Here is a 72,089-nt window from a genome sequence, read left to right on the forward strand (position 1 = left end):
ATAAATTGTTTCGGGAGATCTTTGCTCGTCTTTACCGAACTTGAAAATAGTACTTTAGTTGTGACTTCCAGTAAAGTGCATGTAAACCACAAAGAGAGCATTACTCGGCCAAATATTAATATTTCGTGATTATGATCGTATGATTTGGCTAAATAAACAACATTTTGTCTGAGTTGGAGTTAGTTTAACTATTAGCCCGAGAGTAACGCGAACGCGCGTCTGAATGCTACAGCCGGGGTCCAGGATACCGCCACCATTACGTCAACGAGGTTGCGGGAACATGTCGCGAATGTTTACACACACTATGGCGGTAAAAAGCTAATTTCACTCTCACTTTTTAACGGCCTGTTCTTATAGCTACCAAAACACGTGGGGGGGAAAACTGTTGGCAATTTACAGTAACATAAAAATTAATTACCCCCTTAATAATAACGGAGTTGAGCTGCCCGGATTTCATAAATAAAAAGGTCACAATCGGGTCAAATGACCTTCGTTATTAGATATGTTTAATGTCGCATTTTTTGGGCGCGTAAGTAACCGACTGGTGATACGCACAGATGCCATGGACATAAACATCATTTATTAACAGTTTTGAGTCACTTATTAAGTGTTCCTAAAAATTGGCCGGCCTCTGCCACATGTTTAATCAGTCTTAGCACAGGTTTTAATTTTTGTCCAAGATATTGTGAACGAGCCGAACTCGGAGTAAATATTAGACTTTAATATATTGTTTCTAGTATGGCAGAATGAACGACTTTTGATCATCGGCATACAGATAATTTTCAAGATTTGCCAAGACTGTCGACTTCCGAAATCAAAATCTAGATATTAGGTTAATAAATTTTCATCGTGTATATATATATATATATATATATATATATATATATATATATATATATATATATATATATATATATATATATATATATATATATATATATATATATTTAAAAATAAAATGTGGTGTTAATTTTGTTGACTGAGCTAGAGCGTTGACATTATTGTCAAACTTGTGTTGTGGAAACGTTCGACAGATGTTTCACACACTATCATGAGCGTAAAAATTACTTTCAACATCAAATAACAGATTGTATGGCAACCAAAATACTTGTAAGTAAACTATTTTGATTATATGCTCTAAAAGACTAGTTAAGTTTGCCGTTCAACAAGTGCGGGGACAGTGTCCTGTTTTGCACGGCATAGAGGTCAGGCATAGTCTACAATTTGTCCTCGTCGCCAGATCTCCGTCAGGGACCTCATAAAATAGACGAGGGATTTCGCGTCTTGAAATTGAAAGACGTACAAAAAGTTTTGCTCAAACTTTCCTCGAGCAAAGTTTCAACCGAAATCAAGAATAAAAATTATATATAAGGGGTCAAAGTGCAAATTTTGGTACTGAAGAAACAAATCACCCGATATTTACCGATATTTGAAATTCAAAATGGCTGCAATCCATATCTCTATTTGGTGACATGGGCCCAGTGGGGAAATAAAAATTAGGGAAAATAAAATTCCCGATTTTTACGAAACTAAAACTTTATTTACTCCATAAGCATCAAAACGAGCACCCAATAGCGGAAGGCGAAAATAATATTCCCTGAAACCGATTTACTCAAATCTTTTGCAACGACAAATAAATATTTACTGAGTCAAACGGACAGATGAAATACTTGGTTGCGTTCAGATAAAACTAAACCAGGACACACGCTGTGGAGCGTGAATAACCGTGGACGCCCGCAGGTACAGCAGATATGGTGTACGTGTTACACCTTTCATCTCCTTGAAGACTCATTTTGTCGGGTGACATCAACACAAATAAATCACTGACATACTCTTTCGAACCAGTTGTTCACTCATGTGCGTCCGTGGCTGCGTGCGGCCTTGCACACACGTCTTTCGGAGCGGAGGGCGGCAAACTTTGCCACGAAGCATAGTAAATGACATAAAATATGAAGATAAAATACATCAAAACGGTTGCATTGAGCCCTTAATACCAATAGAAGTCGCCGGAAAGTTTAGTATGTGTGTATGTGTAGTGTAACCGTATACATACATACATACATACATACATACATACATACATACATACATACATACATACATACATACATACATACATACATACATACATACATACATACATACATACATACATACATACATACATACATACATACTTACATACATACATACATGCATGCATGCATGCATGCATGCATGCATGCATGCATGCATGCATACATACATACATACATACATACATACATACATACATACATACATACATACATACATACATACATACATACATACATACATACATACATACATACATACATACATACATACATACATACATACATACATACATACATACATACATACATGCATGCATGCATGCATGCATGCATGCATGCATGCATACATACATACATACATACATACATACATACATACATACATACATACATACATACATACATACAAGCATGCATGCATGCATGCATGCATACATACATACATACATACATACATACATACATACATACATACATACATACATACATACATACATACATACATACATACATACATACATACATACATACATTGAATAAGAAATGTTAAGATATATATATATATATATATATATATATATATATAATGATGTAGTGTGAACCTATACATAAATAATAACACACATAAATGTGTTTCTGTGTGTATCTGCATGTATATGCGTCTCTCTGTGTGTAAAATTTTTTGATTTATTGTTTTAAAGCAATCATCTGCGGTCTGTCTGATGATCGCAATATTTCTACTTACTTCAAGTGTTTGATATACCTCCTCTGTGCTTGAGCGTCGAGTACTTAAACCCTTGTAAATCACTTGAAGTCTCGTGGTACGGTACTTGTTTATTCCAAGCCGCTGAAGTTTTAAAATTATCGAATTATCCCGCCAAATCTCTGCTCAATCTTTGCGAAGGCAGTGTCAGTGTCTGTATGGCGAGTCTGTTCACCTTTTTTGGAGGGCGATACTTCATAAATCGAAAAAGCGTGCAATGCGACGGATCAGGTTGAATGTAACGCGACCGATAGTTTGAAAGTCGTTACCGTGCAACGCGTATAATGGAAGTATGTTGAGAGTCCAACCTGCATGCCCGCATTATCACAAGATTATTTATGCGGGACAATGGCTCTTAAATGTCTATGTAACGATAATACCCCCAACTTCTTTGATTAAAAATAAGGAACTAAAGTGAGAAAAAAAACACCCCCCCCCCAAAAAAAAAAAACCCAAAGAAACAAACAAAACGCGAATGAGGAATAACTTGACACAATAACCTAGAAACACATTGTTGGGATCTGTCCAACATCAGCTTAATGAAGTCATTAAAAAAGAGAGAAAATTTATTTACGATCGCCATGATAAAATTGATCATATTCTTTTAAAACCAATGGTCCAATATTGCGTGCACAAATACGCTTATCGCAAAATATGAAGAAAATGTGAATTCTTCAATCGAGATATTGTAACGATATGCCAAATAAGAATATGTTGTTCTAAAATTTTTTTTGAACAGAATTGAAATTTGAATTGGAATGATGACTGTTTGTGACTGCCACTACGATTTGAAAACTTTTCCTTCCGCCAATATTAGGTTTTTAGTCTTCCCTGTTTTAGGATATCACTCTGCTTCACCTCTCTCGACCTAAAATCTCTGCACCCCTCTCTCCCCACCACAAAAGTGCCAAGCCATCTCTTTTCAACATGCTTTCCCCGGCTCAACGGAAAACTCCCGAACACCGAATCACACTCTTCCCCCCGCCCGTCCATTGCCCCCTCTGACGCGGGGGGGGGGGGAACGCCCGCCCAACAGAAATCGCTCACAAGCATATTTGTTGCACGAACAGTATTGTTTTGCGCCCCGTTCTGTACATTATCCACAGGCAGCAATTACTAAACAAGAAAGGAACTAAAACTTTTAGACCACCCTCAGTGTTCAGACTCATTGTTATCGCAGTTAAGCTCACACGCGAATAATGTTGTATTCCAGTCACATTGCCTTATGGGTAAGCATGTCTCGTCACAGGTAGAATGCTGCCTTGGAGACAGATATTCGGACTCTCAAATTTTTACCGTTCTTTTCTGATCTACCACTTGTAGGGGCTCATTTTAAAGCTCTTGGAATAAGAAAAAATGTGCACCCTCTTAGTTTTTCGAAAATCGAAAAACTTATTTTTTCTCCATAGATTTAACACAGGGATGGCGGCCATTTTGAATTTCAAAAATCGTTAGATCTTAGGTAATTTGTTTTTGTAGTACCAAACTTTCCACGGTGGACCCTGATTTTCATTCTTGATTTTAAAAAGAATGGTTGAAATTTTCATTGAAAAAAGTTTAAGCAAAACTTTAATTCTATTACTTTTGAGGCGCAGACTACCGTGACTTACAAGAGTCCCTAACACGCTGTGAGTTGACATCACGTTGAACCACTGGGTCATGGGTTACGAGTTGTCAGCGGCTGAAAGCTTGATTTTAAACATAAAAGCGAAAAGTGGGGCAAAAAAAAAACGCGGAGAAAACAAACATATAAAGACCGTTTTCACATGGTCAGTGCACTTGCCCGCATGTTTGCCTCTTGTATTTCTTTTCAAAGCATCGACGCGAAATTCTCTTTCGCATTACAAAGAAATTTCTTCAATTCATCCTGTTTGTCTTTCAATCTGATGCCACTGATAGGGAGATCACTTTTACATTGAAATAAACACGCAGTGAAATCAATGACAACTTATTGTCTCATTCTGAACCAATGACTCTATAAACAAGATTGGACTGACAGATAAACGTTTTCATATGCATTCCAAAGTGTTTCATTTGACATCAAGTATCCGCTTTTCAACCAAAGTGTATTTCCGCTGAACCTTCAAACGGTCCTAGTTTGGAGCACGGTCCCTCCTGTGGAGGGACCGTGTTTGGAGTCCTATCGAGGCACTTGCGCTGACATAACACTGCGGAGAATCAATAAGAATTACTTGTGAATCGTCGCAACAAAAGGATATCAAGCAATGATTGAGCCTATGTTTCCTGGTCTAAATATTTAACAAAATGTCCCCTTTCGAAGGCGTATAATCGACTACGCCATGCTTTGAACTCGCTCAGAAAAAGACCAGATATACTGTCTATGGGAAATCACGAGCAGGCAGTGTGAACCTTCGGCACGCTTAATCCCTTGAGTGCTGTAATTTTTTCCCTCCAAAATTTTAGTTCAACACTTTATATATTTTTATGAATTTTTCTGTAATTTTTCCATGATTTTGGACCGATAAATTTTTATGGGCTGCACTTTTTGACCAAAATTTTTGAAAAATCTGAAAAAAAATTGTCCAGATGTGAAAGAAACCGTTGGCGTTGTTTAGTATAAATGCAACAAAATTCGACTTTGGCACTTAAAGGGTTTTAACCAGAACTTGATAAAAACGATGCCGTAATTTACGAGGGAACACGTATAGTTGCAGCGTCCAGATGCCAGATTGGTGACGTCATAAGTGTCCAGGGCTCTAATTTTAATGAACAAAGGAATTACTGCATGCCTGGAGGTGAGTTATGCAGACACAATGTTCAATTCGTTGGCGGGGAAACTAGTTAACATTGTGTAGTCGTTGTAAGAGACGTGTATGTTGCGGTTCAGGCCAAAGTTTAGGCCGTAGGGGCTGTTCGCTTTGTACTCTAAACCAAAAGTGACTGTGGTATAGGCGATCAATTAGAACCCGTCGTGAAAGCTTCACAAATGCAGGCGCACGGAATGTTTCAGTGTATACACAGTCAATCGGTGATCGAGGGACAATGTTTATTATTTGATACATAGACCCAAAGCAATTGTCGTAGAATGAGCCCCCCGGGCCACATCTCAAATCCTTGCAAATACCACAATTTATAGGGACTCATTTTGAAAAACCTGACGAGAGCGTGATATTTCACAAATCAGACAAATCAAACAGGATTTGCTCTGTCAGAGAAGTGGTGGGGGGGCTTGGAAGATTTTTTTGAAAAACGATTCCGAGAGAGATTGCAGTTGACAAAAATCCAGAGAAGGATAGCAGTAAAAATAAATTTTAAAAAATTGCCAGCAGATGTGAAGTAAAAAAAAATAATGCATGACAGGTACTTTAAGTCCTTACGTTCAATTTTCGGTGTGCCTCTCGGTCGCCCCAGTTTTATAACATTTTTTATTTGCGTCGTGCCCTTTCTGGCACACCAGTTTTAAAACACAATTTAATGTCGTCGCGCCCTTCTGGTGCCCTATTTTCATCTTTCATTTTCGGCGCACGCACCCTGGTCACGACATTTTTATAACATCCGAATTCACTACATTTCATTAATGCCCCAATTTGATTAATATTTTAACCCATACTTTTGCTGTTGTTTTAATATGCAATATTCAAACTTTTCAGTATCGAGAACACCCCTTCTAACCCGCCATGTAATTTGATTAATTATTTCATTTCAGTATTCCACTACTTGTTTCTACAATCTTTTACAAATCCATTGTAAATTCTTGGTTAGTATATACCCAAAGCTTTTAGCCTACTAACCAGGACAAACTTGGTTGTGGTTGTCTTACAGATTGAGACCACTTCAACTCCTTATTTGTCTTCATCAGTAAATTTTCTGCAGTAAAGGATGTTTCTATTTTATTTCCAACTTTATAGATTCCTGGAAGTTATAGTTCCATGTAAACTTTGTGCTACTTTACATTTCTTTCCTTATTCAGTTTAATTTCGTCATGTCATGTCATATGAAGAAAAGCATCTTCACAAAAAGAACAGCAAATATTGGCATTTCAGCAGACAGATTCCTCTGAGAGAGAGGAGTGAAAAACAATGCTAGATTCACACGGTTAAAAAAACTGGTGAAACAGGGATAAAAGAATGCTCCGGGGTCAATTTTCCACCCCCCCGGTCCAGAATACCAAATGGCCTATCCCTAACTTTACACTCCTTAGGCCTTCGTTTCGCATTCGCTCCATCTCACCGTCTACGTGACTGTCTGCCAAAGCGCGGTCCACATCACCCTCAACGCGACAGTCTGTAGAAGGTTATTCATTGAAGTTACTCTATTGTGATATTTATAAGCCAAGTGACCTAAAGGCAAGTCTGTGTGGCTGACCTATTTTTTACTCTTTTGTAATATTAGTGTCAGCAGCGGAGAACCGACCAAAGGCATAGGGAAAAGACATGTTGCAAGCCTACCCTAGCTGCATAGGACCGGCGCTACACATGCCAACACGACAGAAGAAGCGATCGCACGGATGTTTATGTTTCTTCAAGCAGAATATGACCAAAACCCAGACTTGCGCCAAGTCTGTAGGCATGCAAATATCAAACATAATAAATTGAAGGAATAAACTTTACCAGACTATCGCGTTAGTGGTAGGCCGTCGAGTCGATGGCGGGGTGAACGCGTTGGCCCACGTCAAGGCCAGCAATACACTGCTGCCGAGACAAGCCGAGCGACTGTGGGCAAGTCTAACTAAAACCTTAAACCTGTAATTGGGCGTATCATGCCTGAAGCATTAACGGAATTATTTTGTATAACTAAGGATAATATTGTCGAAAAAAATAGTTACTCGATACGGGTAATTCTTAAAAGGCATACTTTTGTTTCAAACAACAGGCACTACACTAGCCTAGACACTGAGAAACGCGCCCGTAAAACGTCCTGAAGTCGTTTCACTGTTGTTAGGAGCGCATTGACATAATATGAACATCGGGTATCGATGCATTTGTAAAGAAAACCAGCCTATCGGGAGAGATAGACTAAAAACCCTCAAAATAGAAAATCGGAAAACTGTTACACAACGAGATTGAAAACCAACAGCCAAGCAAATATATATATATCATCGAATCTTCACGTTATGGACATTTTTTATTCTGGAAAGGACGTAAGATTTGTAATTGCAATCTGCTTTGAAAAAAACGAATCGTTCTTTATAAACGCCCTCAAAGATCCCCACAAAAGCTTACTCTCGTGAGCCATTCAACCAAAGCGGCTAAAACATCAACGACATTCGTGAGAAAGATGATTAAAATCTATGATCAGAAACAAAGTAAATGTTAGTCATACATCCTAAAATGTCAAAGTTTTTTGGACACTTCGCACGTATACCGTGGATAAAAAATTGTAATACTTCTGTATGAAATTCATGATGAGGTTGGTATTATATCGTGGCTACCTGTGTCTGCCCGTCTCTAGCTCTCTGTCTCTTTTTCTGTTAGTCTTTATTTTCTTTCTTCCTTTCTTCTTCTGTCTCTTTAATGGTTTTATCCGTGGGTACAATTACAGATTGAATTGTACAAGCCTCGCTGCCGTTTTTGAGGCCTTTCAGGCACGCAAGACACCCGCAGAGGTAGACCGACAAACAAAAAAGGGCATTTGTTGTTGCTACGGTCGTGATATGTCACGGGACTTACCAATTGTCAACGTCCTCAGAATCCTGTTTTGTAGATGTGAATTTAATTTTTTTCAAAAAGAAAACTAAGCAAAAAAAAAAAATAACCGAAAATACTTTAGAATGTTTTGAATTTGTGTTAACCGTTTGTCTAATTAGCACGATTGGAACTAATTTGGGAGAATCGCATCATTATATTGTTCAAATTTCTCAAAAGAGTTGGGTGCCCTATAGCTGAAAGTTGCAATATTACAAAGTACTCCTAAAAACAAGTGTATTGCGAAAACAAGTAAGCAGAGGAGCTTACATTTGCAGATTAAACCAACATGACTTCACTGTCAAATTATCCCAAATTAGTTCCAATCGTGTTCTACACATTAACGAAACAGTGGAGTAAAACTCTTCTTGCAAATAAACTAATAATCGAGGCTCTATCAGCGTCTGCAGGGAAGGTAATATTCAGTGTAGTGTTGCTTTAAAAATTACAGTTTTTGAAGATCCGCTTCACTTCAACCATATTATTTTTGCACTGTTTTCGGGCGATGGACAGCATTCAAAAATAAAGGGAGGGGTCGTGTGTTCAGACAGAAATACGCGCTGGAAACGATTGACGGTATAAAGTGTTGATTTCACGAGTGCAGTAGGAACGGCAAAGGGGCTGTATTTACACTACTACAGGGAATTGACTTTTTGACGCGATGTTACCAACATGTTTTTTTGTTTTTTGTTTGTTTGTTCTGGGGATGTATTCCTAAAAGCGAGAATAGACCTTACACTCAGAATGACCTTTACGACGGCGACCCGCTTTTAAAGGAAACATTTTGCCGAGACGTCTTCACCAATACTCCTGAACGAATAAAATCGCTTGAAAATTACATTTTAATCACGGGAATATGGTGATGTCAAAAATACGGTTTGAACATACTTTAAATAAGGATGAAACGTGACAGAGGTCAGCAAAGGGGTGTAAAGACTTGTCTGTTTTGAATGGCGACAGATATCAGGGACGCTATAGTGGGGAGCTAATAGTACAAGTCCCTTTCTTCTTTTCGCGTGTATAAGTTCGCTCAACTGGAAAAATCACCCGACTGGAATCGGGTAAGTAATTTTACGGCTACTCGAGAGTGTCAAGTCATTGTATTTCTGACAATAATTGAGAAAGAAAACATAGGTTTTCACTTGTCTTGATTCGCACAATGAAAGATTGCAGGAGGGTGTTCGACACAAACTGGTCCGAGGTTCTGGCGGGCCCAAACATTGTTTTTTCACAAAGACTGAAGTTCTAATGTAAAGTCACGACATTCATAAAGAACTTAGAGAATACGATTAGCCTGTCACATACATACATGAAGGGGTCTTCTGTTTCAAATACCATTGAATCACATAATTTTCTGTCATGACAAACACAAGCAAGTTACCTTAGCAATAGAGACCTTCAGATGAGTGATTTAATCACACTTTGTCGACACTACTGAGTATGATTAGCCTTATTCTTCAGCGAAATTCGCATCGGCAGCAATGTGTTTCTCTTTCACCAGACTTTCAGTGGTGAATGGCGCTCAACTGGTGTCTTTGAAACTTAAACATTAAAGTGAACTTGAATAGAGCTTATTGAAAATTTATGAATGCACATTTATCAACCATACGCTCTGTGGATAGCTCTAAATGACAATAAAATAGTGCACGATTGTAGGGCTGTTCAGAGGGTCATCAAAATTACCACAGGCACAAGACCCTTTTGATGACGTCACAGTCGACTGATGCAGCTTCGTGACCGCTTGTACACGCTTCTTATAACTTTAAAAGGCAGTGGATTTTATTCACAGTGGTTTAGGGAAGCGTTCTTTTTGAGAACCCGTTGAGCTTGTCAACTTTGGCACTGCGGAACGAATACACATAAATAACGAACCAGAGAATCTCACCACTCTAATTGAACATAAATTACTGAAAGTACCGTATATTATTTCAAAAATGTGAAGATTACTGATATTGTGCATTTTTCAACGATAATGCCACTGGAAATTGTACAAAATGCATGGTGTTGCGGAGACTAGAACTTCCATTTCACCATACCTTCGCGAGAAAATAAAGCAAAACAAAACAAAATACTTGTTTTCAAGGAAAAATATGACCAGAGTATAGTCAACACTAGAGTGCAACTACTGCCCGTGTCATACCAGCAATGTCTCCATGACCTATCTGTGTCGTGGACACTGAAAAGATTCAATCCATGTGGTTGTACTGATACAGCCTTTTCATGTTTTTTTGTTCGATATGAAAAGAAGTCTGCTTTGTTCGACTTCTTGAAACATGCTAGTCAACTCTGCTTGCCGCCAGGCGAAATTAAACATTCAGTGAAACATTTTATGTATGGTCTGTACCAAACAAATCAAGTTCAGAGTACAACTCTCGCAATGCATGGCTGAATATAGACTGTTGCGTGGAGTTTAGACTCCATGTATAAAGCGCTTGAAATGAAATCTTAATATGTCTTGCCTTTGATACAGATACAAATAGCAGTTCTCCATTACATTGTGGCGATGTTTTTTTGTAATAGGAAAACAAGTCGGAATAGGAAAAATCTATTGTATCTTGAAGTCACCAGCGAAATCATCTTTTTGAATTCAGCAAAGAGGTGATGTTTGACACTGTAAAGGTATACTGTCACCTGTTCCAATTTTGCCATAGTTACCATGGAAAGACAAAATCTAACCAATCACAGATTTTGAGCGTGTGGCTGCTTTTTAAAAACAGCGCCCTCACATGGGCATTTTGAATACAAGGAACGCCCTTTTGACCATATATGGGCATCTTTAGATTACAGGTGACTGTATACCTTTAACAAGTACGTACCGTCGTCATTTTGTGCACTGAGTGACTATTTATGCAAGTAATCCATGTTTTCTTGATATCACAAAAAGGTGAAAAACGACTTTGCACAACATCCTTAATGTGACTTTGACACTGACCGTGTACATCAAACTACTCTCCAAATGAAAAGAAAATTTGACTCAGAAATGGATAATTGTCTTTTCATTGACCGTTGCTTACCTGTCTGTAATTACAAGTAAAATAATGTTCAGGCGACAGTATTTACCTTTTCATTGTTTTTATTCAATATAAATTCAAAACAATATGGAATTACAAAAATCTCTCATTAAAAATCATGCACAGTACTTGTACATAAAGAATGCTGACTCCTAACAATGGCAAATCAACCACAGGAATTCTCAGAACGGTATTTGCAGTGCGTAACTAGCCAATAAGACAGTCACGCCGTATTCTGGCGCGCCACTGAGTTGCATGCATAGAAGTTAAACTTTTCTGTGACGTAGTGTCGTCTGTAAAATTCAAACAGGGAAGACAACTTTGTTAAAAGGGTGGTCTAACACAATCAAAATCTTCTCACAGTTTGAAATAATGTTACATGTTTTCAAAAATGTTTTTAGCATCTCTGCAAGTAAAAAACATGGAGGACATTTTAAGGCAACCTTTTCAGTGCATAGACACAGGAAAGTAGTTTAGGCACTTAAGTTTAAAATCTGAAGTCACATATCTCATCTCAAACACAAATCTTGTAAAAAGTTGGAGTAAATGGTCACACAAGTTCACACATTTACTTTAGATGTCCAAAAATGGGTGTTTGACAGACAGATTCTGCGCAACCTCTTTTGCAGCTATATGAATACTTGAGAAAAGTGTCGTCTGCAGCTACATCCTCGTTCAAGAGACACACTTCCATTGTGTTGGTTTCATTCCGCACATTGAAGATCACAATTTCTTTACAAGCGACTGCGATACCACTAAAGTCTCTCTAATTTCTTAACACTTAAAGTTACGTTCTGTTCATAGGACATACGTTGTCATAGCAATCAACTATAACTTTAGCATTGACATTTTGAAGGTAAATTTAAGATACCTTCATACTGGTTATCGTAGAAGTAAAAATAAACGCAAAATAAAGCGTCCTCATACAAACAGCAGAAATAAATTGAAAAATCAAACATTTTGATTTTGTCTGGATTGCCTGTATAATAAATTAAAGTCTAGAAGGGAAAAATGACTTGTTTTTTAAAATAAACGAACATGACTGTACGCATATAATAACTTACAGTCTAGAAGGGAAAAATCTCGTTTTCAAAATAAACGAAAATAACGCCATTTATAAAACAATGACTAGAGAATACGTGTTACATAATGGATTATAGAGTACATACATTAGAATTCATTCTGTAGCACTTCAATTGTCTACACTAGAATGAAATAAATAAAAAAAGTGTAATTTGATTTGTTTTCTTATTCAAGCGACGAGACTGCGCAGAACAAAATTTAAAATTTCCAAAATGAGACTATATCCCACCAAAACTACAGCACTGATCTATTTGTTTGTTACTCGGCATCTTGGCGGGAAAATGGAACTTGAAGTCGTAAAGTGACAGATAATAGTCACTGTATTGCATTGAAGAATTGGCTTCTCCAGACGAGAATTGTTTCTTAGCCCATTCTTATTCACCCATTCGACATGAAATTCCATGCCCAATCCAAGTATTCTAGCCACACTGGTTTAAATGTTTGACATTCAGTATTTACAAGACAATATATCAAATTTACAAATTATTTAAATTTCTTTACAAAAATACAAATTTCATTGTAGTAAATTGTAGTACGTGATTTGACATCATCGTAGTTCTCTTTACAGACAAAAGGAGACCAGAAACTCAAACATTCAAAATAGAACGACAATAAATAAAACTATACAATAGCCTCAAAAGTAAAGTCTCACCGGACCATGAAATTGGCGCACTTTGAAGCCATAATACACAATGTAGACATTGACATATACGTTTTCTTCAAAGGTCACGCGGATCAGTCAAATAACACATGAGAACGAGTAAATTTGTATAAAATAGTATTGCGCTTTCAGTTCACCGTCCCCGCATGGCATAGCTTTTTGATGACAGTTTTCTAGGACGTTTCACAGGATTTAACCGTCCCGACACCAAGCGGGGCAATCCAAAATGGCAGTTCACTGAATCAGAAGGCACATTGTTGGAAACGTTTTGCATTTTCTTGTCCTTCATGAGTCAACGGTCGATCATTCAAACAACTGTGATTCGAAAACAAACAAACACAATCATAACGTTTTCTCTCATGCGCTCTCATACATGTTTTCAAGTCTCAAAAAAAATTACTGCAGTATTTATAGAATTGCAATAGATGACTGTGTCCTATTTTCTGTCATGGGTTAAATAGGGGCAGTGAAAACCTAAATTTGAAAAAGGTGACCTACTAGGTCAAGAAATAAAAATAAAAATAAATACACAAACAGTTGCCTTACATATTATAAGGCTTGCACATGACGTCTTGTTTTGTGTCAGAACCATATTTGACTCTTTCCGCTCGGTTTTGTGCTGAACGGTTATCACGAATACAATTGCTGATCCACCTTGTGTATCGGGGGGACAAACAATTGCCGATAAAAAAAAAGTCGAGGCAACGTCGTCACGTGTTCGCTGTTGATCTTCAACTCGCCCGAATGAATGAAAGAAAGACAAGCAGGTGAGGTTGGACGAGTATGGAGTCGATTGCAACGTAAGTCCCGTTGAACGTGTTGGCGTTTTACGAACGCGTTGCCGGTTCCTCGCTTTTCGCGCTTTTTTTATTTGCCTAGTTCTCTCGTTTACGGGTTGACGAACTGATAAACAAGTCTTTGCGATTTCTCAGTCTTTTTCATGATGCCTTTCTTGTAATACTGTCGGATCGAACGGCTGAGTTTGTCGTAGTTCATGTTGGGCCTGTTCTTCCGAAGTCCCCACAGTTTTGCTACCTCCACCGAATCCTCGATTCGGAAAATACCTGATGTCGGATAAACAAAGAAACAAATTAGTACCCTTGTCATCTGCAAAAAAAGTCAAAAGCTCGAGTTTTGAGCGCTATCATAGCAACATGTTTACATTTGAAAAAAAAACACGTCTTCACATGAGCTATTTTCTATACCGAAGTCGTTGAACAGCGCCTGAGGACGTTACGATAGTCAAAAAAATCAATTTCTAGAGTATAACTAATGTGAGGTCAAAGTTTGCTCGTAATTTGGTCTTTTTAGATGCTGAAGTCACAATTCAACGAGCTTACTAAGCCTGCGTGGCTTTCCAAAGTTTTGAGCCCAAGGAATTAACGACAAAGTTAAAAATAATTGAATTTTTATTTTATTTGACCACAGAACGGATTTAACGCTCCATTAGCAGGTACTTTTGATAGATTTTCTTTTTTAAGTTTTTGAATGTCTGTGAAATGCTCTTTTATTGGCCCCCCCATAATAATGTCTAAATGCCCTACACTTGTCAACGCAGCTGCTGAATAAATAATTTCCCATTGTTGACAACAATCGTCTGGACTAGAATTTATTTGAACGATAACTTTGTATGCTGTACTTGTATTTCAAATTAATATAGAGATGAGAAAATGCATTTTAATGCATTAAAATTAGTTAAAATATCATCAATAGTCGCAGTATAGTATATATCAAATTTCTGCAATAGCTAGAAGCTGACTGCAGTTCTTGGCTCTGGACATTTCGCCGCGTAAACTTTGAACAAACAGCGAATGGATGTCAAAGCGTCCTTCTCACCTTGTTGTTTGTCTAGGTATCTGATACAATGGCCGAACCTTTCAGGTTGAAGGAGAAGCTCTTTCAAGAACTGCCAGAGATGAATGCTAGCTGTGTGGTTGGGAGTCATGGATGTGTCGAAACCACCCGCGGGCGAGGCTGATTCATCTGAAATAAACAGAGCAAAAAGTATTAGTATATTAAGTGATTAACTGTAAATTATATTAATATCAACTACGCACGGCTGGCTTCGAAGTGTTGTAGGTTTACAGGAAAGCATACCCATCGGCTAACAGGCGTTACTCATTCTCAAGTCGAGCTTCAAATGCATTTAGAGTTCGTCTGACAAAATCTGTCGAGTTAAATGACGAACTGCACCGGGGTCTGCAGCAACGGCGGTTAGTCGGTCAGTTGTTACGGACAACGACCACTTGGAAAATAACGCTGACCATTTAGAAATTTAACTTCCCAGGGAAGCTCTCGATTAATGGGCTAAGCCGTTAATTAGATTGTTCTTATTAACGAGCAACTTTGGATGTTGACTGTTACCGCGCGGTGTGTCGTCAAGACGACGGTCTTCAAGTGCCGTAAAAATACCCCCGCTGTATCGGATGAAAGTGAATTTCGATATAACTTCAACCACGAACACATGTTTGCAAAGATGGTGAGAAGCCCACAGGTGCAAATGCATCATAAATAGCAAGGTCGTAGTGACATGTAAATTCCCCGAGATTGTTCTCGCTCGTATTGGCAGTGTATACCTACAATAAATACCGTCGTCGGTCTTACGCACCCATAAGCTAAGTTGTTCACTTCTTTCTTATAATTTAATAACATTGAATTTCTATAAACATGTGTTGTGTGTGGAGGGACTGTGCAACTCGAGGGGCTCGGCCATATGAAGAAACGTTTTAGTTTATCCTTCACGCGACAGGCTTGATGTGGTGCTTGAACTCTAGGCGAAACTGTCTTTCTTCTTTGTTTGGCATAAGGAGAAGCTTGAAAACGTATGATTTTGTAAGAATTCGAGCGAGGAGGACATTTCACACCGGCTTAGCAATCATACTATTCAAACGAGAGCAAAGTAAAAATTTTATCGCCCTTGCTGTCTGATATCCTCTCACTCAGATTGTCTTTTTTAGGACACAAATATTAAGACAGGTGTCACATTGAAAATTCGCAATACCGGTTTCGTGAGCTCAGGGCAACATTTCTCATCTCATCAAACTATCGAGGAGATACACCCAAGGACGACGGAATGGGTTGACTTTCAACGATGAAACAAAAGCGAAACCGAAAAGACACTTACCATCACTTCCGGAGTCGTTGCCTGACGTACACAGATTGCCGTCACTGAGTACCCGTTCCATGTACTGCGGTCGGCCTGGAAAAAAACCAAACAAACAAAGTTTTGAATTGTCCTTTTCATTCCACTTGCCGCCTGCGCATCTGGTAGAAACATAGGCCTGCAAATCGTTGGTTAGAAAACATTTGCATGCGATAGTAAGCGTTACACTTCCAAAACTGACGGTATTTATGCCCGATTACGTCGTTTGAGTGTTTGTCGGCCATGTTGTTTTCCAGTTTCCAAGTTGGGTCAACCCGAACTTTGCAATTGGATGAATAATATCCATACGTTGATGTGCTGTTGCCAACACAAAAGAAAATTACTTCACACCCCCCCCCTCCCAAGCCCTCCACCCGGCAAGGGTATTTTCAATGGATCGATCAACAGCCCATCAACTTGTAAAAAAGCACACACAGAACCGGAACAACGCCGGATTTCTGGTAACGAATGTTTATAAGCTAATGAATCAATGCCCGCATTATAGAGATAGTACCCACCTTCGTTGTGAGACAAGGCTGGTTGGTCCTTCGAAACTTGCATCTTGGATGCTGTAAAATAATGAACAACTCTATGTTAGCAAACACTCAGTCTAGTGTTTTGATAATTACTCCTGAACACCGAGTAGATGAATTACGACAATATATTACTCAACTACAAAATGAAGTAATATTTACAACCCTGGCATTGTGTCAAGTGGCCAGTTTTATAATGTGTTAATTCTTTACTTAGATCTCCAGTATACTGGTAGGGTAGACCAATATTGTTTGCCCAACCGTGTGACCACTATTACAAGATTTTATGGTGTACATTCAGTCCCCTACACTTCGTTGTGAAACATTAACCCTTTGAGCGCCAAAGTCAATTTTTGTCTCCTTTATAAAATGTATCTCTGTCAATTTTTTCAGATTTTTGCCCAAATTTTGATGAAAAACTGTAGCCAAGGAAATGTGATGTCCGTTTGGTCCAAAATTATCAAAATAATTACAGAAAAATTCATAAAAACTGGCAAAATGTTGCACTGAAATTTTGGTGGGAAAAGTTACAGCACTCAAAGGGTTAAAAACAACTTGAGGACCAATTGAGCATGCATTGTGATTTATGGCAAAGAAAATAATGGGAAAGCATGCTCTCGGCTTCAAACACAACCTAACGTTAAAGTTCAGGCCTTTCTGTCTACCGATGATGCCGGATAATGCCCGCAGGGTCGGAGACGGGTCCCACTGACTCACGAGTCACGTTCCGCCTCGAGACACTACAGCATTGACCCAGATCAGACGGCTTAATTGAAGTTGTGAACACAACCCGTCACTCTTTCATGCTTTTTTAACGAAGAATATAGACGCTCTGTCGTGATTCTGTCTCCCTACGACCGCGCTATAACATACACCTCTTGCTTTCACTTTAATTTTAGGTGTAAATAGATAAGAAGTAAAGTAGTATACGGAAACAAAACAAAACAATAATATCTGAACCAGAATCTGAATCAGAATCCGACACTTACCCGTCATCCAAATGTCCCTCTGCGCGTGGATGATGTCGCCGCAATGGGGCGCCCTGTTGTGGAAGTCGCTTGCTGACATCATGCAAAGGTTGATGCCGTTCATGCGAAAATATTCCATGTTCAAACTGGCGCTGTTTAACTTGTATTCGTGTAGCGTCCATAACAGCCACTTTTCCACGTTGTCTATCGTCCAATGTGTTGGGTCTGGTGAACGGGGGGAAAATGCCATTATTCTCTAAAATTTGTGTCCTTTTTTGACGAGCCTGTTCGTCAAAGCTCTTTAGCGCTAACTTTTTTCATTACTTTTCCATTAGTTTTGTATTGATTGTAAATTAGTTTTTGTCCTACGTCCCAAATTATATCGAAATCCCCACGGCCACTTTTCAGCTTTTCAGCACAGCAGGTACGTATGCTTATTGTTTAAAACTGAATGGTGTAGTTCAGAAATATGATATATTATAAATCTCCTTCTCTGTGCTTTAACTGACACACCCTGTACCTTACACAGTAAATCTGGTCAGACTGGGAAAGGGCAAGCTGAATATTCAATATTGAATTAAGAAAACTAACCTGCTGGAATGTTTAGCAACTTGCAAGCTAGATTGATATCTTTCATCACTTCAAAAATGACCAGTGATCGTACTCTCTCAACTTCTTCGTCATCTATGGTGTCCAGGTCACAGTACTCCATTTGCTCTTCCACTATTGGCTCTGGTGGCGTTACGTCGTCGTATTGCACCGGCATGAAACCATTTGATTGGTCCTGGCTTATAATGCGTGTCGAGTAGTGATTCGATTTCTGATAGTTGGTCGCCGTAGCAGGTGACGTCATACGCAGTCTGGAGGGAGACGATAGAACCGAAAGAAGACTTTAGTATAAAATTTGAAAATTTGAAAACCAGCTCGAAAAAATGAGGCGCAATAGCAATATTAATATAATAAACTGTCGTGTGAAACTGGGGAGTGTCTGAACTTTGTTTTTGCTACGGAATGACCGAGCTTTGGAAGGCGGCGTGACTACACACTATTGGGACTCGGAGTGTTGAAAGTTAGATTTTTGAGATACAGAGTACGAGAAGCAGACATCGCGGCTCATATCCATACACAACCCTCCGTATCTTCCTACAGACTACAGGCTTATCGACTGCTCGCTAGAGTGTAGAATGTTCGAGTCTAGCTACTAAACGGATATCAGGCGCGCTGGCATTCTGCCAATACAGTGGGTACTTCTTCCAGCTCCGCGGCCCATCCACATTTATCTATATAGTTGTAAGGTCGCCCGCTGGCGGATTTGGCAACAGCTTGTAACCCCATGAACAGCGTACGAGATAACGCAGGACGAATTGCACTCTGATGACATATGACCTTGATGAAAAAGGGATTTCCCCGCATGAAGCACCGGTCTGTTTTTACTACCCGTTTCCTGGAACAGAGGATATTCAATGTCGCGCCAGTCATTCTTTGGGCTATTGTTTGTCCGCTAATCCCCGTAATTGCAGTTGATCGTTAATCTTGCTCTCTGGCCAGTGAAATAGGTATGAGAGAATATTTGTAAATCAAGGCTTATATGAAGTTTGGTACTACTTTTAATTAAGTGGCCTGCTGACAATTATGGTTCATCTGTGAGAAAAAAAATCATGTCAGCCCATCCTCTCCAAACGCTCCCGCCGCGACTAGACGAGATGTGCAGGAAATCGAGTATTTTTCATAGCTTCATCGCACTAGTATGGAAAAAAAAGACGTTTTCAGTTTAAACTTGTAGGAATTTTCAAAGCCATCGCTCCTGTTTCTCTTTTATCTTGATTTCTCACCTTTGGAACGTGTCCAGCGGACGATTCATTGATATGGTAAACGAGTCCACATACCTTACGAACAGTGTGAACAATGTGCCAGTGTGATAAAGTATCAGTGGTAGGCAATGCCTAACAGTGCACGGTAAGAAAAGGGCAGACCCTTCGCCGCCCCTCGTCTTGAACTCTAAAAATATACTATGCTCAACGTATTATGTTTCTTGCTTTATAGAAACACTTGGCCAATGTGGCATGGTGTTCACCGTGGTCATCAGAGAGAGGTCTAAATCATTCATAGAGGCATAGCTTGAATGATAACATTTTTGATGGGGTATTAGTCTTCTGGTGTACTACCGTTTGATATTGTCACCGGAGTAAGCTTAAGAAATAGTGCTCTGGAAATTTATATCGAGAGAGACGAATTTCCCGCCAAGTGGAAAACATCCAGGTTGAGATCTACTTCTGTCACAACAGAAACGAGACTTTACCGCCCGCGGCCGATAAGACAGGTTTAGTTGGCTATCAGCGTAGTCATGTCATGGTTTCGCCTGGCACTCTCCTAATTTTATTCAAAGTTGTGCAATGTAGCGTAAACATTTACGGATACAACGACCGGTCAAGGCTAGGATGATGATTAATCGTACTTTTGATGTTTACCTTTCACCACACAGGTACATGGTATGTACCTGTTTTGGACACCGCGGTATGGCAGCCGCATATGAATTGCGATTATTCATTCTGTTATGTCTACAGTCACGTGTTCTTACGTCCCACCCAGGCTCGCGGCGCCACTCAGGTTATGATACTCCATTGTCCAAGGCCCCTACTCACCTCACGTACAGTCTATCTGAACTGTCAATTGGTCGGAGATGGCTCTCTATCCCTACCACTGCAGTCAGCGTGACTTGTTTATCCGAAATTTTGTTGTGAATTGGAACAAAATTGACAGCTAACCATCTAACAGAATGTTAACCCTTTGCCTGCCCATGCATCATTTCTACCTGTACGAGGTTGCATCAGATCTTGGAAAAATAGATTGGATAAAATTGCTCGGCAAGCAACAAACGTCTTCTCATTATTTATTAATTTTTGTGTCTCGATAATACAGCTTTCGCTTTTTCAAACTTTGAGAAGTTGAAACTACGATTGGCCGTACGCAACCATTTATCAACATTCCCACTCACTGCCGCATTGTGGCTCCGCCGCTCCAACTATGAAACTCTTAGCGCAAAGTGCTGCTTTTGTCTTCAAAAATGTTGTTTTGTTGTTTTGTTTGTTTTCCAAATGACAAACACGGCTTACGAAGTTTGACTGGATGCGAAGATGGGTTGCAGTAGCAAAATATAGTATCATGTTAACAGTCGGTCTTATTGACAGTTTGCCAGTGCCTTCACATAACTGTTGTTCTCACTGTCTCAACCGCATCTCTCTCAAGTTGTCTGAACTAATCCTCACCCCAAAAAACAGCATAAATCAATGCATGGCAACGCCTTCCTTACTTAAAACATCAGTTTTCTTGCCGTACGAAAGGTAACTCAGCGAGCAGGGTCACAGCGGTGTGTTCAACCTTGATGCGCAGACATCAACAATACACGGATCACTTAAAATGATACGCAAACCACTGAGGATCGTGCAAGAAATGGTGAACTTGGCAAGCAGCCAAGTTTACATCAAGGAAATACTTTCCAAAAAATACATTGTAATTGGATGCTGGGTGACAAGATCGAAGACAGTTTGAGAACTTTTTTCAAAAAAAACTTTCCTTTTGTACAAAAAGTTGGGAAACTTTTTGGAAGAAAATATTTGCGAAGAATGTCGTATTTTGAGCCGACAAAAAATGTATAAAAACTGACGAAGTTATTTTGCTGCATCCGTTGCGATTTTCTGTTTGTGCAAGGATTGAGAAAATTTGAGTGTGCATTTTAGAGATATAAAACACGAAGCAAAAAAATAATGGAAAAGCAAGGCTGTAGTGGGAATATCAGCAGAAAATTACAGGTGTCATAGAAAATAGTTTCACTTATTTCTCACCGCATCCATTGTTTTCTGTTTTTTGTGGTGGCGTGCTTCACAGGATAATTCAAGTTAGCTGATGAAACTTCTGATCGTGCTTCAAGACAGTTAGCCGAGAAACTACAAAAAATAAAAAAAGAATAATAAAATTAAGTGCTTGAACGTTGCATCTGCGTCGAAATTCAATTTCAGTATGGCCAGCTCCCCTTTTCGCTCACCGAAGGGATGAAACAGGTGTGTGTAGCACTGTACCGAACGGCGCAGTGCCGAGAAGCATACCGAAAGCACGCTCACTAGTCGCTAAGAATCGAGACGAGGAGCTAGGAGGTCCAAGAAACCTTAGTTAAAGGCGGCATGTGAAAAACAGAAGCAAACTTACACGCACGATTGACACGGTGACTGCGACTCGAAAAGCCAAGTCCACGGTTGGCACAGCTGTAGAAACAAATTATCCGTAGAGTGTCTGTATTGGTTATTCGGTATTTCAGCTCACTGGTGGCAGACTGCAACTCTGCTAGTGCTCATGCGTACTTATATGTGAATGTCCAGTTTGCGTCTGATTATTGTAAGCTCCGCTCCGTGGAGACACCAAGAAGAATAACATGCCAAACCCAGTCACCGACAGGCTTATATTTTCTTATTTACATAATAATGCTATGTGGTCAACCAATCAGAGGCAGTGTACCGTGACCCCTGCACCGACGCGACTCTGACATGGGCCGGAGCAACTCAAAACACCACAGACCACTTTTTCGATCGCGTCCAGCCAAGCTTTTCCAGGAATACAATCACAAGTAATATATAAGCACAACCAGCATATCCTCCTTATTGCGAAAATAGTAAGAGCGGTTCAGATTCTGTGTTGGTAATGTAAACAATCTGCTACGTATCGTTTCTGCCGCTCAGACGACTATAGTCTATAAAAATGTGATCGCCCCTCTTCGAGCGCAAAGCATGCGCTAACTAAGCTTAAAAAGAGTTTGCTGACAGAAAACAAACATTATTCCCCTAAAATATATATGTTATAATCTGATTATCGTAGTATGTGCTAAATTCTTCAGTTTTGATGACAAGATATCCGTAGGTTGGTAAAAAAGTTAGCCCGCCGCTGACACGTCCTCTACCCCCTGTACTAATGGTATAACCGGAAGGCTTGGCGATGATGTCATAGCCAAGGGTTTTTCCCTAACCAGACCATATCGCTGGGGTTGAATGTTCGCGAGAATTACTCATTAATAATTAAGAGGTAGCTAGAAATTATATTAACGTTGACGTTTCACTGTCAGTAAATGTGTCAGTAGATCAAGTACAAGGGAATATTAAACTTTAAAGCCACGAAATTTGGGTTGTTGTTATACTAGACACTATTATTCAGATGTTTCAGCATGGGTGTCCAGGCGTGTGCCTTGTACGCAGTTCACTGCAATGCAAGCGCGACATATGCCGTGCACTAAAGCTCCATGACTGCCGACGCTGGTAATGCGTGTCTTCGACTCTATCGAGGAGGAATCACAGCGCGCAGCGTCACCCCTCCCTCCCCTCCCGTTTACACTTTCACTACAGCTTACGATATTTTGTACGGAGAAACGCGGATATCTCAAACATCTTCATTTCGAACCAAAGGATTTTCGCGTCATACATTGCGGGCGGACCTGTAGTCACCACAATTCAAGAACCGCAGAATTCCTCGACCGAGGGCAGAGCGATAGTCTCGGAGAGCGCGACAGACGACTTTCTCGTCTGTTCGTCCTAATATCATACATTTCAAGCAAGCGACAATCAAAACTTAATTATCGTCTGTTGCTCCGCTAAGTATTGACAGAGGCCGGAGCAATAACATTTTCGGAGTTACGTCAAAGTTTTAGCTACCACAACGGTGATAGCATTTACACAACCTTACAACCGAGGGACACGCGTTCCATTGGAAAACGTCTTGCCGTGACATATCATTTCCTATTTTTTCCGATCTATTCCGGTCAAAACCGTAGCACATAACATCGGCTGATCAGCTAATCCCTATTGTTGTCAATTGCGCATCCATTTATTCATATTCATATTCATATCGGACGAGTTATTACAATAATATTCGCGCTATTTTGTCTCGCACAAACTGTAGTCCCCCTCTCCATCTTTTAAACTTAGAGAAACAAATATCTAGCTCATCGGCATTTCAACACGCCAGTCTGAATTTCTCCACCTTGAAAACACCGCAGATTCTATACCGATAATGACTCAGTATTCTACGATAAAGACAGTCTTGCGTAACGTGCTGGATGCACGCCCCTGGACCTCAATTGTGTAATTTGAGTTTCCTATCGAAGCCATATTGAAATTTCGATTTTGCACCATTAATAAATTTTTACGCGGTTAAGTTGAAGCAATGGGTTTTGTAACGCACAACAACATAAAATCTGGCGAAAATGGGATATCATTAACCCTTTGAGCGCTGTAATTTTTTCCCGCCAAAATTTTAGTGCAACATTGTTACCAATTTGTATGAATTTTTCTGTAAGTTTTTGATAATTTTGGACCAGATGGACATCACATTTCATTGCCTACAGTTTCTTATCAAAATTTTGACAAAAATCTGAAAAAAATTAACTAGAGTATATTTTCTAAAGATGAGAAAAATCGACTTTGGCAGTCAAAGGGTTAATCACATGTGTGACATAGAGAAAGGTGTAGACAAAATAAAGTGTTTACCATGGCTGCATATAAATCACGAAACGTTTAAAAGATCAAATACACTTGTTGATATTTTCTTCTCCTTATATTAACTCTACTTAATCTTTCTGGAATGAGATGCAGTATGCTCTATGTACATATCGGCTACCAATGAGATCTTGCTTCGAAAGGACAATTTTACATACGCCTCTGCAATTTTTAATTTGAAAACTTAATGCGGCTGAAATGCAAGAAACCGGAAGCATAAATTATAGCCATCAAATGGGAAGTGACATGGACCAACTTTAAATACAACGAATGACATAAACTGACGCTACAAAATTCAACCGTTTGCCCCAATACTAAATATTGAAAGGCGGGACACCTACTGAAGATCACGCCTTGATAATTCTTTGCCATGGTACAGTTTTTTCCTTCCCCACATTTCAGTCTACCCCTCTCGTCTTTAAATGAGAAATCCTGGGTTTTTAAACAATTTCATTCTGTCATATATTGGGCACAGCTTAAAATCCACTGAAATACACGACGTACAAAAAAAAAATGATGGACAAGTCATCATAATATTTGATATTCGATTGTTTTCACCGAATTTGACGAAAAAATTAGATCATGGTAGAATTCGTATGCTTCGGAAATATAAACATGCATTAATGCTTGTTTTCGTTGCTTCCAAACCAAGCCAAGATTCAAGCAATTTTCCTATCTTGATGATAATTTTTTTTCTGTCAAATATTTGTATGCAAACTTTATGAGCTTGGAGCTGTTCTCTGTGGGTGTATTTGGTTCTGACTTAAAAAAATGCCACGCCTCAAGTTTCAAGATATTGAACAAAAAAAATCCCTAAACAAACAAGCTAACTATATATATATATCAAATACATTTTTCCCGACGATAAACATACCAATGTCATTTATCAATAAACAATTCTTCAGCGTTGAATAACTCTTTCCCTTGGAAATTTGAGTGTGACTTCATCACATTAAAGCCAAAAAATGAACGAAAATTTGTCTCTCCATGGTAACATTTGCGTGTTAAGAACACACATGCCAAAATGGCGAATGAATTTGCACCTACCAGCGCAGCCGATGCAAAGGTAATATTTATTATGGGACCACGAACACGGGCATACCATAGCAGTATAAGCAACAACTACCCCTGGTTTTTGTCTAAAACTCGTCTAAAGCAATCGTTGCATAGCAGAATCCAACGTATAAATACGATTCAAATGGAATACATTGAGGTAAACTTGCATTTCTTTACACAACACGTCGGCGAGGGAATAAACATGGCCAAGTATTTGGACGGGACCACGACGTCAATAATTCTGAATGTGAATCAGACATTTAAAAGAATAAATTTTACAGAAACTGCTTCATACTCGCTCAGTGAATGCCACGGGAAAAGCTAATTTCTGTTTGAGTTATAGAGTACCAAAATCTCTTACCTTCTGTAGGTGTGTTACAAATGGCCGAATATTGTACAGGTATTCTTTGACCCCCCTGTTACAATTCAACATTATGCAAATTACGGATTTCATCACCATCCTCATTAGATATGCAAAGTTTTTGCCTGACATTTTATGTTTGCTCAAATCTGATATAAATTGTATTGTTTGGGGATTTCCGCTGCTTACATAGCTGAACAGTGAGGTTTAACGAGAGTGAAATTACAGTGTAAAATAATTTTTTCAAAGAAAAACTACACGGCGAACAAGTTCAACACACAAACAGACAGATGGACGAATATGGCAACTGCGACACACAGACAGACATGGCGAAATTGATGATAGGCGGTGGCCTAAGTCGGAAAAGTCACTGATTTTAGAGCGTCTGTGCTCCCAAAGCTTGGTTAAAGTGCAGAATTTACACAGAACGCCGACAAGGGTGTACGTTTTGACAAATTCCAGTCTAAACGCTTTAGAGAAGTCCAGCTCATGGTCGATGTCAACCGACTAAAGAGACACGTCAGAGCTGAGCTACACAAGGGGTTTACAATAACAACAGCCTTTGTAATTCTTTTGCACTCTGAGGAATATTTTACATATTTGAAGTCAAAGTTCACCAAGGTCACATGACATTTTGTCAAAAAAATTGTAGTGCTAAGTGTAAATCAAGAAATTATCTCGACGTGCTTTACTGTTTTCCAGATTATGAAGCAAGGACTCAAATTATACAGCAAACAGAGCCCCTCCAACCAATGCATGTACGCGTGTCGTTTTATAAACTTTGTTTTTTATAAACTTTGTTGAGTAAAATTTCTCCCTCTTTTATGATTATGTGTATTGAGAGACTTGTCTGCAAGATCATGGGTAGATTTTTTTTATTTAAGAGTGGATTTTTAATCATTACTAACATTGTTTCCACTTGATAAGCCGTAGAGAAGCCACGAAATGTATTGTTATATTATCTGACTCAAGCAGCTGTGAACCGTCATAGTTTTTGACCTGATAGGGATCATTGAGCAACTCCCAGGGACGCTTATTATCTTAACCTTTAAGGTAATATGCACCTCGAAAGTGAAAGACTTAAACTTTTGCTAAAACTTTCCTCAGTGGAACTTTGAACCACTCTCTTACCAAAGCAAGAATAAAAATCAGGGGTCACCGTGCAAACTTTGGTACTAGAGAGACAAATAACTTGTGATTTCTCGATATTTGAAATCCAAAATGACCGCCATCCCTGTGTTAAGTCTATGAGAAAAAATAAAATTTTCGATTTTCGAAAAACTAAGACGGTGAAAACTTTTCTTTCGCCAAGAGCTTCAAAATGAGCCCCCACAAGTGGTAGGTCAGAAGAAAATTGATAAAATCTGAAGGCCTGAATTTCTGTCCCCGATGTGCGTTCTACATTAATAAACGAATGTTTGTTACCTTTTCAGTTTGCTCAGCACGCGTTTTGTTTTGTAATTCGCCTTCTTTGCTTTTCAAGTTGGATGCCTTTCATCACTATCAATTATACGTCGCAAGTTTTCAAATTTGTGTCATTGATTATTAAAATGTCTTGGCGTCTTGTCACTTAACGACCGATGTTTGGAGTGGGATTCACCAGATACGTTTGTCATTGTTGATGGTGCGGTCAGACGTGGGTGTGTCGGCGATTTATGCTCTAGTAGCCACGGGAATTAAGGGCTCAAAGTTGTTTTTATATACTCATGTATCTTGTCACTGTTTGTGTTTATCAATGCGCGTGCACGCTTTTGATCGTGAATATAGTGTAACAGTTTTCAAGTTTGTCCAACCGGTTAATTTTTACTGGTTATGTATACATATGTCTAAGTATTCATTGATTAAAATACCACCTTTCAGTAAAAACTTACAACATAATTATGATCTTAACACTGTACGTTTCTTACATCTTGTACTTAGCGAACTTAACATACGACCGCTTCCTTAAACTGAAGTCGATCTGAAATCTGAAATATTTGTTCTTTCTAATCGACCGAAATAAAACCCAATCTTAAAACCCACAGTCCGTCCATGAAATACAAAATGAAGCCAATAAAAATTATTATTACAAAACTATCCACAGCCATACAAGTCTTTTAATAACCATGACAACAGATTTCTGTTGTTTTTCAGAAGACATGTGCATCAGCATCTACTGTTTTGTAAACTGATACAGGAATTTTACAAGCCAAGTTAACACATTGTAAAATTTACTTCAAGTAAAGCGTCACATTGTAGTAAGCTAACATGCATACCCGAAACATCCCGCCTTTTCAGGCAACACACGCGCGTGGCTGACTATAAGACTTTTTTTATGGCACGCCGGCAGTATCTTCCAGCTTTAGTTTCTGTCTGGAAATTCAGTCAGCGTAAAATCACGGATTTGCGAAGTTGTCTCCTGTGATAACGACACATCCTGGCAGCTGTTACGGTCCGCTAAACCGTACAGGTGTAGTCTTTAAGATGCAGATGTTCGAGGAGAAATCACGATACAAATGCGCCATGATGCTAATTCTTTGTAAATAAGAAATTAACAGGATGCAATCTTCGCTGTCACCGTGTGCACCGAAACGTTGTCTCACATGAGTCCGCATTCGAGTAACAAAGACACCATCTCCCTGTCTGACCCTAGACTATCAGTCATCACTGGCCGAACTTAAATTTTGTCACACTTTCTAAACCTTTTCGACCATGAACCAGCTGTCTAAATATATATTGTTTTCATCATTCAACTTGGTTAATTCTATGCGGGCTGGAATATGCATTTCGAAATCCCGCGCAAAACTGATTTTTTCCCCCTACTGAGGGGCGTGTTGTTGGCGGGAAGGTGGGAAGGACACGTACGCCACTGGTAGTAACGGCATCTTCGAAACTGTCACGGAGAACATCTGCGGACCAAGGGTCAAATCGTCATGGTCCGATAATGCAACTATGGAGATTCCTTCAATACGATGGTCGCTGTTCCGTGTGTGGATGTCAGTCGCTGTGCATTTTGTGTTTTTGTCTCACGACTCGATTACAGTGAATGGTGCGATCTCTTCGTGTCTATGTGTGCAAGAGAGCGAACATGTTGTCGGTTTTGAAGTCCGACACAGCCCGTCCATATCTCATCGTGATATGTGCAATATTAAGATAGTCGCTATATGTCATTCTAAGCGTCAAAGCGATCTCAATCACTGTCCTTTTGCGTCGTTGCCTATAGTCGGTGACGTTTGAGATTTCTGTTGACCAAACCTTAGATTGTGAAGACGGTCGGCTTGCGGGGAGCTTTCGTCTTCGTTGCTAAGTAATACATTGTAAAATAACGCGTTAAAGTCGTGAGCTATGGTCCTCCTTCAAACTAATGGCCAAACTTCTAACTCGATAATGTGGACCGCATCCTTCTTTAGTTCTTCAATCTGTAATTTTCTCCCGCCAAAATTTTAGTGCAAAATTTTACCACTTTTTATGAATTTTTCTGTAATTTTTTGATAAGTTTGGACCAAATGGACATAACAGTTCATTTGCTACAGATTTTTTCTCAAATTTTGGCAAAAATCCGCCTGAGAAAAATTGACTTGGGTTTATTTTATTAAGGAGACAAAATAGACGTAAGCGCTCAAAGGATTAATGGGACAATGGCTGTTACGGAATATATTCGCATTTTTTGCTGTCGAATACATACCATTCAGTCTTCCACCTCATGAAGTCTGTCGATATATAAATTAGTAAGCCTTCAAAACACAGCACACGCACTGTGCATAATTTGCTACAACAGTGTAAAACAGTAACTGGCAACCTGAGCTAAAAGTCGATCGCCAATAAGAATATCAGACATAAAACACACACAGGTTGTACTGACAAGGTGAACACTGGGCATACGGTCAACGAGGCTTTTATTACCATATGGCGCGTGTTTCCTAAAACAATGCGACGTGGTTGAGGTACTGTGCCCTCGGAAGTGAAAGGTGTAAACCTATGCTTAAACTTTCTCAATGAAACGTTCAACCCTTCTCTTTCAAAAATCAACAATAAAAGTGAGGGGTCGAAATTCGAAACGCAAATTTTGGTACCAGGCGAAACAAAACATACCTAACTATTGCCAATATTTGAAATTCAAAATGGCCGCCACCTCTTTTGTTAACTGTATGGGGGAAAATAAAAAAAATCATAAACTATGACGGTGAAATTTTTTCTCATTCCAAGAGCTATAAAATGAGGCCCCCCTCAAGGGGTAGACTAGAAAAGTAATAACAGCCAGTGAGAGCCGGAATACAGTCCCCCCATATGGAGGGACCATTGGCCTGATATATGTCTCCGCAGCGCATAATATTCTATTCTGTGAAAAGACACCAAATTATGAGCAGAGCTTATACCCTGCTGAATGACCGTCTACTACTTGCCAAATTATGACTAGAAGTACCATATGGACCGGCAATCTATTTGAGAGATCATTTGAGAATTATTTTCCTCATACAATCATTAAAGTAATTTCTGGATCAATTTTTTATAACGCGAACACTCCAGTATCCCCCCTGCAGTGCAATATAGCGCAACCTGTATCCATCAGGTGCCGCCAACAAAGCTTTTCGTGCAAAAAGCTGTTCGTGCGACGTTTTTCAGCGGGCTGGCAAATTTCAAAACTAATCAGCGGACGGGGAGAAAAAATCTATATTTACTGTGGGTGGGGAAGAAATTTCACTATTTTCAGTGGGCGGGGAGAAAATTTTTGACAGTGGGCACCGGAACATACGTAGAGGGAGGGGAAAGCGGCATGGTTGATAGAACTTGAGGAGAGATTTAGCACCTAACTTAGAGGGGAGCAATGTTCCAAGCTATACTGCCAGCTGCTCCCACGGTTTGCGTTGATCTGGGTTGCCAAGTAGGCATCTAGTTGGCAATGGGAAGTTTCAGTAGTGGGGAGAGGGCAGAGGGGAGCTTAAAGTGTTGTGGGGAGTGGGGAGCGGGCAGACTATAGATACTGGAGGGCAGCGGGCATCAAAATTCAGTGGGAGGGCATATTTTCCGTGTATGCCAGTGGGAGGGCAGTTACGATCAGCTCTACTTTCCCCTCCAAAGTTAAGGTCATGGTCAAAAATACGAAAAATCGGTATATCAGCCTTCAAAACATGTTTTGTGATGATTTTGCGAAATTCATGAAATTTACCAGTTGGCGGCACCTCATCCATTCACCAACAACATGACTAAACACGAGGAAAATATATTCCTAACCAACGCCCCTCGCAGGGCATAATTATATGAGAGCCATCGGTACCAGGGACCCCACCAGGTTAAAATGAGTAATCGACCAGTGGATGTTGTGAGTCATAATCCACAACACTTTGCTGTTATTTTTAACGGCAAACTGCTCAGTAATGCCCTGACTCGGTTGACGAGGGTTAACTCAATGGACTTGACAGCAATAACGTTTTTGGATTTCAAAGGAATTGATCGGCAACTTGTATGGCAGGTCATAATGCTAATATCAAAAGGGGGGGGGGGGTGGAAGTATATTTTTTTCAGTTGTAGTACCGCAAGACCGCGCATGTCTATAGTTTATTAATTCTCCATAGCAACTTCATATCCAACATGATGGTTGAACATGACCTGTCTCAAATAAATGGCAAACCACGATTTTCTATTTTTTTTCCTCATTGTATAGTTATATCGTTTTGTTCTATAAACATGAGATGATTACAAATAATCCAATTTGTGTCTCAAAGAAATATATCACGAAGGTTTGGTCTTAAAAAAACAAGAAGACACTCTTTGTAGAAGGCATAAGAATGTCCCGTGAGTGGCAGAGAACTTACTCGGGTGAAAATAAATTATGTCATGTTTTGTCCCTGGTAGTGCAGAAAGAGAAGAGAAGTGGTCAGTCCGTGCCCCTTCTGTAGAGGTCGTACTTTGTGTATAAGATATAGTGAAGGAGTTGAAGAATTAAAAATCACGAGTGTTTGTAACTATGGCAACGAGTATGCAAGATACCAAAGCCGTAAGTTGGACTCTCATCTCACTACAGTAAGCTGAGTAAATTTCGAATAAATATAAAATAGCCAGTGTAAAAGTAAAGTTTCATAGAATTTTGGTGTATTATCACCAATTTTGTTTGTTTTACTCGTTTGTTTCGGTTTCGTGTTAAGATATGTGGGGTCAGCCAACTGTAAGTCAATTACCGATAAAAGATTTCATAATGACGTGTTACACCACATTGACAATATTTTCCCGCCAAAACAAAAAAACAACAAATGGTTTCGAACTACACTGTCTTGTTCATAGTCACACTGTACAGTCAGACTGTTTTAAGTGTCAGTATACTACAGTTGATTTGCGTTCATCTTAAAATGGTTGTTTTTGAAAATGCTCTTGATTTTGAAAGAAAACGGTTGCAAACGTTTGAGTCTTTCACTTTCGAGGCGCATACTGCTTTTAATTAAGCGTATACGCATACGCTCTGCGCCGTCTGTATAAACCCACTTCCCGTCCCGTATGCACCACACATCACGGTGCCGTGCGCACGAGACGTAATCTGGGGGCATCAATTGAAATTTTAAAGTTTCCAATTTATTTTTGCTCGGCGGCAGCCGCTTTCATACTTTCGATGTGGGTCAAGGAAACCACCCTATTATGCTGATCTCGCGGGTTTTTTAACCAACAGGACGACTGGTATCATTAATCAAATCACACTTCGGCCATCAAATGAGAATTGAAGATCACGTGGAGGCGAAAAAAGAAACCTGCTATATTTAGAACACAGACTGGAATGGGCAAACAACAAATTTGTAGCCCATATTCCTTTGAAGTTAGTAGCTCAAGAACTAAAATATTCATTATAGCTTTTGAGATCCCAAGTGCTTCTTGTAATGGGCACGTATGAGCAGTTTTTTTTTCATTTTGATATCAAACCGTTTGTTTGTTTCGACACCAGCACTTTGCAATTGATGTCGGTATAAAGTGAGAAAGGAAAAGGAGCCCCAGGGGGCAGATTAACCAGCGCGTGCTCTTCGGCAAATACTAGCATTGTGCTACTGGGGAAAGTGAGAGGCGGAATCCCAAAGTACCCATATTCGCTGCCGCGGAGGGCGGCTGTATCGGGAAGTGGTGATAATGGCGAGAGAAACAACAGCAATGTTAAAGGGACGTAAGCTGTAACTTGTGGCAAGTTTTTCAGTATTCTGCTTCTGTATATCAACTACCGTGTCTGACCCTAATCCGTTTGTCATGCTGAAATTTCGAGTATTCTTTTTGTCAACACAGCTTGTATGTGTGTATTGATCATTGTTTATTGTTTACAAATGAATTCTAGTCCGGACTTGAATGCAATTTTCCACAATAACAGATTATACTCATATAGGTTGTGTTGATATGCTAAATACTTGGCATTAAATTACAGTTTAGGAATTCAATGCAGAAAGTGTAGGGAAGCCACAAAACAAAAGTTCAGAAAAAAATAGCCAAAAGATACAGCTTATGGAGCTTTAATTGTTCTGATATCTGTAAATGCTCAACTAGCCAAGGTCTGGTGAGTTTAGAGAAAGCAGTCGCCCTGAGAAAGTAATGTAGTGTAATTATGTATAGTCTGAAATGGGTTTCTTGCTACCTTTCTCACTTTATTCGCAGACCACTAGCGTAACACGGCGAACCGGGAAATGACCTCTGAAAATCCGTCCACTTTGCCAAAAGGGAATTAAATATTTCACTGAACGCCCACACTAATGAGACAATAGTTAGCTCCTTCATCGTATTCGGCGATATGAATGGATTTACTGTCAGTGCATCAAACCAGGCCCCAGTGGACTATATATCAACCACGACCAGAGAGAGAGAGAGAGAGAGAGAGAGAGAGAGAGAGAGAGAGAGAGAGAGAGAGAGAGAGAGAGAGAGAGAGAGAGAGAGAGAGAGAGAGACGGCGTCTTTTCTTTGCCTGGTTGCCGTACTGGCTAGAAAACATGAAATGGCAAGCGACCATTCTAACGGTAAAAAACTTCTTCGTTCAGCAAATAATAGTGTCTGTTATCGATTGCTGAACGCACGCAATACAATAGATAACTTTTGTCACAGCCTGTACACAGATGGTTGGGTTGTGAATTCCGACACACCCATCCCGCTTTGAAAGACAAAAGCTGGTGTTATGTTGGAATGAGGAAAGACCAACGTTGTCATCTGAAGTTACTCAATATTGCTCAACTGACCAAATCAACGCGGAAACAGGCCAGCTTTATGAATATCGTCAACTGGTATACTGGCCAGCATCATGACAGGAAGACATAGGTGTTGTATCGGTGTGGTACGAAGATGACATAACTTATATGAAAATCACCTGTGACAATGCCGAGACAAATATAAGCATTAAATTGTACCATTTGATTTTCATCATGACAGGTGAAAAAAACAACAAAAATTACCCAATTGCATATGTAAACATACCCCCTCCCAATGATAAAAAAGTTGAGCAAGTATATTGCATACACACATTTCTCTGTAAAGTGCTGTTTCGGTTTACACGTTTTCACTGGCAAACTTTTTTCTCTTTACCCATAACACGATCGGAACGTATTTTCCGGACAACTTGATGGTGAAAATAGGCGACAGAAATCTATCCTCTGCGCTTACCTTTTACTTTGCCAGGTCACCCTTGCGTTTGTTTAAAACTTAAAACTTAGTTCAATTTTTTCTTCGCCTAAACAGTTATGTGGAAAATTGAACACTTATCCACCATAATTTCAATGGTGTTACATTTGCCTTAATGTTGGTGTTTAAATTAAAATCTAATTATTATAATTTTATGATACAACGTGAGTCACACTTCACTTTTTCGTCACAAGAATGGTCTTAACAGAAAATCAATACTCTAAACCTTTATGCAGTGTTTAAATTGGGAAACACACAAAGTTGAGAACAATAGTATGGAGAAATTTGCGTCGCCAATTGAAATTTATGCCTTTAAAACACAAAGTCGTATTTTCCTTGCTGCATGTGGTCACAGCAGACTATAAATAGCTCTTGAAGGCTTTCAACCACATAAATACACTGGCACCGAAGGGTGTACGGAAGAAGTTGACTTAAAATGTTTGAAGGTGTAAGGGAGGTTTTACAATGAAATATGACACAAAAGACAAGGGCTTTGACATCATTTTCTTGACAACAACCAATACGATATCCGGTGGATAAATCTTCGCGATGTATTTCGAAGGTCCCCAAAGAAAATTTGAGTCATTTGAAAATATTTAGTCTATAATCAGATCATCTTCACGTGGTTCAATTTTAAGACAGATTACACTTCTGCCACAGTGTTTCAAACTATGAAAATTGAACATTTATCTAGCCCTACATTTGTTTGTATATACTTTTAAATCTCAGGAAGAATAGCGCTGTTCACGGTTACAGGTTTGTTACTGAATATATCTGTATGCGCGCGACATCGAACAACGCTGCTTGAAATGCAGACAAATTTTATCAATGTTGCATGCATGGCTTGTTTTTGCAAAGTGTAGTCTGCGTCGTTGATATATTTCATAGTATTCATAGCTACACTAGCAGTCGCCTACAAAGATGTATTTTCGTCGTTCTTGCATGCGTAATCTTCAAAAGCATAAATTGAAAATGCGGACAAATATTTATTTTTGAATATTAATGAGAGAACAATGACGTCAACTGTGAACAGCCCTATTAACAGTCTCTGTCTTTTCTTGCGAAAATTGAAGATGTGTTTGTATACCCACAGAGCTACTTCCCTGATTTTATTCTTGAATTCTTATTCTTTGTGAGACAGGACAGTCTGAAGTTTCTAAGAGGGCTTAAGGCAAGAAGCTGTAACTTTTCATAACTTTTTTCACTATCTTTGTTTTTAATGTCAACTTCAGTTTCTTACCCTACTCCCCGAAGCATGTTGAAATACACAGTATTCAGCTTGTCAACTCAGCGTGTACATGTGTAGCTGCGTTACTATTGTTGACAAGTTATAATTCTGGTTTGGACTAGAATTCATATGTAAACAGTAACAGTGCATTATACATGTACACACGCCGTGCTTACAGGCTAAATAAAGGGTATTTTAACGTGCTTTGGTGGGATTGAGCAAGAACTTGCAATTAACACATAAGACATGAAAATAGTGAACAATTATCTGAGTTTACTTTCACTGGTCCTTTCACTGAAGCAACAATAGCAGGATGTAATCAGTTGCTTATTACACTCAATTTCAACAGAGAGCAATTCATGTACAAAATCCATGTTCTGGCAGCTCGTGATAAGTTTGATACAATCATTTGAAACTCTGTCAAATTCAAAATAAATTTTACAAGTTCTAATTTGTCACAATGACACCACTGCCTTTACTTACACAATATAAAACTGGTTGCAGTGACCAAAACACTGAAGTGAATTTGATATTCATGCCTGCCAATTCAGAAACCTTCAAAGGAAAACACTGGAGGTCATCTTCATACTGAACTATTTATGGAACCGTTACAGCTCTTGTCAAATTGAAGAGTTGACAGACTATTATAGAATATTACAATTGAGTTATTGTAATACAATTGAATTATTGTGAGCTTGATTACACTACATGACAAGTATCAATATAATAGTTTGACACATTTATACAATGACATGTCTACAAGTCACAATTTACTCAGAAAACAGGATGTAATGACGTAATGAGGGTGGCTAGAGTGGACGACACACAGACAAGGCTATGTTCTGATACCCTGAATTGCAACAAGACCATGAGATAAACCTTTTGAAATAGCATATACACAGACCTACTTCAGGATTACCTCAAGAAGCTGTCAGACACAATACAAAGTTCATGTTATCAAAAAACCATCCGATTTCGCCCACGTGTTTTAACATAGGTTGTTCTTGACTGTTTCCTCGTATCCATGTTTTACGGAAATTCGACAGTCACCACGTTCATCTTTTTTATTTATTTATTCAGTACACAACAGCCACTGTCACAGAGTGTAGTAAGGCAAAATGAACGATTGCAATTAATGCACATGTGATGAAAACAGTTTAATTGAACGATAACATTTCCAAAATTACAAGGAAATTGGAAAGATGGATGTAGAGATGGCAAAGCTCGTAAAAATAGCAGAAGTACCTTTGAGAGGAAATCGCAAATTGCAATGCATTACGAGTCAGTATGTTAATAATTAGTAAACCAGTTTCTTTCTCAAATTTCAGTTGTAATATTTTATGAGGTTAAACCACATTTTGAATAATAATTCTCTGCCTTCATCAAATTCTCACATCAAAGTAAAAAATGCCGCCCATCTCAGTATTTGTTTGAATATGTGAACGGTCAAGTGGAGAGGACCTGGCGGTTGACATGCCTGTTCTCGAAATCCCTAACCCTGCGAGAGCTCGACCGGTGAACACGCTGGCTACGGGCCTTGATTTACAGAATGGGGATGTCATGTGACTAAAGTATGCGGAAACTCACACAGAATACCGTCCTGTCCATGAAGGTATTCTGCCGTTTGTAACTGCCTACTATGCAAAGCTTAAATCCTGTGTATAGGCAAGCTGCATAGTGGATGAATGTAACCAGTTTGCCAAGCTCCAAATCAACACCCTTGGATTATAGAGCACAAGTTAACAGTTGCACTGCAGAAGACGTAGAAATAAATCCTCTGAAATTCATACTACATACTTGTTTCTTCAACCGAGTCTGAATAAGATAAAACGCTTGCTGCAACATTTTCTAACTTGTTGTAATAGGGGACAGCTTGTATACAACCCAACGGGGTCGATAGACACGGTCCCTTGTTCTAATGAATATATTTTTGGTGAGAAGATGATCTGTGATGGGTCGGAGAACTGGGATAGGCGAAAATTATAGTGCCACTAGCTGTATCTTTTATCATTACTTTTATGATAATTTACTTACAAACTAAAATAAGTTTGGGAGAATATACTAATTTAGGTGTGTGTATACACTTATTATTAACTTACTATTAAAGTTGAATTTACTTGTCAAGTATTTCACAAAGGAGTGGTTTTCTAATGCAGTAAAATCCCATATCCCTTCAGAGGGTAGAATTCAGAGAAAACCAGGAGAGAATAGGAAGGTCTTTTGAGGTCAACAAATTTCGAAAGTTACAGTTCGTAAATTTAAATTTCGAATAAGATTCCTGCAGATGTGACTTATTTCCGCGTGTATTGTACCCGGATGTTGAAATTTATAGTGAATGAAGCTCAAAGCGTTTGGTTACTGGCGAGTCGCCATTTTAAACATATAAGAGGGCCAGTAAGCTGCAACTTTTGATTATTTTTTCATTATTTTTGTTTTTAATGTCAACTACACTTAGGTTTCCTTCAGTCACAAATACTGGTTGGGACTGGAGGAATTCTGGTGGTGGTGGGGGGGGGGGGGTGTTGAAAATTCTGGGAGTAATCATCTAAGGGGGATTTGGAAGTTTTGCTCTGCGTATAAGGGGAACCTGAAAATATTTTGGTTTCCTTTTATTTTTTACATTTTCCGATTCCAAGGTTTGGTAGGTAATTCAATGAAAAATGAATAACATTTTTATGTCATCCAATAATGACATGAAAACAATGGTTCTAATGTTAGTAATGATTAAACAAAATCTAGGACCATTTTGTCGCATTTCATTACTTATATCTCGAAAAAATCTAAAAATGTATGATGCTATTGAATTTTCGTAAAACTTGTAACAGGGCAGAAGCTGCAACTGTTGATAATTTGTTTTCAATATTTCTTTGCAGTGTATCAAATACAAGTTCTTGCTGTCTCCCTACACCATGCTGAATCACAAAATATTCAGTTTGTCGACAAAGCCTGTATATATAAATATTGGTGATAACTGAATTTAGAGTCCAGACTGACAGTCAGTTGTCAGTGATACAAATGCACAGTTTATTTACACAGGCTGTGTTGGCAAGCTGAATACTGGACAGTTCAACATGCTGCAGGGAGTAGAACAAGAGAACAGTTGTATAAACTGAACAAAATATTGTCATAATACTAAGTTAATACAGCTACTGCCCTGCTACTGCATACTGGCAGTGGCAGTGACATTGATAGCTCTGAATCTGATGTACATGGTAGATAAAGAAGAGTTTGGGACAAATGACGCTCATGACGGTGCAACATACCCATGGCAACACATGGAAGACAGGGGGACTTTAAGGTCATCACGGATTGTGAATATGAGAATAATCAAATGTTGAAGGAAAAAGACGAGGGTCACCATACTTGATTTTCTACAAATGTACGATGAAAAGTTAATGTTTTTTCTTGAAAGTCACTTCAAATCAATATATAAAACCATTCGTTTCAAGTTCATGTAGTGAATGAAATGTTTCACATTCTCATCGTATATATGACAATACAGAAGTAAAATTTTGAACGTTAACAGTAAAGACTCTAAATGAAAAAAATGTGGGACTCAAAGGAACTATTTATTTTTTACCAAATTTGCCAATATTTGTTAATTTGTAAGACTTTTTGAAGTAGTATGTAAGTCATATATGTCTTTTACTTTAAAAAAAATATATTGTTTTGGTAAGTCACAGTGCTCAGTTTAGTATGATTTAACAAAATGTAGCCAGGAATTGATAATTTGCATATTCGTTTTGTGTGCCCTTCAGCTGGTGTCATTGACCTGGCCAGAGTTAAATTGACTCAAGTCGGTAAATACTGATAAAAGTCCACCGATGCAGTTAAAAATGAATCAATTTAAGAACTTGCCTGAAAAATATGGCTAACTGCTCATAACAGGTTGTGTTGAACATCTGCGAGCACAATTGCACAACACATTTTTATTTGTGTGCGTACATCCCAATAACTATGCGGCCCTATGATAATTTGAGGGGGGAGGGCGGCTTGAAAAATTTTGATGAGGGGGGATTTGAACATTTTTGAGGGTATTGAGGGGAGATCAGAAAAAAAAGATTTAAATCGCCATCCCTTCAGCCCCCCCCCATTATTTGTGAACGCACCCTCACTTGATCTAATCCCCAAAGCATATTGAGATACACAGTGTTCAGTTTGCCAACTCAGTCCGACTCTGTACTCATGTAGATTATCCTGGTCCACACTTGAATTCAAATATAAACAATAACAATGCATTTTACACGTATTTACACTGTGTGGACAAACTAAATAGCAGGTGTTCCAATATGATTTGGAGGGTAAAGCTAAAAAACTTGGTTGACATAAAAATAAAACCAAAAGTAGTAAAAAAGTCATTGACAGCTTCTATAAGTTTGAAATGGTGGCCATTAATGGAACGGACTGCCTTCTAAGTTCTGAATGGATTTGAGTTACTTCAAATATAATCTCGGACTATTGCAAATTTTAATGTGCAAAATTGACTATCTGATAAAATGTTAGGAATACTGTATGCTGGAAGGGTTGGAGAGCGGACGAATATGATATGACTAAATTGAGTAAGAATACACATGAAATTTTGCGTGTGTATGGCAGTTTGCATATAGATATACTGGTAATTTATGGGGCTGTTGAGAAACGCTAGGCTATACAGCACTACTTACTGACAATAGAAAAACATTTTATTGCTGTCACGATATGCCCACGTGCAAAACAATCATATAAATGACAGTTTGTCTAAACCGTACCCTGGTCCAAGTTGAGTTGAGGCCAAATTACGGTTCGGATTGCGGTTTAAATTACGACATTATTTTAGAGACTCTCCTTTGCCACAGAGGGATTGTTGATTATTACAGACAAAAATATTCAGATGTTTACCTTAATATTCCTATTGTCCTGTGTTACCGCTAAAGGCCAGACCTGTCGTGCTCTCTAAAGCCGCTGTCACGTCTAGGAAATAGACAGATGAACTGTTGAGTTTTATCACTGAACTGTCGTCCATACCCGACATTTTATGACCGTAGAGTCTGTCTGTTGTCAATCACTCACTATTGGCAACAAAATACAAGAAGCGTGGAAAGTCCCTATCAGAGTTAGACAGCGTAATTGCACCGAAAAGGGGAACTTTTCTCGGAACCCATCACCCGGCAAGCCCTTCATTAATGAAAATCCAAAGCTTATACTGTTATCTGTTGAGTACACATAAGACCGGACGGCCCTTTATAGTATTTGAAAAAAAGGCAAAAAAAAAAAAAAAAATTAAAACAATAAAAAACTGAGATCATATTTCTCGTGAAAGACGTCATATTTCCCAGAAAACGTTACTGGAGGAATGTCTTATAATTAGCGAACCTACAGGCTTGGTATGGCCAATGGGATAACTACATGTATTGTACTCTGACCTAGTGACGTCACAATCAGGTTGAGCGGAAACGGTGAGAATGCTGACCCTACTGAAATGGACCACATACACCTTAGCAACGCCCTTATTAACGTAACACAAATCTTAAACCCTAAGTCACGACTTTTTTGCTGATAACACTTTAGATGACCCCTAAGGTCAAGTGAGTATACTAATGATTAAGTGCACGGCTGCTCTTCGGTGTGTATATATTTTTTGGCTGTATATGAATGTCGGGGTCCTGGAGTGAACTGTTTTAAAACGGGAGGCAAGGAGGGGGGCACATTTTGCGATATGTATTATACATTGACTTGATGTTGTGAGGTAGGATTTTTCAACCGTAACGTTCGATCAGTTGTGCCGCGATTTTACTTGGCGCGATGAGGGGCTTGGAAATACACAACGCGAATTTTAAAACTCATAGACAATTCCTTCACTGAAGTTCATGTTCAAAAATCAAGGAAAGGTCAGGTCATCTTCCACCGTTTTCGCCATTTTGAAGTCTGCCTGAAAACAATCTTTGAACTGAGAATTATGACTGATCAATAAAATATAATCGCAAGCTTTTTAGGAACAAGCCTTTAGGAAACGACATTTTTATGTCAGTCCATAAAATGATGACGTCAGCAAATCTGTCACTTCTCCAAAGCTTTATCGTACCCGGAAATTACTGCTGTACCACGACGGCAAGAAATGCATTTTCTTCACTTTTTTGGCAAGTTCAAATAATTTTGTAATTTTAAATTATTCCAATTTGAATGTGATATCAGTAAAGATTTCTACCATTCGGCAGCTTGTGAGAGTCCAACAAAACGGTTTCAACAGACATAAAGACGAAGACCCTTGATGCGTGGGTAAATTTAAAGCAAAGAGTGTAATATTTGTATTAAACGATGGGGTATTTAGGAAAAAAATCAAACAAATATTAAACTGAACATATCAGATTTGGGTTTTCAATTCTCATTGTTCATACTTTTTCGAATTAAGGTAGTATGTGCCTCGAAAGTGGAAGATTTAAACTTTTGCTCAAACTTTCCCCAAGGAATCTTTCAGCCATTCTCTTTCAAAATCAAGAATGAAAGATCGGGGGTCACCGTGCAAATTTTGGTACTAGAGAAACGAATTACACAAGATTCAACGATATATGAAATTCAAAATCACCGCCATCTCTGTGTTAACTCTATGGAGAAAAATAAAATTTTCGGTTTTCAAAAGACTAAGACGGTGAAAGTTTTGCTTTCTCCTTGAGCTTCAAAATGAACCCCAACAAGTGGTAGATCAGAAAAGAATTGGAAAAGTTTGAGAGTCCAAGTATCTGTCCCCGAGGCACATTCTACCTTAACTGTGACGATACCAAGAAGATTGTCGGACAGAGGAGTCACGATCTGGCCGTATGGAAATAGAAAGAGACATCAGTATATGTACGCGAACATCCTTCAATAAGAAAAATTATGTATATGCTTTAAAGTAAAATGTGCCTCGCCTACAGATATTCCCACTCTCGTTTTTTGTCCAATACTTTGTTTTTATCGTTTACTTTGGGGGGGGGGGTTGTAGCTCTTGGCGTAAATAAGATTTTCACCTGCTCATTTTCATGAAAATTGATTTTCCCAGTTTTTAACATGGGGTTGACGACCATTTTGAATTTCGAGAGTGGGTGTTAAATATTGGGTGCTTTGTTTCTCTAGTACCGAATTTTGCACTGTGACCACTGATTTTTATTCTTGATTTCAAGAGGGAAATGTTTGAGTCTTTCAATATCGAGGCGCACAGTGGCATAAACTCATGACTGATACAACTTGTAAACGGGTTATCGTGTTTAAAAATTTTTTTCAACGACTCTCAGGATAATTTGGAATCTCTACAATCAAAGAGTTGATGTCAGTAGTGGCTTCGATGGTTGAGTCGCTGGCTTGACGATCTTGTAGAACATATTTTGCCCCCTCCCATGTCGTTTGCAGATTTTTATCAAAGGAAACGCTCATACATACGAGCAACGGGGAAAACCCGTACAGATAAGGATTTATCATATACAGATACGGAGTCACCCCGGTTTATCAAATTATGTCACACGTACGCATCAAACTCGACAGCTATAGGGAAATTCACCATTGACATTTGACCGAAAAATTAAACCGACCTGAAGATGCAAACAAGATTAATTTTTATTGTTCCAAGTACGCTAACAGTCGACGGTTATTTCAAAGACATGTTCTCTTCACTTGACAATTGACTTTTTGAAATCGGTGCATCTCGCGTATTATTTAGATTTCCGGTACAGCTTTGCGGTATACCACAGTGTATATCAGATTTAACCACTGTGTCAGAGGTCATATGACAATTGTGAAATCAACGCAGAAATGAACGATAGACTAATAGGTGCTATTTCCCTGTGTCTAACTTTCTCATTCAACGACATCACACGATGTCATCGATGTGAAAGGTTGAACTTTCAACTCTGCAATTTACACGGTTAGCTGGGCGCATGCAAGGATTACAGACGTTTGTGTGCGGTGTCACTGCCACTACCAGATCGTAATTTCTTACAAGGAATAGGCAACGTTTCTTCCGCGAAATGACGACCCCTCAAAGAGTGGAACCCCCACCCCCCCCCCCCCACTGTCGCAAATATCAACATGGGCACACAATAGCTGGGAACCTTGACCGAAGGCCCCACGCAAAGCATGCACAGAGGACTATCAGAGGGGAGATAGGAACATATGATTGACCTTCCCACCCATCCTTACATAACCTCATATGAAGTCGGGAATTTACAAATTAACTTCCGTGTTCTCTTTTTGGTGAAAGAGGCGACTAAAAGGCATTATTCGCTACAAAATACTGCAGATTACTGGAGCCTCACTGAATTATTTTACAAAAATCGACAAAATCCTTGAGATTCCAGTTGCTTTAAAAAGATATGTGAGTGACCCTAACAATACTCTATTATTTTCACAATGAGAACTAGTGTCTGCTTCTTCAAAACAGTCAAATCAATGTAAAAATGCGTCGACAACCACTTTGCAAAATTTTTTTTTTAAACCCGAAAATACTATGATTTATTAGCAGCGGTGCGACGAAAAGATTCGAGACTTCGAAATATTTTTGATCTTTGTCTAGATTGTTGACAGTTAGCCTGAGGTCTACTAACAAATGCAGTTTGACATGTCCACCGCAGACATGTCACCACCGAGTGGTCGCTGAACTCCTTAAATGACCCCTGTGTGACTGTAAGGTGTATCAAAGTGTTAAAAGGCTTTGCAAGCGCTACCGTACAAACCCACCCCTCTTTTTGTTTAAGGCGGAAATTACTTTAATGAATGACAGTTATTACAGAAAACATATTCTTTTCTTTTCCACTTGTCAAAGATTTTGAAATGGGTGTATCGCGTATCTCTGCGTTTTAGGGCTGTACGTTATCGGCTATGAGTCTCCCACCATATAGCCGGTAACACACAGCCCTGCCACGCAGAGCTAGTGGTATCAACCACCCATCATAAAGATTTCACGTCGAGTTGACGGTATCCCACATTACATGTCAAGTTTCACCACTGCGTCGGAAGTCATTAACCCTTTGAGCGCCATGGTCAATTTTTGCTGCCTTTATAAAATATTTCCAGTCCATCTTTTTTTTTCAGATTTTTGCTAAAATTTTGATAAAAAACTGTAGCTAAGGAAATATGATGTCCAAAGTTTGCTCCAAAATTATCAAAGAATTACAGAAAAATTCATGAAAATAGGTAAAAAGTTGCACGAAAATTTTGGTGGGAAAAATTACAGCCCTAAAGGCTTTAAAAACATCCATAATTATGAAATCAACATAAAGACGAAAAATAGAGTTGAGAATTGTTAGCTCTAAATGCGTTGTTATTTAAAGACCTTCCTACACCATATGATCGGTGTGACGTTGAACTCTCAACTTTGGCTTTTTCTGGGCAAGCATTCCTCTGGCGCATTAAATTACAAAGTTACATTCGTGTGACGTCATTGCCATTACCAGAGCGCAATTTCTTACGATGAATTGGAAGCACTTCTTCTGAGAAATGATGATACTCCAAAGAGTGGAATCCCACCCCAACTGTTATCGTCAGTGACGTCATCATCTTTATAATCAGTATATATTTTACCCGAGACCTAAATTACCTTGACCAGCTAGGAGATAAGAACGTGCTCTGGTCTTCAAACCCATCCTTGCATAACTTCCTGTAAGGTCTAGACTGGCCAATCAGAGAATTTAAAAATTCATTTCCGTGTTGTCTGTTACAACTGAAGGGCAATCTTCCCGGCAAAACTGAAGAACGCTGGGCCCCTACCGACCAACTTTGCAAATCAACGCCATCCTAAGGGTTCGGTTGCTCCATAAAAGCTTTGGCAGGACCCCTAAGGATGTCCTGCCATGTTCATGTCCACCATCAGACTAAGTGTTATTCCGATCCGATACTTCAATCTTTTTACAATCTAGTCAAATGAATGTAAAAAATCTGCAAAATTCACCCAGTGAAGCCTTTTTTATTTTGAAACACGGAAATGCTTTAATTGTATAGTAGCGATGAGAATCTGATGCATTTTCATCTTTAATCGTTCCATTTTAATAAAATATTACGTTTTTAAAATATTGAAATATTGTAAACAGTTATATAAAGTCACTTTTAACTAGTCAAGGCAACATACAAGTATATAGGTGTTGTTTAGCCAAAATTTTATGGGGTTGTTGATTGTATTACTAGCTGTGACGTTGTGTTCTGAAAATTGTGTCGAATTAACCTGGGTTCAACTTGTAAACACAAGCTCTACGTGTGTAAATTCATGTTTCGTGTAACCGTGGACCGGAATTCATTTTTGAACACTCATCTAGAAAGTTGTTCTGTTTACAAAGTTTATACTGCAGTGTTCATATCTCAGTGCACTGCAAAGAGACGAGTAATCACTTGTTTGTTTGTTTGTTTTTTTTCAGAACAAGGACGTCGAAACAATAAATAAAAAAATATTGTTGTTAACACAGAAACGATGCAATGCAAAATTCTGCCGTGGAAGCAGAATTGTGATAAGCCTGAAAGGCGATAGGTCACGCGTGCATGCATACATTCAAGTTGTCGAACAGGCGCGTTGAGGGACAGTGCAATGTAAATAGAGGCCATTTTTCTGCGCATGTCACTTCGGACACACACCGTGCGGCCCCCCCCCCCCCCCACCGAGACTGTTTGTGGTACGACTTTCTCTAGCGAACGCTCTGCATTTGCCGCTGTCGCTGTCATTCATCCCCAGTGTGAAGTCTTACAGATTTTGTTGGAATCAATTCAAGCGATCGAGGCTCGTGGAGTTCAACGAACGCAGTATTTTTGCCCTCGGGTGACGCTTGCGTCAGATAAAGCGTATTTCGCATGATGAAATATCGTAAATTGCTAACTTAATGTCAACAAGCTGACACGTCAACAAAAGAGACTCGACCCTACATCGTTTAACGTACTATAAGCGGAAGAGAAAAGGGCAATAAACTATATTATTGATTCTTTATTTATGGTCTTGGGTGGATAAGTTTGAGAACTTCTCGATTCCGATAATACATTTTAGAGATATGCTTAGTTCAGAACTTTGAAAGAAAAAATATGTGAACCACTCCAATCTCGTTATGAGAAACATCCCGTAAAGGTTGGTTTAGAAAATATTTTCATATTTTGTACTGTGAAACATTTACATTATTTTCTCCTCCTCCTTCCCAGTATGTTAAAATACAGAATATTAGCCTTGTAAGTGTGTTTCTAGTCCGGATTAGAATTCAATATTACACAATATGATTGGGCAGTGGTTTAAAAGTTTAACAAGGACCTGCAATTTTAATACAGACAGAGCAAACACTACATACATGAAAAAGTTACACCTGAAAAAAGCCTCATTTCAGACAATGGCCAGCTGTGACCCGACACGTTGACTCAGAAACCCAATTTCACATACTCATTAATCACGGGCTACAGCCCGACCTTGTTCCCAAACATTGTGTAACAAGCAAATATGTCGTAAAAGGGCGGCTGGTTGATACAGCTGCCTGTGTCGCAAGAATCACGATTTCGGAACACGATGCCCTAGCGGACTAATATGGCAGAGAACTGTGTCTTGAAGTGATTCTTGCTCAAGACTCTTGCCTCGGGTTCTTGTCTCAATAAATAAACTTTCGCCCACTTCACGTCTTCATTTCGGCAATTATCAAGAAACGGTTACGTCGACAAAGTGCGGGCGCCGGAAATAGTTGTCAACTTCTATCGACAGAACATGGTAAGGGGCCTTTTTCCAGGATTATCCTTGGATTACGGCCCCGGGATTACGGAGTTAGGCATGGGAACGGAGATATGGGGGTACCGTTAATCCTGAAACTTAAACCCATGATCTGACAACTGTTTACTACCAGGTACCCATCATATGATGGCGGACGACCATACCAGGGACCCTGCGCCCCGTACCTATAATCACAAGCGATTACTCTCGAAGGCAGTATCCGCCTCGAAAGTGAAAGATATGAACTTTTGCTCAAACTGTTCCTAACGAATCTTTCAACCATTCTCTTTAAAAATCAAGAATAAAAATCGGGGGTCACAGTGCAAATTTTGGTACTAGAGGAACAAATAACACAAGATTTACCGATATTTAAAATTAAAAATGGTCGCCATCCATGTGTTAATTTTATTGAGAAAATAAAAATTTTGGAATTTCGAAAACCAAAGCCGTTGAAAAGTTTTCTTACACTAAGAGTTTTAAAATGAACCCCCACAAGTGGTATATCAGAAAAGAATTGTAAAAGTTTGAGAGTCCGAATATCTGTCCCCGAGGTGCGTTCTATCGGAGAGCGACAGTCCGCAAAGAATTGACACCTGTTGACTATTTTTATCGAGACGCACTTTACCTGAAGTTATTATTTTCGATTAGGTAGCCTATTTAAGAAAATAAACCATGCAAACAACCCCAAGCGACGGATATAAGGCGTGCATATATGCACGAGCAATTTAGCGAGTGCATGTATAGGGCCTATATGGAGTGAATTGGTCCAAACCGAGTGTTATACACCCGTTGCGGAAGTGGTTTATCACTATTATATCATAACAGTGTATTGAAATTCTGGCCTGAAGCTCGCGCGTTAGTGTTACAAGTTCTCTATATCGCAAATGTAGGACTTATTTTCACGCCTCTAAAAATCAGATCTTTGACACAATATCCTAACATAATATAATTTGTATTATTCTTATATTGGCATATATGCTCATTTTACTGCGAGTTATGTGTGAGAAGTTAACGCTAGTTTTAAAAGCCTATGGCTTTAATCCCCCTGCGATACTATGATAATCCAACAAATCCACCCGTCTTTCCAATCGAAGTACACCGTGCACTGACATTCCACGCGCCTGTGCCACGATGCATGTGTATATGACGAACCCCTGGCGTATCACCCGTTAGACTTACATGTATCATAATTCTGCTTTCATGGCAGCATTTTTCACTGCAGTCTGTCTATATTAAGGCAGTATGCGCCTCGAAAGTAAAATACTTTCGCTCAAACTTTCCCCCAGGTATATTTCAACCATTCTCTTTCAAAATCAGCAATAAAAATCGGGGGTCAGCTTGCAAATTTTTATACCAAAATAAAAATTACTCAAGATTTTATACCGATATTTGAAATTCAAAATGGCCGTCATCCTTGTATTAACTCTATGGAAAAAAATAAAATTTTTCTTACACCAAGAGCTTTAAAATGAATCCCACAAGTGGTATATCAGAAAAGAGTTGTAAAAGTTTAAGTGTCTGAACATCTGTCCCCGAGGTGCATTGTACCTTAAAAGCAGTACCTTTTTATAATTGGTTCAACGTTTTTATTCTGAAAGAAAACATGTTTTTACTCGTCTCCCTGAAGTACATTGAGATGTAAACACTACAGAATGAACTTTGTCAACACAACGCATCTTGTATACGATATATGCAGGATTACTGTTCATAAATGAATTCCGGTCCACACCGGAATTTACACACGAACATGAAATTACAAACGTAGAGGTAATGTTTACAAAGTTGAACTGACGGCCAGACTTGTAAACTATTGAACTTACGGGTATGCCTTTAGAACATGATAAAATATAATGATATATGTGACGTTTTACTCGAAATGTGTTGAAGTGCTGGACTTGTGTGATTGTTGTAGAACGCACCTCGGGGACAGACATTCGGACTCTCAAACTTTTACAATTCTCTTCTGATATACCACATGTGGGGGTTCATTTTAAAGCTCTTGGTGAAAGAAAACTTTTAACCGGCTTAGTTTTTCGAAATTCGAAAATTTTTATTTTTCTCCATAGAGTTAACACAGGGATGGCGGCCATTTTGAATTTCTAATATCGGTAAATCTTGGGTAATTTGTTTCTCTAGTACCAAAATTTGCACGGTGACCCCCTATTTTTATTCTTGATTTTGAAAGAGAATGATTGAAAGATTCCTTGAGGAAAGTTTGAGCAAAAGTTTAAGTCTTTCACTTTCGAGGTGCATACTACCTTAAGGGGCTCTCCTCAATCACCGGTTCTCGCATAAGTAGTTAGCTGTTGACATTGGCTGTTTATATGATTTCAGTCCTTTGTTCTCCTTTGAAAGTTGCGCAGAGTTAGTATGCTCAGAGACAAAGCTGACAAAAAAAACCTGTCGCTGTAAGTGCAATTCAGAGTAATACCAGGGTACAATAACTTGTCAACTGCCACCTCGTCACTGAACGCATACCTCGTATTATTATTTGCGATGAATGAGTTCCATAACACTTTGAATTTTATGAGTTCATTGTATCAATAAGTGCAATTGTTTGCATTAAGGCTTTATGCATACGTCACATAGCTGTCCTCAAGTGACCTCTGTGACATCATCTGTTGTCCGCATTGTTCTCTCACGGAGACCACTTGTGGACATAACATTGGCGGATATTTTTTGTTTTTTCACATCCAGCAGGTTTTAGTCCGAATCCGCGATCTTAAAATCCTGAATTTTTACTTTACTGCAATTTTAATGTTTAAATGTATGAATGGTGTCTGTCCACAATATTTATCAAGCTTATTTACTCTCAACTGCAATGTTCATGACCATAATACGCGGTCTGCATATCACCAGGACTGTTATGTACCAAGGTGTATTTCAAAATCTGGTCAACGTAGGTTTCATTTCCGAGGATCTAAAGTATGGAATGCTTTACCTACAGATATTAGACAGAGTACTACTCTTTATACTTTCAAACGTAACTTGAAATACTACATAAGAAGGAATGTTTCCCTGTAGTTCCGTCTCTTGTACGCATGTCTGTGATATGTAGTTTTCTTTTTTTTTTCCGAAAGAGCCCCGATGAAAATTACTGTACAGTAATTCGGCCGCTCAATAAAGTGTTAATAATAATAAAAAATCTCCGATAATGACCATCTTTATGTCTAATGACTGAGCATTTTTGATTTTTGCCAGCACTTTTGTTCCGTTTATCAACCACAATTACTCGCTAAAGCATCTTCAAACAACGGGTGCCTGGCCTGTACGGGTTGAAGTGTGTTGTTGTTTTTAACCGAATCCTATATATATTGACGCGGTAGTGGTAGTCCGGGGTGGTAGGGTTCAACACCACGGTAATAAAATCACACCTGGTCACTAGTTGTGCAGACGACTGCGCTCAGAATAGCGGGTATTTAGCCAGTGGACAAGGACAGTTTCAGTTGGTACGTAGAATAGAATTACAGAATAAAAAAAAACGCTAACGTTTGTTGTTGCAGAGCCGCCAGGTATCACGATGAGCTGTGTCGGAATGCCGGGTCAAACGCATTCATTGCAAAAGGCAGCTGGAAAAAAATTCAAAGCAAATAAATTAGCGGGTGCCTATTCTTTAAACTACTTGTTTTTGATTAATGCCGCAACGTGTAAACTCAGTGGGCGCCACAAATCTTTCTCCACGTGACCTCAGACCTCAATTAATAGCAAAGAGTCGTGACAGACATATCCTACATACAGTTCTCTGCATTCTGCTTGTTTCAGGTGTACATGTCTCTCCGTAAGTGAAAAATAAAGAAAGTTTCCAACATGTGAATGGAGAAACGTATACTGAGAGTGCACCATGCAAAACATGGAGAGAGAGAGAGAGAGAGAGAGAGAGAGAGAGAGAGAGAGAGAGAGTGAGAGAGAGAGAGAGCCTAGAGAGAGAGACAGAGAGACAGAGAGACAGAGAGAGAGAGAGACAGAGAGAGAGAGAGAGAGAGAGAGAGAGAGAGAGAGAGAGAGAGAGAGAGTGTGACTGTGTGTGAACAAAATAAATTGCTCGTAGCTTGTGCAATTATAACGGTCGTCAATTATGGAATCACATTGTTTACGGGTTTTGAAAATGATTTATCTATCCTAATCCATGTTTCCCTAGCACAGTAATCTTTCAAGTTATTTCACCACACTCTTTATTTATTTGCTGACTGCCAATTCCAATACAGTTCACGGATCTTAGCAGTCCCTGGATCATGCTCTTTAACCCCAGTGCCTTTGTTCAACGTGAACCCTGGACTCTCTGAAGAGGTGCGGTTTGCCAGCTGCAGTGTTCCACACAGCTCGGCTACACATTAACTGATAATCCGGGCCTTCTGGCTTGCTTGCAAGGTCAAATTACAATCCGTCTCAGGTTTCAAACTGAGAGAAATCACTACTGAATAAATTACGCTTCTTGAACCATTTACTGTAACTTTGGGCGCCCTTTTTGTTATGCTGGTAACTTCTACACACAGCTGTGCTACTCCTGCATGCTGAAATGCGTAGTGTTCAATTTTTCAACAGATGCTGCGCATGTGCAATGTCAAAGGCTATTGTTGACGACTGATTTTTCAGAACGGACCAGAATTCATTAGTCACTGATAACAGTATATATCAGACATGTCGGTCACAATACAACGTGTATGTATAGGCGCTGTGTTTGTTCAGTTTTCTAACATGCCCTATTGAGATAGACCGGATAGACTGGATAAGACGCGCCGAATTTGACAGGAAAGATAGTTAATACAAAGACACGAGATTTTTTAATTTTCGCCCATCTCATTGCTCAATTTCTTAGCATGGAATGTCTGCTGCTACACTTTGAAGAACATTTGAATCAGTTGATGTCATGAGAGAAATAAAGTTACTGCATGCTGGAAGATTAAAATAAAAAACATTTGTAGCAAAGCTCATCGAATTCTGTGCGGCCGTTCTCATTGTATGTCTGTTTTTTTCTGAAATCATTAACTATGCAAATGTGCATAAAAATGCAAATCACACCCACCAAAAACTAATCGGTTCTTGCCATTCTCAAACTAAATCCGATAAGTCGTTCTTGAGATATCGCACCAACAGACAGACGGACAGACAGACGGACAGACAGACGGACAAAAACAAAGAGAGACAAAGAGACACACAGACATCGCTGCGATATAAGCTCACTTGTGTGAACTAGTGAGCTAACAATGGGAAACATACCAGATCGTTAAGCTGTCAAAAAAGATTGACTTCATTCATTAGAGTAAAGAATGACGTTTTCAGTTCATCTTGTGTATTTTTCAAGTCTTGCATTTCTTGCCTTAGGGACTGGTCAGTTTCTTCGGCCTGGGGGGGGGTCGGTGGATTATTTTTTGCCGACGTCAAAAAGTGGCTGACCCCCCCATTCCAAATTTTGAAAACAGGGTGACCCCCCTGTTCCAAATTTCGAAAACAGGATGACACCCCCCACGCACCACATAGGTAAAACAAAAGGTGGACATAAATTATATATATATATATATGTTTTACATATATTTATATATATATATATATATATATATATTATATATATATATATATATGTTTTACATATATTTATATTTTAAATAGTCATTCTATGTTTCTATGTTTTAATGAAATTGTTGACATGTCAGTTGTAAGATAAGAATTTCAAAGCGTCAATCTTAAAGTTTGAATACAGTACATTTTGAATGAGCTGTATTTTGAATGAGCTGTGAATGTATTTCACACATTCTATGCTCTTTAACCAGATGTCCTGAACTGTTGTACAGAAATGTATGTCAATCATTAATATCAAAGAGGAAAAAGCAGTGAATCAAAACTTTGATGGGTGTTAAGACTTGCCAACCATCCAATTAAATCTCCTCAGGAGCCATAGAGAGCTTTTTTAGCCAAATCTGATGTGTACAGTGTCTGAGAGGACCTTTTCTTGTAACATTGAAACCATAAAAGCACAGATAATAATGACAAAAACTGCCTTTTTAACTGTTATTTTGTTCATAAAAAAAGCATCTTTCTACAGAAAACCTGAGACACAAAGGAAAATAGTTGCATCAATGAGAAGGAAAGATATCTTGTCATTTTTCTATCTCTAAAATAAGTCACTGTATCAAATATATATTGTGAAATAATAGTGCATGTTGCTTTCTCATACTGAATTCTCATAGAGAGAACAGAAAAGTATCAGGAATTTGTCATGCTTTTCATATGAAATGCAGATTTCATAACGGTACACTTACACTTAGCAAACATCAAGATATCTCTGACATATATCTCTGATTTATTAAAGTATGCCGCCCGAAGGGCGCGCCGAAAAATATGAAACATCCTGATATCTCTGATATATATGCCTTGTATATTAAAGTCATGCACCTGAAGGGCGTGCTGAAAAATGTCTGATATATTAAAGTAATGAGCTTGAAGAGCACGCTGAAAAATATTGAACATACAGATATCTCTGATATATGTATGCTTGATATGTTAAAGTTGGGCGTGCTGAAAAATATGACTGATTATTAAAGTTACGCGCCCTTCGGGCGCGCCGAAAAATACAACTGAATGATGAAATTGTGGCTGACACTAGCATTTTAGGCAATGATGAGCTGTGTCAAAATTCAACAAAACACTGACCCCCCCTATTGGGCATTTCAAAAACATGGTGACCCCCCTATCACCAAAGTCAAAAACAGGGTGACCCCCCCCCCCTGAATCCACCGCCCCCAGGCTGAAGAAACTGACCAGTCCCTTAGTTCTCTTTCTGTTTCCTCCATTCTTTGAGTAATTCTTGCTTCAAGGATTCAATATCTTTGATGAGGTCCTTTTCTGGCCAGAATTCAGTCCAATATCACCCGCTGGCGGCTGCAGATGCAATCGCACAGCAAAGGGCAATGTCAAGCTGTGAACAATTTGTGATTGTACGCATTCGTATCGACACCATTGACATGCTTCGTATACCTGCAAATGCCATTCCAATGTCAGTCTATGTTAGCTTCCAAAGAGAAGTTCCAAATGGCAAGATCGATGGACAGTTGCTTGAAGCCGGATACAGCAACCTTGCAGTATATTCCAGCCACTGGCTGCAGTATTAGGGTTTTGTTGTATACACTACTAGTAAGCCCCCACCTACAGTAGAAGAAGTACACACGAAACGGACCATTTAATAGGCTGTACGCCAAATCATTTACATAGGTCCGTGTTGTTTGACAGAAAAACTGACAGACAAGTTTCTCCAATTTCTTTTGTGGACAAAACAACTTATAAGAACTCTCCAAGTAATGATGTCTGGACACATTGATACAAGGGGGTTATTACCGGTCAATTTTAACCAAAATGCTCCAGAAGTAGTCGTTAAAATGACTTTTTCTCAGGGCGACGTAATCTTGTGACCTTTGACAAAGTAAGTGAGTAAGTAAGTGGCAAGTTTAAGTAGGTAGGTAGGTAGGAAGGTAGGAAGGAAGGTAGGTGGGTAGGTAGGTAGGTAGTTGGGTGGGTGGGTAGGTAGGTAGATAGGTGGGTAGATAGGAAGGTTGGTGGGTGTGGTAGGTAGGTAGGTAGGTAGATAGGTAGGTAAGTAGGTAGACAAGTAGGTAGGTAGGTAGGTAGGTAGGTAGGTAGGTAGGTAGGTAGGTAGGTAGCTGGATTAGTGGGTGGGTAGATAGGTAGGTAGGTAGGTGGGTAGGTGGCTGGGTGGGTGGATGGGTGGGCTTGGGTAGGTAGGTAGGAAGGTAGGAGGTGGGTAGGTAGGAAGGTTGGTGGGTGGGTAGGTAGGTAGGTAGGTAGATAGGTAGGTAAGTAGGTAGATAAGTAGGTAGGTAGGTAGGTAGGTAGGTGGTGGATTAGTGGGTGGGTAGATAGGTAGGTAGGTAGGTGGGTAGGTGGCTGGGTGGTGGGTGGATGGATGGATGGGTGGGTGGGTGGGTGGGTGGGTGGGTTGGGTAGGAGGTAGGTAGGTAGTAGGTACTGAGGGTAGGTAGGTTGATGAGTGGATGGCTGGGTGCTAGTGAGTGAGTGAGTGAGTTGCTGTGGAAAAGCATTCCAAACGACATCTAACATATCGCAAAATTTCACTCAATGACATGGATGTGTAACTCCTTGGATGTAGAGGTTTGTTGTACTTTTTAGCATGCATGGTTCACTGATCAGTTAGCACTTTCAAATACTTGGAAAACTAACAATGGCAGCATTGTCACAAACTTTTCATGTTACGTAGTAGGAGGAAATGCCAAGCCCTGCTGCACTCGTGCGGTCAGAGCCCCTTGGGTCAGACGACACAAAACCGGGTCCATGTGTATTGTATGTTGTGGTGCTCCTTTGGAGTAGTATAAGAGCGTGTTTTCATTTGGTTGAATGTCCTTCAGGTATGTCAAACAAGTTTTCTGTCAGGACATTCCGACAAAAAGATCAGTTCACTTACACTTTCAACAATAGTTCCTGGTCGTACCACCGCCGCCAGGGTACAAATCATTGCAAAATCATTTCCGTTTTTTTGTTCTGCTCAAGAAATATACTCGATCGATGGGCGTCGAGTGTTACAAACTGCTTGCATTTAATAATGGCATTTAATTGTGTGTGTGTGTGTGTGTGTGTGTGTGTGTGTGTGTGTGTGAGAGAGAGAGACAGAAGAGAGAGAGAGAGAGAGAGAGAGAGGAGAGAGAGAGAGAGAGAGAGAGAGAGAGAGAGAGAGAGAGAGGAAAGAGAGAGGGAGAGAGACAAACAGACATTTTACAGCAAATAACTTTTCACTATTGACAGTTAAACCAAACTTTCACAGAGTATTCACATGGACGAAAACATAGCGCGCTCAATGCAAAGAGTGTGTAGGCTAAGTATTGGTGATTATGATGTCATAAGTAACCATGTGTTCAGGTGATTGGCATACTGCATACCTGGATGTAAGTAAAAGAACTAAGTTTGCTTCTCTAACAAAAAAATTGGGATAAATGTATAACTAACTTTAACACGATTGGAACTAATTTGGGATAATTGGATTTTCATATTTTTCAAATTTCTCAAAAGTGTTAGGTGCCGTATAGCTGAATGTTGTAATATTATAAATTACTCATAAAAACAAGTGTGTAATGTAAAAAGAAAAGCAGATGAGCTTACATTTGCAGATTAAACAGACATTACTTCGCCATCCAATTATCCCAAATTAGTTCAAATCGTGTATTCTCTTCAATTTAGAAATTGAATTTCAGACAATAAACAAACTTTAATTCGTGTTTTTAATGTTAAGGTTTTTGTTTCTCCTCAACCATGCGTTATTCAAGTCCAGTGTTATGTGTCCCCTTGCCCAGTGATGTGTATCTCTTTCGTCGGACTGTACTTGTGATTACTGGTATCCATACTGGACGGCCTCACCGTTACACAAGAAAGACATTGTGAGAAAGACGACGCGACTCATTAGAATACACAGTACCGTAACGTATGTATCACGCACAGAACGATATATGTTAGACCCCCCCCCTTCCAATAGAGATAATGGGATGGCAGCCATTTTGAATTTCAAATGTCTTAAATTTTCAGTATCCTTTTTTTTCTATCAATACAAAATTTTACGTTATTTGATAAAAACCTCCTACTCGCAAACTGAAGACTTACAGTGCAGAATTATCATCGAGGCAATCAATACTGGGTATATGATGTGGTCGTTGACATTCCAGACACATGTCGGACCCGTATAAGCTTTGTCACATGTTAGTAGTAGAATTTCATGGGCATATCAAATTTAGTAGTCGTAGGTGTGGTCAAATAATGTAAATAATCCTTTGTGTCTATAAATATTCACACAGAGCCAGCACAGTACTATAATGCTCGTTAATCCCTGATTTGCATATTTGTTTGTGTAAAGGGAATGGTTTGAAATTTCCTTTAAGAAAGTTTGTGCAAAAGTGTTTGACTTTCGAGGCGCCTGCTACATTAATACACGCCTGATTTGATCTGTATTCAATTTCACTTCTGCCTCCTCTCTGGTATATGAAAAATATGAGATGCCAGAAAAGGGAAGTGTTTTTCACGAGTTCGCATGGCGACGTCATGACTTGGTTAAATATCGTACTTTCGTCGGTAATCTCTTTGTAGAGACGCCAGCATGGCACCTAAGTAAAGGAACACCTGTCTGAAGTTCAACCATTATATTTCACAAGATGAGCCTACCATGGAAGAGGAATTTTACGTTATTTGATAAAAACCTCCTTCTCGCAAACCGAAGTACTTACAGTGCAGAATATCATCGAGGTAATCAATACTGGGTATATGATGTGGTCGTTGACATTCCAGACACATGAGGACCCGTATAAGCTTTGTCACATGTTCAGTAGTAGATTTCAGGTGCATATTAAATTTAGCAGTCGTAGGTGTGTTAATTGTCAAATAGTGTAAATAATCCTTTGTGTCTATATTCACACAGAGCCAGCACACTACAATGAGTAAGGTAGAATGCGCCTCGGGGACAGATATTCAGACTCTCAAACCTTTACATATTTTGGTATATCACTTGTGGCAGCTCATTTTAGAGCTCATGGAGAAGCCGAAGTTTCAACCACCTTATTTTTTGTGACAATCAAAAATTTATTTTTTCTCCATAGAATTACAATAGGGATGGCGGCCATTTTGATTTCAAATATCCTAAACGTTTGGTAATTTGTTTCTCTAATAACAAAATTTGCAAGGCGACGCCTTATTTTCGTTCTTGATTGTGAAGGGGAATGGTTAATAGATTCCTTGAGGAAAATTTCACCAAACGTGTAAGTCTTCTAATTTCGAGGTGCTAACTACCTTAAAGGACCCACTCTTTTCTGCATTGATTTCACATCCAGCCTGAGTCATTAAGGCGGATTGTGAAGAGATGTACGTTGCTCTACTTCTACAAAATCTCGCCTTTATTGGCTCATCATTTTTGTATCTATATCGCTATTTTGTGTGTTGCAACCTTTCCAAGGTGTAATAGCGTCCCTTTTATAGAATGCTCTTGCTAGTTATACTATTTTAATCAGTATTTGATGAGTCTGAAGGCAAATTTCTACATTTATTTTTGGACAATAAAGTAATTAAATTGAACTGACGTGATCACTAACACGAACGACCACATCCCAATCATTTACGGCAGAATCACAGGGTATCGCAAACATCACTCGTCTATAGGTTAGCAACACCTTGTGGGCTGAATGCATCTCGACGACAGTCTAAGACAGTCGACCTCTTTGCAAGTAACTGATCGGGTTTATTTTCATGAAGAGTTATTTTATGCACTAAGCTCATTATTAATATTTTAGGAACCATGTGCATGACGTCTAATGGACAACAGCTGTAACTTTTGGTAATATTTTCATCATTTTTGATCAAGAAAATACACATTCCCGCTTCCACTCTCAAGTTCGTTGAAGTACGAATTATTAGCCTTCGGCTGGAATATGCAATGTTATTGTTGAGAATGAATTGATTTCCGTCGAGCAAGTTACGACATCACGCAAAGACAGATGTTGTCAACAAGTATTAACACACTACGACATTTCGCACAGGAATAGAACTAGAAACTGTAAATTTACACACAGAACAGAAATGTTCGGAAATGCATCCAAAGACGCAACGTATAGATCTTAGTGCGAACGTACAGTCGTTCAGCTGAACGTACTGAAAAAAATGGTTGTTTTGTGCCAAAGGCACGGAAAGAAGTAATATTTACAAAGCGGCGAACGAAACTCAGTGTACATATAGCTTGGCTGACCAAACTTAGAAATATATGTGGAGTTAAGCTTCTTAAATTGTTTCTCACCCTCCCTGCTTTAAAAAAATATTCACGGGGACAGAAAGTTTAAATACAAAGACCGAAGTCATCTTTCTTGAAATTCAAGTACCTGTCATCTTACGTAACTCCCAAAAAACCAAAACAAAAAATAAACAACAACACAAAACAAAACGAAAATCCCCAAATACCCGCTTTGGATGGTGAATACTTGCTTCACGTATTTTCGTGGCACGGCCATCATATACAGCACTGTCGAATTCGTCTCGAGTGAGCTGTCGATCCGATCAGAAAGCGAGCAACTCATTATTTTTCACCGGACAAGGGTATCAAATTACAGAACGACAGTCGCTTACATCTTATCGTGAGAACCAGAGTTCTTGACGACTGGGAAAACGTCACTCTTAGTCGAAACTTGTGTCAAATTTGTCGTTCAAAATAGTCCTTGGGTCTGAAGATGCGGATTTTCCTCTTCCTTAAATGATCACGTAACCGCGCTGCCATCACGATTTGTTTTTAGTAGTTCAGACAATGCACCTCGAGCACATATATTCGACCTCTCAAAATTTTTCAATTCTTTTCTGATATACCATTTGTGGGGGCTCATTTTAAAGCTCTTGGTGTGAGAAAACTTTTTACCGGCTTAGTTTTTCGAAATTCGATTTTTTTTTCATTTTTCTATATAGAGGTTAACACGGGGATAGCGCCATTTTGAATTTCAAATATCGGTAAATCTTGGGTTATTTGTTTCTCTAGTACCAAAATTTGCAGGGTGACCCCTGATTTTTATTTTGAGTTTGAAAGAGAATAATTGAAAGATTCACAAATATACGGACGTTCAAACTTTACAATACTTTTTGTCTCGCACTTGCCGTGGTTTATTTTGAAGCCCATGGAGTAATAAAAAAAAGTTTTCACCGGATTATATATGTGGAAAATCGAAAATTGTAATTTTACCCCATACAGTTAACGCAGGGGGCGACCATTTTGAATTTCAAGAGTCGCATGTGTTCCCAGCAGGCCAGTTTCTGTGCAACTTTGAGCAACCCCCCCCTTGTAGCTTTCGATTTTTTGAGTGACCCCCCTCAGATTCCTCCGACCCCCAGGCCATAAATAATGACGACTCCCTAAATATCTAAATACATGCTTTCGGAGGGGGGGGGGTAGAATAAGAACTGGCAGTTGACTTAAGGTAGAACGCACCTCGGGGACAGACATTCGGACTCTCAAACTTTTACAATTCTCTTCTGATATACCACATGTGGGGGTTCATTTTAAAGCTCTTGGTGAAAGAAAACTTTTAACCGGCTTAGTTTTTCGAAATTCGAAAATTTTTATTTTTCTCCATAGAGTTAACACAGGGATGGCGGCCATTTTGAATTTCTAATATCGGTAAATCTTGGGTAATTTGTTTCTCTAGTACCAAAATTTGCACGGTGACCCCCTATTCTTGATTTTGAAAGAGAATGGTTGAAAGATTCCTTGAGGAAAGTTTGAGCAAAAGTTTAAGTCTTTCACTTTCGAGGTGCATACTACCTTAAACAAAACTAGTGAAAAATCGTCAATAGTCAGCTACATACTTATTCATAGTTGTTTATTGTCCTAACTTTTGTTTCTGTTATACTTTTTTTAAAATAATCGCGATGTTCCTGTAACCTCCACAAATGTAATAATCTCCATAAATGAAACATCAACCATAATTGTAACAAAAATTAACCATAAAAGTAATAAATACACCAACCACAATTGTAATAAAATCATAAATGTAATAAAAAAATCACCCATAAATGTAATACTTGTCAACCATAAATGTTATAAATCTATTTTGTCGTTGCAATTGAGGAATTAGCCCTTAAATATATATCTATGTAATAAGAAAAGCAAATCTACGCATAATTCATATCTTAGTGTGTTTTGTATATTTGAAAGTGTATTTTACGTTTCCCTGTTTTGTGTACAGAACTGATTGGCCATGGCGAGACACAGCTCTAATCTGAATGTCAGTGCAGTCTTTGCTCCAGAGTGGAGGAGACTGTATAGTACTACGATTCTTTAACGCCGTTTTTCGAAAATTGCCGTACTGTCTTAATCAATCGCCTTAAATTCGTCTTCAGAGGATAAACGTCTGGAGTAATCGATAGATTGTCTGTATTCCTATGATCTCCCACTTGAAATTTGTTCCTTCACTGGGGATGCTAGGATGTCTAATTTTGTTCTATTATGTTCAAGGTAGGGATCTTATTACATGCCTCGTATATCGAACGTCGCGCGCTCCATGGGATTCAATGGTAACTCGTCGATGACGTCGCGGGCCGCATAGTCATCATCGACTGAAAGTGAACCGGAACTACTTTAAATTTGACAACTTTTTGATGTAAAAATGTTGAAATTTAATGTTTTGCATAGGAAATTTTGGAAAATTTTGCAAAAAGAAATTGATAAACCGCATACAACAGTAATTTTATTATATATTGCGCCATTCGATGTTGAAAATCGTTCGATTTTTAACGGATTTTCGTCTAAGATGGAAATAAAGCATTTGTTCATCATTTGTCAATAAACCTAATATTTTGAGTGAAAATTGTGTAAGAGAGCCATGTAATAAAAACATTATAGCCCAAACATGGGACTATGTACCCTCGGGGCAGGAGACCGTTTGCCCTCCTTACACCGGGCAAATGGTCACCTACCCTCGGGCACATACTCCCATGTTCGGGCTATAATATATAATATTGCTTTTACTAGATTGAAATATGGATATATGTTCTCGTGAACATGTTTTGTGTCGTAAGTTTCTGTTATAAGGTTGTATATTTGTCTGTTATTTATTCTGAGTCGTCTGTCATAAACTTTGTGTTGTATCACTGGTTGATGAGTTATTTTGACACTAGTCTTCCTGTTTATGTAATTATCAGTGTCTAGAACTGCTGTTCCACTTCCATTATCTAACGGTTTGATCAGTACCTCGCCGTCATCTGATTGTGTTCTCAAAGTACTATATTATGTGTTTCGGAAAGGAAACCTAGTTTCAGGAAAGTATGCAATAACATTACACTAGTCTTATTAAAGTTATTAATTTACTCGGGGCATCGATAAACAAATGATCACATATGCAAGTTCAAGTTTATCACATTTATGGTTGAGTTTTACTACATTTATGGTTAATTTGTATATAACATTTGTGGTTGCGGGTTGTTACATTAATGGTTGACTGTTTTATTACATTTGTGGTTGATTTTATTACAATTGCGGTTGATATTACATTTGTGGAGATTATTACATTTGTGGAGGTTACAGTTCCTGGTTTTGGTTTGTCTACCGAACAAACGCGCGGCCAAGATCCTGTACACAACCCGGGACGAATCAGTTTTTCTGTATTTTGTTGGTCTTGGTTTTGAGTTCAAAGAGAAGGCCTGGTCTCTTCTCAGGATGCGTCATCGAACTGTCTGGTTCATGGCAGACAAACTATGACTCTCCCATAGATAACACTACATATGCTCGATAAGACGGAACGATTTGTTAAAGTTCGCTGAACGATATCCCATATATCCCCAAGACGTGCAACTTTCTTTCCTTAAAAGATGAACGAAGGCGTTGTAAGAACAGATACGTTCTCAGAAATGATCTGCTAAATCTCAGTGCCCATTACGATGCTAGTCGTGATTTCCTCGAGTTATATACAGTGGAAACATTCCCGCGCAAAACACTTCTCAGAGTTTCCTACTTATACTCAGTTTAATCACCATGACCTACACTTTGTATGCATCATAGGGGTGGAGACTCCTTGTGCATCAGCTCGGTCACGTATCACATACTCGACCCTGGATGTAGCCCAGGGTTATGCTATTGCCAAACTCAGCCTCGTGAACTTCATCGATATCACTCTTCCCATAGCTTTGTGTCGTGACTCTGTTATCACTTCAGAGGGCCCGGTAAAGTGTATGTCAAGAAGTCGGATTGGTGGTTTTATCCATGTCAAAAACATGACCATGTAAACATTTAATCGAATATGAATATATTCAAGTAAACTGTCTATCATGTGTTACTACTGCTCATAAGTATGATATTTTTGTCACAAGTTAACAACTAAATGAACCGATTTCTAAGACTTGTAACTACGAATCTTTCTCAGTGTTGAATAAACTTAAAGGGGAAGTTCACCAAGGATGATTTTTACATATGTGCTAGCTTTGTGGTCACTTACCCCGGAAAAGCTATTTTCGCCATTTATAACTCGCGCGATTTTTTACAAAAACCGATAAAAATAGTACAGAAAGTTGCCCATGTAATTTGGATCATAGCAAAAAGCTCCAGGCTTGGAGCTTGCATCATGTGATATGGAAGGGACCATCTTCGGACGGGTATGGCCCCACATTGTCCACTCACAGTAACACAGTAGTAAACAGCAACACAAAATCTGACAGTCAAACAGTTCATCATTTATGCAAGGATACTCAGTATAAACAAATGTTATGTAAATATGCACAGCCTGGTTTGAGGATGGGTGAGTGGACAATGCCATACCCATGGGAAGATGGTCCCTTCCACATTACATGATGCAAGCTCCAAGCTTTGAGCTTTTTTTCCATGATTCAAATTACATGGCAACTTCCTGTACTTTCTATCGGTTTTTGTTAAAAATATGCGCGAGTTATAAATGGCGAAAATAGCTTTTACGGGGTAATTATTAAAGTGACCACAAAGCTATCCCATATGTAAAAATTATCCTTGGTGAACTTCCCCTTTAAAATTGAAAAGAGAAGTGAAAGTGCCATCATTAACAATATGAAGATATTGTTCATCCCAGCATTCAATACTTAAACCAGCCCACTCGTCATTAGACGTGCTCCGAATTGTCCTCTCCAGTTACAATATTGTGCTCGTATAAGTTTATTTGGAAGATGCGCTTGCTGTAGTGGAACGCAATTTCCCCGAAAGAAAAAAATCCCCCCCCCCCGACATCAGATGATTGAGAAGGTGAAGAAATCACCAAGAAATCGCCTATACTGACACATTTTGATCAAAAAGACGCAAAAGATCTGTTGCGTTATTGCTCCGTCTGGACATCTATAAAGGTGTAAGACATACCATCGCCGTAACTCCTCGCTGCGGACAACAAGCGGCGGAGGCGCTGCTAACGGACTCCTGTCGGTGACTTTGTAAGTTTTGGTAGATTGTGGAGAGCAAATGAAACACTTGGTCGTCAGAAAGAAGCTTTCAGTACACACACGTCTCTGTATCAAATCGGGTGTTGAAGTTTTGTGAGCGCAAATTGTTCGTATTTTGTGGATGGAAACACCTTTTCCACAAATTTCACATAATACTTTTAAAGTCATTTTTCGCTCATGTCGTATATTTTCAGAGTAACGTGAATAGTGGTTGACATGACACGATTGCTCTATATCCGATGATAAACAAACTCCTGTCGGTTTAGCAACCGGGTGCTTTATCAAGTACGCTATGGATATCGTCACGGTCTGCATGTCTGGGTGGTTTAGTAGCTTAGTGAGTGTGTCAGGGGTGTAGCCGGCCGTTGAATGTGAAGAGAATTTGCCACGTCTAGCTTTGTAAGTACATGGTATTTATTACATAATTTCACAGACTGCCATGGTTCTTTGGATCCTCCCACTGAAAGAATATGGTACGATAGTTCAACGATTATTGAGTAAAACCTATTTGAAAGAGTGGGCCGGGGAGTTGACCCGAAGGTTCTGGTGCCAGATCCTTCGGGTCACAATGATTTATTTAAGCAATAAATCGAGTGGTATACCGTCGCTGGGTGTGCTTTATATTGCTATTATATCATGACAGTATATTGAAATTCTGGAAATGGAACGTCAAAAAAGGATTTTAGCACTTGCCAACCGTGGTATATCGTGAATATACCACGGTTCTTCTCACGTCTCGACCAATCAGATCGCTGCATTCGCGCCATGGACATACTGGTATAATAAAATAGTTAATTTCACATTTCATACGGATTGGCGTGGTTCTTTACTGAACCCTGCCACTAAAAGAAAATGGTATGGTTATTCAGTAATAATAAAGTTATGCCTGATATTTTTATCGGAACTGCATTGCTTTATTACTGCAAGTTGCTATTCCAAATAGCTATATACATAGACGAAATGGGGTCACAAAAAGGTCAAATGTAAACTAGGGGTTTCAATCTCTTGCCCGATGTCTTTTTCATTCAAGGGATGGCCAAATCCTGGGGCAAAATGCTGTACTACATTTCTGTTTACCGTACTTGGTACATTGCGACAAACAGTTGACTTGGAAATTTTGAGTGTTTTTCAAATCCACACTGTCAGGCTTTGTTATTTCTAGGCACATTTAAACCTACAGAATCTTACTATACGAAGTTTTTATTGACACAAGTATTATGTGGTAGCGGAGACAGACAGACAAATTACATAACCTGCAGCGGAGACAGACACACAGACAAATTACATAACCTGCAGCGAAGACAGACACACAGACAAATTACATAACCTGCAGCGGAGACAGACAGACAAATTACATAACCTGCAGCGGAGACAGACACACAGACAAATTACATAACCTGTACCTTGACAGTCATGTGTTGACAACTAAAAGCTGACACAGGCTTGTGAAACAATCAGACATACAAGATCACCTCCAGAATTTGTGGCTGGGTTTGTTGCATGATGTGGAACTGTGTAGAGCATGCTGTAACCTCCACAAATGTAATAATCTCCACAAATGTAATATCAACCACAATTGTAATAAATCAACCACAAATGTAATAAAACAGTCAACCATTAATGTAACAACCCGTAACCACAAATGTAATAAACAAATTAACCATAAATGTAATAAAACTCAACCATAAATGTAATAAACTTGAACTTGCATATGTGATCATTTGTTTATCAATGCCCTGAGTAAATAATAACTTTAATAAGACTAGTGTAATGTTATTGCATACTTTCCTGAAACTAGGTTTCCTTTCCGAAACACAGAATACTTTGAGAACTCTATCAGAAAACGGCGGGGTACCGATAAAACCGTTAGATATTGAAAGTGGAACAGTAGCTAGCTCTAAACACTGATTATAACATAATAAGGAAGCGTCAAAACAACTCATCAACCAGTGATATCACACCGTTTATAACAGACTCAGAACAAATAACAGAGAAATATGCAACCTTATAACTGAAACTTACGACACAAAACATGTTAACGAGAACGTATATCCATATTTCAATCTAGTAAAAACAATATGAACACTACCTTGAACAAAATTAGACATCCTAACATCCCCAGTGAAGGAACAAACATCAAGTGGGACAACATAGGAATACAGAAAATCTATCGATTATTCCACACAATTTATCCACTGAAGATGAATTTGAGGCGACTGATTAAGAAAGTACGGCAAATTTCGAAAAAACGGCGTTAAATGATCGTAGTGTTATACAGTCTCCTCCACTCTGGAGTAGAGACTGCACTGACACTCAGATTACAGCTGTGTCTCGCCATGGCCAATCAGTTTTGTACACAAAATAGGGAAACGTAAAATACACTTTCAAATGTACAAAACACACTAAACGCAAACAATTAAGATATGAATAATGTGTGGAGTTGCTTTCCTTATTACATAGATAAATATTTAAGGGTTAATTCCTCAATTGCAATGACAAAATAGATTTATTACATTTATGGTTGACAAGTATTACATTTATGGGTGATTTTTTATTACATTTATGGTTACCATTTATTACAATTGTGGTTGGTGTTTTTATTACATTTATGGTTGATTTTTGTTACATTTATGGTTGATATTACATTTATGGGTGCATTTTATTACATTTATGGTTGATATTACATTTATGGGTGCATTTTATTACATTTATGGTTGATATTACCATAGACCTTAAAAACGGACATGTTGGCACGTGCTGTCACCGGCCGGCGGATCTGATTTCATCCTATTGTCTGTTGCTTCAAAGAATTTCATGTTGGTTCCGCATACAAATTTTTCAATATCTTTGAAAGACTGAATGAATCTGTCTTGATAGTTACACAGTGAATGATAAATTGGACTCTGGAACAATCCATCTGGATGACAAATCGGTTTTGGAAGATAACCAGGATAACTTACGTCATAGGAAGTTTTGAGCAAAAAACCTCCACTAGCATCGACGTCCCATAGGAGATGAAGCATGGCAAATTATTAAAACCCCTTAAGTAAATACATGTATATATAAGATGCCTCCATAGATTAGTTGAAATGTATTTCCTTGTTCGTGTGTTAGGAGATTAAATAGAAGCATGCCATACAAATACCTGCTCAACTGTCTATACGGTATTTGATATATTTCAAGTCCGTCATACATCATTGAGAGCAGACAGATTTGAATTTATTTCATTTGTTCATTTATTCATGCATTTAATACCATGGCCGATATGCATAACAATTATTCTCTGACGTCGACCGTTTTCATAAGTAAGCGCCCACATTAAGATGCAAAAAAATGTGACAATAAAGTCATATCGGAACAAACCAAATAACTGTCAAAAATATGGAGTAGGCTTTGTGAATTGAAACCCATTGCAGCATTGGAGTTTACGCCGATGAGAGCAAAAGAAGACCAGTATCACGGTCCCCCTTACTGTATGCAGTGCCCCCCCCCCCCGCCTAATACATGTGTAAATAACCGCAGATTCACTGTGCATACTCGGAATATTTGAGATGCATTTGATATCGAAGAATTCACAGATCGAACCATGTCGTGACAAACTACCCGCCTGCCCTTCAATCATTCCGATAATATGTTTACAGTTAGTCGACTTGCTGTGAAATAAATTGTGTTTTTAGCTTACCCAAGCCACCAACACGTGGCGTTAGGACTTATTTTCTAGAAATGGAAAACTCAAGATTCGTTTACGCGTGAAAGACCGATTAAGGCAGTGTGGTACTAACGGTGCGGGGTATCAAGTTTTCCTTTGATGTCAGAGAGAAGACGCAATTATCAGCTCATTGAGCATCACGTCGTGATCCGAAAATCGACGCTAAGTGAATCATGTCCAGACATACACCTACGCTGTGTAGGGGGTCATGACCCTTCCGTTGTCCACTCCACCTACCTTTGACCGGCGTTTCCTGTGCAGAGGCGTCCACAATAACAATTTGTAAAAATAGGGCATTCTCCAACAATCAGGTGAAGACGCTTGGAGCTTCTACGCAAGAAGTTTGTTTAGATCCTTAAGGTAGAACGCTCCTCGGCGACACAAAGTTGGCCTCTCAAACTTTTACAATTCTTTTCTGATATATCACCTGTGGGGTTCATTTTAAAGCTCTTGGTGTAAGAAAACTTTTTACCGGCTTAGTTTTTTGAAATTCGAAAATTGTATTTTTGCTCCATAGAGTTAACACAGCGATGGCGGTCATTTTGAATTTTAAATATCGGTAAATCTTGAGTTAAAATTTGCACGTTGACCCCCCTATTTTATTCTTGATTTTGAAAGAGAATGGTTTAAAGATTCTTCAAGGAAAGTTTGAGCCAAAGTTTAAGTCTTTCACTTTCGAGGCCTTAAAGAAAGGGAGATTCGAGAGATTGACGTTACCAAGGAGATGCCTATTTTGCTAAGTCAATTTGAAAAAGTTGTTCTCTTTAACTTTCCTGGATAACACACCGCTCGTCTGTTTTGTGTTTCCCTCATTTAATTTTTGCTTAAATTTTTTTGCTGAGTCATGGATCAGTTAAATGAAATTTATAAAAGAGAAACTGGTCAAAATCAAATGTTTAGGGTAGCTGTATTTCAGTTGGAGGCAGATGTCCCCAGAATACTATTTCTTTATTTTTAAAATTCTCATTTAAGGTATAGACGCCTCGGAGATAGATAATACGGATTCTCATATATTTACATTTTCTATCACTGGCTTATGGGGCTCATTTTGAAGCTATTTCAGTATGTCAAGTTTTCACAGTCTTAGTTTTGTGAAAATTAAAAATTTAATTTTCTCCAAAGAGTTAACATAAGGATGGCGGCTGTTTTGAATTTTAAATACCAGTAAACAAGGTAGGTAATTTGTTTCTCCGGTATAAAAAAAGAAAAAAATTGCACAGTGGTGACCCCTGACTATTATTCCTGCTTTGTTAAGAGGATGGTTGCAAGTGTTGTTGAAGAAAATTTGAACAAAGTTTAAGTCATTAAATTTCTAGGCGCGTACTGCCTTAAACAAATTTGTGACCGTGGTGACCCAACAAAAACTAAACGTAGAAGACAGAATGTTCTCCGACGACTAATCTTTGTTTCAAAAGATAAACTTTTCCTATGAGACAAATTTTACCAATTAACATTTCAAACTACGCGCTAATAATGAAAATCGTGTATTGGTAAAGTGTCGGTACATGAGTTTGCTGCCCATCAACAATTCTCGTGTATTATTTAATTCGGCGTGTTACGTGGGGCATTATTATTAATTACAGATGTCCGCTTGTCGTCAGTCCGAGTTAGTAGAGCGGGATACGAGCATTGCATCTTCCATTTGGCGGCAGCCCTGTCAATGTGTACGGTGTAATCGCTGTTACCCCGTTCGCTGTGTATCGGTCTATGCGTACTATGGGAGTCAGTGCATGGGCCCCGGTCTTAAACCCGGTGTTGCAACCGCTGTAAATTCAATTTCTGAGAGCGCAGTGCATAATGGGCACAGCTGAAACACCTAGATAACGAAATAATTTGTATTAGTTCATATTTAATAGCGGGTGGAGAGTTTTCGTCAATCTACTTGACTAATTGGAAAATTGATTGAAATTGAGCGACCACTATGGCCGACAAAATGCTACGATATGCTCGATGAGGGACGCATCGATGATTGCGATGTCCAAACGCTTGAGACGCTATCATGTGTTTCACTTCAAGTTCTCCAGAAATTCAATTCCTTCTCGTCGTTTTGTCAGTGCTTGAAATCATTAAGTACTTTTCAGAAATGTCTACCCAGTGTGATAATACGTTTCCTCGTCACGTTTTCGAAAGGTGGGCGTCTTCTCGAGACGTCGCCTTCAGTACGCGGCATTGCAAAACCGTCGTCCGGAAGTACGGTAGAATGACAAGGAGAACTGGTAAAAATTTTCCCCTACTCTTCCCCAATAGAGATAATTTCTTAACTCCAGCATGGGTTGTAATGTGAGTTTGAAGAAATTTGGGCGTAAATGAAGATACATCTTCTCAATTTTTACGTTTTACCCCTAAACCGGTGACGTTTAAACCGGACCTTCGCCATGACGCAAGTCGCTGGACAAACATTTCTGAATAGCTGTATTAAAAAAAATCACCAACATCCGACAAAATTTATTCCCGTTTTCTCACTAGAAGGGGTGGAAATTTCCATGAAAGATTTCTCATAATTTCAATCTTAACAGAAAACACTTTCACTGCTATGATATCATCGCTACGAAGCACTATTTGATGAGATTTTGCAAACCGTCACGGCTGGTATTAGGTCGTTGTTGGATCATGCCACACGGCAGCAGTATACAGCGTTGTCGTCTATGGATTATGTGAAAGCCACGGTGGCATGGCGGTTATAGCGGTGTTCTTTGCCAGCTTGTCTTCGGTAAGTTACGTTGTTTATTAAGTACAAACAGCCGTTTCCAACATTAAATGTCTTCCGAAGATCGAATCTTTTTGGCAAACCCGAAAGACCAATATTTTTATTTTTCCTGAAGCCACACCTCCAACTACAGTTCGCTGTTCGCCAAGACAGACTTTGTCTCAAAACAAATGACAATTAACAAAAACTAAAATTCTTCAGCTTTTAAGTGAAAATTCATTAGGTCACTGATTTTTTCATGGTCAAAATTAATCTTCCTGTGCAACAATATTCAAATGTGGCCTCGACAATACGTCGTCAATTTTTGATATTTCCTTCAGGCTGCCCGTAGTCTGAAAATGGCCGCCATGTCCGAGTCCCACGACTATGTCTGAGTAAATACGAGAAAACACAGGTTGAACATTTCTCCCGTAGCGTGCATACACTCGATCAAATACAGTCTCAAGCGGAAAAACGTTGTATTAGAGATGTACGGTCGGCTGAAGTACCGTCGGTTATTTGACCGGAAAAGGACAAATTTAGGTTCTCGGCGGCGACAAGGCAATTCTTGGCGCTATAGGCTGTTTGCTGGAATTTTACTGAAGTTAAAGTTACGCAGTCGGTGACAAAACTCAAAATGTCCAGATTATATTCTTGCCGTCTTCATTTTCGTTGTTGTCGTCCTCCCGCAAAGTGGATCGTCAATGACAGTCAACACATGACTCTGAAACAAAGTGTGACAGCCTTCGCATTTTGCAATTTTTGGTAGAGATCCTTTTAAGAGTAGATTTTCTTATAACGGTGGATACCTGGACGGGTTGTTCGAAGCACGGAGGTAAATTTTCACCCCCATGCTGAAAGGACAGACACATAACACTTCAATAATAGTAGGGTTATTTGTGTCATGGCAAACTTCTAAGTCGCAGTGGTTTGAAAGAAGGAGCCATTTTTATTTTTTTTATTTTATTAATAATGACTTCCACAGCCGAGGCCATTTATGGAAGACTGTTAGTAAAAATACAGATACAGAGTTAAAACATGAAGACAAGACGAACAAACTTTAACAAATACTGAGAAAACAATGTTTTAAAACATTTTTAAAACCATTTAAATTTACAGAAAAAGGATCAATGTCATTGTATTCGTTTAAAAGCAAATTAAATTGTCTCGGAATTCTACTAAAAAGAGAGTCACGAACACAATTAACTCTACCAAATGGCACATGAAACAAAGTAGTACGCCGAGTTGAAAACCTTGGTACATGAAGACTAAAAAATGAAGCTAAAGAATTAACATGAAACTTTGCATTTATGCATTTGTATAAAAATATATGATCAAAAATAGTCCTCCTTGATTTGATTTTAATGACTGTAAATTGTAAATATTGCACAACGAGTCAATGTCATCACTGTAATACTT

General features: G+C 38.9%; 1 protein-coding gene across 2 annotated transcripts; it reads right to left on the reverse strand.

The window, feature by feature from the left end:
* Nucleotides 1-11,541: 11,541 nt before the first annotated feature.
* Nucleotides 11,542-40,864, reverse strand: LOC139131555 (SAM pointed domain-containing Ets transcription factor-like). Of its 2 annotated transcripts, none has more exons than XM_070697666.1 (8): nt 40,554-40,864; nt 21,727-21,828; nt 18,476-18,744; nt 17,906-18,109; nt 16,902-16,952; nt 16,366-16,440; nt 15,078-15,224; nt 11,542-14,305 (listed from the first exon to the last, which is right to left on the reverse strand). In XM_070697666.1, the coding sequence occupies exons 2-8, from the start codon at nt 21,729-21,731 to the stop codon at nt 14,130-14,132; spliced, it is 927 nt and encodes a 308-aa protein (XP_070553767.1). In that variant the 5' UTR covers nt 21,732-21,828; nt 40,554-40,864; the 3' UTR covers nt 11,542-14,129. The 2 variants fall into 2 exon arrangements, with proteins under 2 accessions (XP_070553767.1, XP_070553757.1); XM_070697656.1 differs by lacking the exon at nt 40,554-40,864 and adding an exon at nt 22,088-22,331.
* Nucleotides 40,865-72,089: the final 31,225 nt, after the last annotated feature.

The sequence above is a fragment of the Ptychodera flava genome, chromosome 1 (assembly GCF_041260155.1).
Source record: "Ptychodera flava strain L36383 chromosome 1, AS_Pfla_20210202, whole genome shotgun sequence".
NCBI classification, from domain to species: Eukaryota; Metazoa; Hemichordata; class Enteropneusta; family Ptychoderidae; genus Ptychodera; species Ptychodera flava.

Coding starts and splice junctions, on each gene's coding strand:
- LOC139131555 (XM_070697666.1), bottom strand. Junction 18,110..18,475: donor GTTGCTAAACATTCCAGCAG/GTTAGTTTTCTT, acceptor CCCGTTCACCAG/ACCCAACACATTGGACGATA. Junction 16,953..17,905: donor GAGGGACATTTGGATGACGG/GTAAGTGTCGGA, acceptor ATTATTTTACAG/CATCCAAGATGCAAGTTTCG.